This window comes from Panthera tigris, chromosome E1, assembly GCF_018350195.1.
Source record: "Panthera tigris isolate Pti1 chromosome E1, P.tigris_Pti1_mat1.1, whole genome shotgun sequence".
NCBI lineage: Eukaryota > Metazoa > Chordata > Mammalia > Carnivora > Felidae > Panthera > Panthera tigris.
In genome coordinates, this window is record NC_056673.1 from 18046351 (window position 1) to 18116964 (window position 70614).

Sequence of the window (70614 nt, forward strand, 5' to 3'; positions counted from 1 at the left end):
CTGCCTTGAGCTCAGCATCAGCAACCGGCCACAGCACCTGTTTGCCACCTGTCTGCTTCTCCACCAGGTGCACCACCCCCTTCCTGCACCCCAGGCCTCCCCGGAGCCCCCAGGCATCTAGACCCCAGCCCAGGCCGCCCAGAGATGTTGAGCGATTTCTTGATTAACACACCCCCTTGGCACCACCCAGCTCCCAGAGCTGGGGTCCCCCCTCTCCCCCAGAAAGCCACTAACGTTGGGAATCTGCCTCCCTGTCTTTCAGCTCTTGTTTTCCAGTTCTAGCATTGCCAAGTCCTCATTTTCTCCCAGCGCGGGGTGGCAAAGCAAAGCCTCTCCAAGCACAGAGCCGCACACAAAATCCAACAAAACACCAGAATGAAAAGCCCTCCTACAGCAAGAAGGGTTGGAGTTGGACGGCCTGGGACAGGGACGAGAGGGAGGACCACGAGGGGGTCCTCCTTGGCCTCCAGGCACTCACCCTGCTTCCTGAGTCTCCCTTGAGCTGCAGTGAGAAGATGGGGAGCACCCAGGGGCTCCCAGTCTCTCCCAGGGCCCGTTAAAAAGGCAAACCCCCACCCCATGCTCTGGCCCGGCCCTGCTGGCCTCCACGGCTGACTTGGGACAGGTCTCCTCTTACCTGCTCAGTGAAGCAGGTCGGCGTGGGGGCCCGGGTCTGGGGGGCCAGGAGCTCCGTCCGCCTGTCAGTCCGTCAGCTTGGCCGTCCTGGGTCTGTGCTGACATCAGGTGAGGGGAGGCAGCTGCTGGGTGAGCCAATAATTATGATATCAGCTTCCCCTTGCCCCGAGGGGCTGCTGCCAAAACGGGGAGAAGAGCAAGGTGACTAAGAAGCTAGTTTGCTCCTTGGCTCTTGTTTGACAGGTACCGGCTCCTGTGCCCGCCCCAGCCACACCCCGGCTCCCCCCAACCCCTCCCTTCTCCTGGGCCAGCCCTGGCCCCCAATCTCTGCCAGCGGGCACGGCCTGTGGCCCGTGGAGGAGGGGGTTGTCCCGTGGCCCCCACCTGCACCCCAGAAGGGGGATGTCAGCCCTCACGGGTGGGGCACAGGCCTGTCGGGACACGCACACGTGTGTCAGGAGAGCTGGGCCACCACATGTATGTTCACGGCGCCTGCAAAGGGATTCCAGGGAGCAGCTCTGCGTGGCAGCCCAGGGTTCTCTGCGGCCTAATGTGGACGGGCAGGGGTTGTGACCCCTCAAGGGCCAGGTTACAAGCACAGAGGTGCAGAGAACTGTCTGCCCATGGGGTCCATCCGTCTGTCTGTCTCTCCGGTCCCTCTGATACCTTCAGGGTGTGTCCTTGTGTGGGTGGGTGTGTGTGGGTGTGTGCACCCACATGCCTCTGTGTCTGTGACTCCCTCCATGTGTCCGTGGGCACGTGAGTCTTTCCATGTGTCTGTACATTCGTCACCTGGGGCAGTGTGCCCCTGCAGCTACGTCTTCCCCCACGTCTGTGTGCAGGCCTGTCACCCTATATCCTATGTCCGTTCCGCTTGTAGGTCATCTGGGTCTGTGCACAGGTCTGTGCTCTGGGTCAGAGGTCTGGCTCTGTGTGTGTCGGTGCAGGTGGAGACGGGCGTCCCTTGGTTAGAGTGGAGTGCCTCGTGAGCCCTGGGAATTGGTCCCCCCGGCTCCCACCTGGACCCAGGCCTGCAGCCTATCTCTGGCTCCCTGACAGTCCTCCCTGCTTCTGCCTGGGATCCTGCCCCACCCCCTTCTCGCTGCTTCCCTTTTCATCTTTGCCCCACCCCTGTCTCCCGTTCCTGGCCATCCTTTCCCTCCACCCTCTTCCCACTCGTCCTGGCTTCTAAACCCAGTTGTATCTCTTCCTGGAGCTGAAGGCTCCAGGGACCTAGCGGTGGGTCTGCTCCCCAGCGGGGCCTGGGGTCTGGCTTCTGGCCTAAGGGTACGGAGGGGGCAGCTCCTCACCACTTACTCTTATTCCAAGAAGGGAGGTAATGTTCACCTGGGCTGGAGGATGGTGGTGGTCATCAGGCACCGGCGTGGAGCACACGTAAACGTTTCCTGACTTTCTGGTCTAGGTAGGGAATAATCATTTCAGAAAAGAGAGTACAGAGGCAGATAATAATGAACCCATCTGTGAGTGACGGTTAGCTGTGTCATCTTGCATACCGACCACTCGGGCCTCAGTTTCCTCATCTGTTAAATTATTTACCCATAGAGTTGTTGTGAGGACTCCGGGTTGTGTTTAAAGTCCCTAGCACAATCTCCGGTGTATAGTAGGTGTTCAATAAATGCGTGCCCCCTTTCTCTTCGCCGGGCCCAGTGGTGCTGGGTGGGAAATTGCTGGTTTGCCCGCTTGGCTATAGAAAGTGTATTCTGGGGCTAGAACAGGGGCCCTGACTCAAGCCACCTTTCTCTGGGGCTCATGTTGGCAATCAAAGCCCCGTTCCCTTAACCGGATCATCAATGAAGTTTCGTAGTGAAGAGCAGCTGTCAAGACCTTCTAGTGTGTTTGTTAATTACTCCTATCCGATGTATGCTGGGCTGTTACTTTTAATGCTTTTTTAAATTTTTATTTTTTAAAGTTTGTTTATTTTGAAAGAGACAGAGACAGTGCAAGTGGGGGAGGGGCAGAGAGAGAGAGAGAGAAAGAGAGAAGCAGAATCCCAAGGAGGCTTCATGCTGCCAGCGCAGAGCCCAACATGGGGCTCAAATTCATGAACCCGTGAGATCGTGACCTGAGCCAAAATCAAGAGCCGGACACTTCATTGACTGAGTCACCCAGAGGTCCCTTAATGCTTTTTAAAAATTTATTATTTATTTATTTTTTATTTAAATGTTTGTTTATTTTGAGAGAGAGAGAGAGAGAGAGCGCGCACACACGTGAGAGCAGGGAGGGGCAGGTGGAGAGGGAGAGAGAATCCCAAGTAGGCTCCAGCCGTCAGCACAGAGCCTGATGTGGGGCTTGAACTCACGAACTGTGAGATCATGACCTGAGCCAAAATCAAGAGTCAGATGCTTAACTGAACTGAGCCACCCAGGTGCCCCAAATTGTTAGTTTTTGACTCATGGATGTTTCCATAGGGATAGTCTGGGCACAAGGAACCATGAAAGTTGTAAATGGGAGGCTGCTATGAATCAACATTATTCTGAAGGTCCTAACAAGTGCAGTAAGATAAGAAAAAGAAATAAGGGACATAAATATGAGAAGGAAAGAGGCAAAACCTTCAAAAATTACAAATGATGTGATTGTTTACGTAGGAAATCTAAGAGAATCAGCTGAAAAGCTCTTAGAACTAATGAGAGAATTTAGTAAGATACCAGAATATATGTTAAGTATAGAAAAACGAAAACTATTTCTATGCAACTAAAACAGCCAAGTGGAAATTAAAAGGAGACACAAGATCCCATTCACAATAGTCACAATAGCATACAGTACCCAGGAATAAATACAGTACCCAGCAATAAGAAACAAAATTTAACCTGTAATGAGAAGATAAATCTGTCAATTAATACCAAACCCAAATGACAAAGCTGTTAGAGTTAGCAGGAAAGGACATTAAAAAGAGTTATTATATCTGAATTCCATAGTTGCAGAAAGTTAGAGACATGGAAAATGGGGGGAAAAATCTAAATTAAACTTATAGAGATGATAATTACAATGCATCAGATGGAAGATTTACTGAATGGCGTCGACATTCATTGCAGGAGAAAATATTAGTAAATTGAAGACATAACAATAGAAATAACCCAAAATGAAACACAGAGAACATAAGAAGTACATAAAATCACTTTGAAGAGGGGCGCCTGGGTGACTCAGTTGGGTCAGTGTCTGACTCTTGGTTTTAGCTCAGATCATGATCCCAGGGTCATGGGATTGAGTCCCACACTGGGCTCTGCACTGAGCATGGATCCTGCTTAAGATTCTCTCTCTCTCTCTCTCTCTCCCTTTCCCCATTCGCATGCACATGCTCTCTCTCTCTAAAATAAAATAAAGTATAAAAAAATCTCTTTGAAGAAAATAGAACTTTATTGACAGACATAAAATAAAGCCTGAATAAATATAAAGGCAATCATGTTCCTGAATAGAAAGTTCAATATAATATTATAATGATGTCAGTTCTGCCCTAAATAATCTATAAACTGCATGTAATTCAAGTCAAGTCTAATTTTTCACCCTTTGAACCTGATGAGTTGATTCTAAACTTTGGGAAAGAGTTAATACATGAGAATAGCTTAGAGCTTTTGGAAAAGAAGACTAGTCGGGAGAACTTGCCTCCCGGGTTTCAAAATGTTTGATAAGGCTTCTGCAATTAAAACAGTGTGATTTAGGGGCACCTGGGTGGCTCAATCAGTTGAGCAACCAACTCTTGATTTTGGCTCTGGTCGCGATCTTGCAGTTCATGGGATCAAGCCCTGAATCCAGCTCCATGCTGACAGCATGGAGCCTGCTTGGGATTCTCTCTCCCTCTCTCTCTGCCCCTCCCCAACTCGCATGTGCTTTCTCTCAAAACAAACAAACAAACAAACAAACAGACAAACAAACAAAAAACCAGTGTGATTTTGGTGCAAATTAACAAATAAATAAAAAACCCTATTATTTATTTATTTGTTTGTTTATTTATATATATTTTAGAGAGAGTGAGAGAGAGAGAGTATGGGCCAGGGAAAGGGGCAGAGGGAGAGAGAGAGAGAGACAAAGAGAGAGAGAGAGAGAGAGGAGAATCTTAAGCAGGTTCCACACTCAGCAAGGAGCCTGACTCGGGGCTCCATCCCACGGCCCTAGGATCATGACCTGAGCCAAAATCAGGAGTCAGATGCTCAACTGACTGAGCCATCCAGGCACCCCAACAAATAAGTTAATGGAAGATAATAGAATTCAGAATAAATAGGTATTTGTGAGAATTCGGTGTATAATAGCAAGTGTTTTAAGCAGCAGGAAAGCGTAAAAAAAATTCAATAAATGGACTTGGGATAATGGACTTTCTATTTGAAAGAAGTAAAATTAAATCCTGCTTCACACTATTCATTAAAAAAAAAAAATTCAGGCAGAGGGGTGCCTGGGTGGTCCATTCGGTTAAGGTCAGCTTAGGTCATGATCTCACAGTTCATGAGTTTGTGCCCCACATCAGGCTCTGTTGATGGTGAGGAGCCTGCTTGAGATTCTGTCTCTCCTTCTCTCTGCCCCTCCTGTACTTGTGCTCGCTTTCTCTCTCTCTCAAAATAAATAAATAAACTTAAAAAAAAATAAACAGTTAAAAAAAAAAGGCAGATGAAAGACCTGACATAAAAATGAAAGCCATAACCATAAATTTTAAAACTATAGAAAACATTTGAATAATTATGGAATAGAGAAGGCATTTTTAAGCACAGCATCAAATCCAGAAGCCATAAAGGAATATGTTGATAAACTTGACAAGGTAAAAAGTATAAATTTTATTAGAACAAAATATACCATAAACAAAGATAAAAGATTAAAAAAAAAAAACCCAGCCTGGAAGAAAGTGTTGCAACATATATAACAGACAAAGGATTAATATCCGTAATATATAAAGAGCTCCTCTAAATAGATAAAATGATCATAGAAAAATAGGCCAAGGACATGAGTAAGCAATTCAGAGATAAAATACAAATGACCAATAAACACATGAAAAGATTTTTAACTTCATTCGAAATCAAGGAAATGCAAATTAATTCAGGGGCCAAGGGTCCCAGAGGGGCTCTGATGGGATGCCGGAGACACTGTGGTTTTCACCTTCTTGCACAATGGGACTCTGCTTTTGATGGTGAGATGAACTTCTTTTTCTTCGGAGACAGGATCCACCTCTGCCCCAGGAATGGGTGCGGGCTCCCTCTTTCCTTTGGGAAGTATTACTTCCTCATTGCAGGCAGCCTGGGAAGTTGCAGCTTTTTGGACTGAACGGGGATTTGTGAGGTCTCTCTTCTCACATTCTCCACCTCCGGACAGGACCACCGTCTCCTTCTCTCGTCACACTGGCTCCTCAGAGTTCTCTCCTAGACTCAGAAAGTCTGTCTTGCTGTCTAACTTCAACTCTAGCTGCCGGGCTGTTAGCTCTGCTCCCCTTGGAAGGGACTTGTGTCTGGAGGTTTGGTGCCACACACATCAGCACCCTCATTTAGGGGCCTGTGGATGTAGCTGAGCTGGGATCTGGCCTGGTGGGACCGTAGCTGGGTGTTCAAACAGACGGGGACCAGGGGAAACTCTTATTCTCTCTGGAGACTGGACGTCAGAATCAGTTCACGGCCTGCCGCTGAGCTCTGCCCAGGGCTGTGCTGCTTTGAGCCTGTAGCAGCCCTAACTGGGGGTGGAAATCCCTGGTGCCAATGTCTGCCACGCTCCAGTCTCGGGTACGACTCTGGTGACCCCAGGGAGAAGGAAGAACATGTTTCCACCCTTGGAGGCCCCAGTGTGATGGAGGAGGGGCCCCCTCCCCGCACCCCACATCGGGACTAGCCATCTTCTGTCCGCTTCTGTTCACGTGAGCTGGACTTGTCTTCCCAACATGGGTTCCAAGTCTCGCTCCATTGGCATGGAAGACATTGATGAACATCTGCAGAGGAACTGAGGCTCTGAGGCCCTAGGACCCCATGTCAAAGAAGGGTTGGAGAGATCTGAGGTTAATCTGGATGGGCTTCCTGGGGGAGAGCGGGCAGCTCCTTGGCTGTGGGTGGCAGAGGAGCACCGGCCAGAGTTGTGGAGGGCGTGTGGCGGGGGCACCAGGTTGGGAGGTCTGAGCCTGTTCTGGTTGGCTGACCCTCTGGGAAATTCAGGGAGTTTCCAAGCCGAGAGCTTGGTGGGGGGGTTCGGGAGGGAGGGACACGGCTAGAGTCCTGCTGGGTGAGCAGGACAGGCTTCTCCTGGCTAGTCTTAATCCCTCCTGCTTTAGGAGGCAAGGTTGTGAGCTGTGAGCGAGCGGGGGCGGGGAGTAATGCCAGGGTGTGTGTGTGTGTGTGTGTGTGCGCACTGGCATCAGTGTCTCTGGAAGTACAGGTGTCCCTGCGTGTGAGCGTGCAAGTATTTACATTGCTGTGCTCATGCTCTGAGTGTGCATTAAGTCCGTGGAGCTACACTGTGATGCTGGGCGTGTCCAATGCAGAACGTATGTCCTGATGTGCGTGAACATCTGCGTACTGGTGAGAATACTCAGGTCTGACACTGTGCATCCTGATCCTTCCAATCAGTCTGCTCTATCCTCTTCCCCTGACTCTGTCCCCCCCCTCCCCCCGCTCCCCTCCCTGAAGTCGAGGGCTCACTTTTGACTGGCTGCCCCTAGTAAAACCTCATGGCTCTGCGATCATGACTAATGGGGCCCAGACTGGGGCGGAGGCTACGTGCGGCACTCTCTTCAGGCTGGTACCCACCAGGACCTCGCCCATCCCAGTCCTCCCCCACCCTTCACCCTGCACCCCCTGGCTCTACCACCCTCCATCCTACGCAGCTCACCCCTCCTTTTCAGGAAGCAGCTTCCCATCTGAGACTTTGGGGAGACAGAGAAGTCACGGCCTGAGCCCCCAAGGGGTCTAACCTGGATTTGAGGACCCTAACCCCCAGAGCTGCTTTTGACCTAAGGGCCAAGCCAAGATGAACCAGAGAGGGGGGTCAACAACCCTGCTTCCACTTCTCCATCTCCCTGACCAGTGCCCCCTTTCCACCCCACCAGGTTTCTCTTTGGAAACTTGGCTCTGAAGGTCTTCCCTGGGCTCTCTGGCTGCCAGCTGCCCCTGAGATTGGGGCTGGCCAGCAGGAGGAGGGGTGAGGCAAACAGGACACTCACAGGGCCCTAGGGGAAAGGGGAAACAGTAGGAGATGGCTCAGAAATCTGGGCCTATGTGCTGAGCTTAAAGGTGACACCGGTTCAGGGGCTCCTGGGTGGCTCAGGTCATGATCTCACAGTCTGTGAGTTCAAGCCCCCCGTCGGGCTCTGTGCTGACAGCCCAGATCCTGGAGCCTGCTTCGGATTCTGTGTCTCCCTCTCTCTCTGCCCCTCCCCTGCTCATGCTCTGTCTCTTTCTGTCTCTCTCAAAAATAAATAAAAACATTAAAAAAAATTTTTTTTTAAAAAAGGTGACACCAGTTCAGGGTCACACAGCAAGCATTCCACACCCAGCAGTCTAGAAAGGGGCTTTGAGGGCAGCAGGTCCAACTTCCCTCTGGGAGCAAGAAGCCCCCCCTTTGGATGCATTCATTCACCCAGCAGTCACTGGGCCAGGCCTTGTACTGGGAACTGGGGACACAGCTGCACGAGGCAGACTGTCCCTAGGTTGTTTCTGGCCTCACTCATCTTCTCTAGCAACAGGGAGTTCACTACCACAGAAGTTCTTGTGTCCCAGCACTGTGCAGATTCAGCTTCGGGGAGACACCCAGAGCCCCACCTCCTTACCTTTCTGGAAGCGGTGGGAGAAAGGGTGCGGGTGCCCAGGCAGAGAGGGGGCAGACCCTCGTCCCTGCGGTGCCCCATCCACCTGCCACAGCCCTAGTGTGTGCAGGAGGAGACGAGCTGCCAGGCTGCCTGCGCAAACCGGACCTGGGCCGACAGGCCCTTCCTTCAAGGGCTGGCCCAGTCCGTGCCACTTTATGGCCCAGCTAATGACGGTGATTAGGCCGACAGGTGCTCCCTGCCTCCCATCCGCCCTCCCGCCTGCTGAGAAGGGTGGTTTCTGAGCACCTGGGGGACGCCTGCCCCGAGCTCTGCCAGAACACCCACCGCCACTGACCCCTCAACTGTCAGCCCAGCCTTCGCCCACCTCATCCGCAGAGAACTCAGGTCCTCCCCTGCTGGGACTGCTGTGTGCCCTCTGTCCCCATCTGGCCCTCTCTGAGTAGGACTGAGGGGGATCTGGGTAGGTATGAAGGGAAGCTGAGAACAGTGGGTGGGGGCATGTGCCCCTGAGAAGCACACCTACCTCTTCCCCAGCTAAGGTTGGATGGTGGGTACCCAACTAGGATCCAGAAGAAAGGAGAGCAGGCGGGTCTTCCTTGCAGATGAGGCTGGGGCTGCTCCTTAAGAACCTATTGCATTGTGGGTAAGCCCCTGGAAAAATCCCACCATTCTGGAGCGATTGGCCCACTCCCAGTCGAGGGATGCTGTTGCCTTGGGCCTTGGGGGTCCTAGTGTGGGTCTGGGAGAGAGCCGTGATTTATGACTGTGCTTCATGAGTGAGGAATGCCAGCCTGGGGGGCTGGGGGGGGGGGCGGAGCACTTGCCTGACACTCCTCACTCTGCTGGGTGTCTGGCGTGTCCTGTCAGGATCTCTTGTCCCCTGGGGACAGCCATGTTCTCCCACACGCGGCAGCCCCCTCCCATCTGCACCTCGAACCTCCAGCTCCGGGAGGACTGAGTGACGGCCCAGCAGAGGGGGAATCCACAATTGCATCCTTTCTGGTTTTCTGTCTTCACAAACCAGCCCCTCTGTCAGTGGGCATGACCGTGATGGTAAATGGCTCTTTTTTCTCCCACTGCTGCAGGAGGCAACTGGATGAGACTTTTGGAAACTTCCATCCAGATGAACCCAATACGTGCCACTGTCCACAGTGAGAGACTTGGGACTGAAACAAAGATGAGCTTCCGGCCCCAGGAAGGGCCATCGAGCTCCTAGAACGGATGGTGGGCGTGGCATCGCCCTTCCCCCCACTTCCCCCCACCTTGCCAGATGAAGGAAGACTCTGGAGTTCATGGCGGGGGCGGGGAGCAGAGGACGGTCGGAGGTGAGGCAGGGAGGCAGAATGATCCAGAGTGTTGCCTGGTCCTGCACTCCGAAGGCCATGCCAGTTTCGAACCTGTTCCTGTGAGTCTCACTTTCGTCCTTCTTGCTGCAGGCTGCCTTTCTGGGTGAGGGTCCCTCTTTCTGGACACCTAGCATGGGTCAGTCTGCCTTCCCTAGTCTGGTGGGACTGGTTTTTCAAGCTGGAGGAAGGGTCGGTGAGGAATTGGCAGAGGCAGACAGTTTTATGTAAATGCCCAGGGAGTGCTCTGGGAACGGGGAGGCCGGTTTCCCCAAAGACACGCAGGGACTGGCCGCTCCCAATTAGCCGGGGCTGGTGATGTCAGTGCTGCTTTCCTGGGTGGCTGCGCCCACTCCAATCGGCCTTGGCAGGGGTTCCTGGCCATTACCTTCTTCCTCGAGTGGGAGGGGTGCCGAGGGGGCCACCATACAGGACGGGGGCCAAGTCCCCTCCCACCGCACGTACTCCTCAACCTGAGGCTTGAACCATGCTGTGGACCAGCCCTGGAAAGTGTCATGAAGACCCAGCCCGGATTCTACCGAAAAAGACTTTAATGGGGCTAATATTCCAACCCTCCCCCCAAACCCGAGACGCTGGGGAGACCTCAGTGGCCGGGCTGGTCCCAGAGGCTGTTGCCATGGCAACTGCTGGTAGATGCCGCTCCCCAGGCTGCCCCAACCCCAAGTTTCAATAAATACAGTGCAAAGGGGTCTGGGCACCCACCCAGCAGGGGAGACAAGGACCCGGAGTGCTAGAGAGGGCAGGTCGCATGGTCTGTGAGCTCACACGTGCACACACTGCGAAACATACACACCGAGGATCGTGTGCACACACAAGAAACCCCCTCTCAGGCATCCTCACGTGACACACCATCCTCACATACACACTCACATCCATCCATATATATATATACACATTATCCTCAGGTACACAGGGCAGAGCACTCCCATCCCTTCCTTACAGACACACGCGAGGTTCTGTATATATGTGCCTTTCTCTCAGGGCTTGGCCTGGAGCCCCGGTGTCCCGTCCTGGCTCAGAGGAATGACAACAGGTGGGTCTTCCTGGTCTTGGCCAGGTGATACCCTGGTCTAGGGGCGAGGTGTTGTGGTGTTTGCCTGGTTGACCATGCAGTTGGCTGTGGTGTTGGAGTAGGCCCAGGAGGGGAAGGTGTACAGGCTGAAGATGGGGAAGCTCCAGCTGTTGATGGCCAGCGTGATGACCAGCACTCCGATGATGTTGAGCAGGAATCCCGTTCGGGCCTGGTGCGAGGAGAGCCAGTCTGAGCGACCCGTTGCTGAGCCGGGCCAGTACCCAGCCCTTGGTGTTCACGGGTGCTCAAGAGCTCTCTTACCACAACACTCTCCCCGGAAGTCTGCCTGTGGGTCTGACCCGCAGCACCAGGCAGCACCCCCTCCCTCTTGCTTTAATCCCGGTGCTAAGAAGGGAAAAGGAAGCCCTTCCTGAGCGTTCAGGGCCTTGGGCTTCGTTCGAGTCCTTCTCCCCGGGTACAGGTGCCCTAGCACCTGGGAGCCTTCCCTAAATTCCTCACCCCCTCCTCTCCCTCTCGTGTGGTTGGCAGGGTCTGAAGATGCTCCAGCTGGGGATCATGGCACAACCCTCCTGCTGTCCCCCAGCCTGCACAGACTTTGCTCTTAACGCTGAGAATCTCAGTGGCTTTAGGCTTCTTTGTGGTCCACCAAGAAGGGAGGACAGAGCAGAAAGGAGCACTGAAGCACTCAGGTCCCACTGCTACTCACCATATCAGACACTTTGAGGCCTCCGAAAGAGAAGACTATGGCGTTGGGTGGGGTGGCCACAGGCAGCATGAAGGCCAGGGAGGCAGACAGCGTGCAGGGGAGCATGACATAGAGAGGGTGGAGGCAGATGGCCTGGGCCTGGACGGGGAGACAGTGGACAGAACTGATCCCAGTCCTCATCCCAGAGAGGAAGACGTGGCCCCCAATTCTCCCCCTTCCTCCCTCTGGGGGACAACCTTCCCCGCCCCCCAACAACATAGACTCTGGCCATGAACCCCACCACTTCTGCCAGAAGGCACTGGTGACCTGGGAAGGGCCCCTTGACCTCTCTGGAGGGGATGAGTGTGCGGCCCTGCCCAGCGGGGCGTGGTGAGGGGAGGGGCCCATAAAACGGATCTCAAAGGGGCTCTGGGGTGTCATCAAAGGCTGCGGGAACGCGCCAGGGGAGGAAGGGGCTGGGGACGCTCCAGGGAGTAATTTCAACCTGTCACCTCAGGACTGACCAGAACAGGGGCTGGGCCCGGGAGGTGGGCGAGGCCACCAGTGAGGCCCATCAGGATACTCAAGGGGTAACGTCACCAGGGATGGAGTGAGTCAGGGGCCAGAGGGCCTTGTGGCCCGAGGTAGCTGAAAAGTCTGGGGAAGGGCGGCAGCTCAGGGGTCTTCTCCCGGAAATGAGACGAGGTGCCGACAGGTCACTCCAACCCGCAGGTGGGGCCCCTGGGTGGGGTGGGGTGGGCAGGAGGGCTGCCTGGAGGAAGTGTGTCTGCAGGACCAGCTCACCATGGAGGCCAGAATGGGCAGGAAAAGTGTGGTGGTGGCCACGTTGCTGGTGCACTCAGTGAAGGTGGCAATCAGCAGGCAGAGGATGAAGGCAATGGCGGGAGGTGGCACATTCTGTAGCGGGGTCAGCTTGTCCCCCAGCCACTCAGACAATCCTGATTTCTGTGGCAGAGGAGAGGTTCTCTGTGTGAGAGGTTGAGGTTCTCTAGAGAGACCTCTCTAGAGTCTTCAGAGTCAGGGCAGCTTGGGAAGGAAGGTAAAACCCGGGCAGAACCAGGAGGTGCCCTCAAAGTGATTTTGAAGAACATTTGGATGTAGGGAGAAGGGTCAGATGAGAAGCTAGGAGAGGGGGCCAAAGGGCCTTCTTGGGAAACCGGGGGCCTGGTGGGAGGAAAGACCTTTAACTCCACTTACTCCCGCTCTCCCAACCTCTCTTAGGAGCTCCCCGGCCATCTTCAGCCCTCTCCCTGCCTCCTCCAGCCCAGCAGGTTGGCAGGAGAGAGAAGGGGGAAGGGCCCTTGCTATAAAGGCTGGGCAAGAGGCTGACAGAAGAATGGGGACAGTCCACAGAGTCATAAGGGCTCCAAGGTCTTTCCCTGTCCACATCTGTAATACCAGACTGTGAGTCCCAGGGAGCTGGGACTTTATCTCCTACAATGCTGCCCACCCAGCCCCCAGCACAGTGCTTGGCCCCTTGAACTAACAACCTGAGATCCAGGAGTCCCTGGCACCACTCTCCGACCCGGGGAAGCTGCCTCCTGTCTGCGCACTGAACGAGCTTAGCCAGAACACTGAGGCCCAGGGGTGCACAGGTTCAGGGATTTCCCTCTTGGATGGAGGCTCTGGAGAATGAATGATGGCCTGATCCCCAAAGCCTGGCTGGGTGTGATCATGGCGCCCCCTGGTGGCCCCAGTGGGTCAACTGTGTCCACCCAATGCTCGCTACTCCCTGGTGCTAAAGCTATTGCATCCTCTGTCTGGTGGTTGCTGAGAACAGTCCCTGCCTCACAGAGAAGGCTGCCTTCCCTTTGGCTTTGAGAACCCGAACAGGGAGAGGTGACTGTGGCTTGTGTTTCCGCCCCCTCTCTTAGCCGGGGCTCTGACCTGTCGCTCCAGCTGCTGCAAAGACTCTGCCCACAAGGAGGCTCCTTAGTGGGGATCAGGTCTCCCCAGTGTGGGATAGAAGCAGGGCACCTCTTTCCCTGTGCCAGGGTCTCCCTCAAACAGTCTGGGGGGAGGGCAGGTGTTTCTCACCTCACTGCCCTTGGCCAGGGCAAAGCCACCACCCAGAAGGAAGACGATATTCCAGGGCATCTTCTCATTCACTGTCTTCCAGTTGAGGAGGGCAGGAGGGGCCTTCAGCCTCCCTGGTTTGTCTATTTCCCAGGCAAAGGAGGATGGGTCACCAAGGGCCAACAGGTTTTCCCTCCCCTCCACTTGGGTCTCTCTCTGGGTCCCTATCTGAGTTTAATGCACGTGGGAGAGGGACCCTCAGTTCGGCAACATCCTTACTTTGCCCCTGAGCTCCTGCACCCTTGGCAACTCATCCCCACTTCTCTGGGCTTTTACCACTCCTGTCAAGTGTGGTTGAAGGCACATTTCATGACAGAAGGCAGAGGCTGCCCAGAGCCCCTTCCCTGCCCCAGTCCAGGTTCTTACCTGGATCTTGAGTCAGCCCTGGGATCTTGGAGGGCACCAAGAACATAATTATGCCAATGAAGATGGCCACTGTCCCATCGGACGCCATGCTGTGGGCAGGGCAAGCAGGGCAGGCTTAGTGGCTCAGGTCTGCTCAGGGTCATCGGGTGGAAAGGCGGTGGAGAGGAGCCCCCTCCCACAGACGTGCCAAGTCCTCTTGACACGTCCTCTCCACCGTGTTACCTCTTGGTCGGCACCAGGAGGTGAGCCCCAGAAGGATTCCCTGTCTCCCCCAGAATGCTCACCTTTTCCCATCCTTGTCGGGAAAAGCCAGGTTGCCCCAGCCAAGGAAAAAGCCGGGCTCCCGCGTGAACCATAGCACCACCAAGATGACAAAGAGGACAGAGACAGCCTTCTCTGCAAAGCTCATGGGGCCCAGTAGCTTGTGTTCTGTTTGGATGATGTGGAAGGCTGCCTGCTCTTGCTCCCGCTGGTGTCCGCCAAAGCCAAAGTTCTTCAGGAAGCTGCAGGCAGGGGGCGGGGGGGGGGCAGTTCTTGAGGGCCCCGCACCAGGCAGGGGAAGCAAGGGGTTCTGAGTGCCTGTGTTATACTGCCAAGACCACCTCAGTGTTGCCACACGAAGGCCTTGGACCCACCCAAGGTTCTGGAAGAAGAGTAGAAGACTCTCAGGGCGTCACGGTTCTTAGCAGAGGCAAGGCTGGGGCTCCAGGGACAGGTCTCTCCATCTGCCCCATTGACTCCCTGTCCCTCCAGAAATTCTCTTGTGCTAAGCCGTCCTTTGCTCAGAGTGAGGTGGATCTAGAGGCCTGGACCCCACGGTTCCTTCTGACTCCAGATCACCCTCCCCTCTTCCGACAGCCTTTCGGGAAACCCTCCCCTCCCTCTCCTACCTGCTTCTGGGCATCCAACTCCTGCCAGCCTGAGCCCCACCAACATCACTCTTAGAGGCACAGAGGCTGCCACTCACTCCTGTGTGCCCCTTGCTTCACTCAGGTTTATTTCTAACTTTTCTCTTGGGCAAATCTCAACTCCCCGAGGGACTGTGCGTTCCTCAACGGCAAAGACCACAATTCACACATCTTTGAATCCCCTGTGGTGCCTTGCATATGCTGGTCTCTTTGACTACACCTCGCCTTGTACCAGTGCCCAGCCTCAACCCAGCCTCCTTGCACCTGCCCAAGCGAATTTTCCAAAGGACAGCAGCAATACTTAAAAACTTTCAATGTGTCGGGAGCCTGGGTGTTAAGCATTCGACGTCAGCTCAGGTCATGATCTCGTGGTGTGTGAGTTCGAGCCCCACCCTGGGCTCTGTGCTGAGAACTCAGAGCCTAGAGCCTGCTTGGGATTCTGTGTCGCCCTCTCTCTCTGCCCCTCCCCTGCTTGCATTCTGTTTCTCTCTCTCTCAAAAACAAACAAACATTTAAAAAAAAAACCAAAAAACATTCAATGTCCCCCCACCCCTTACTTCCCTCCCTCCCCACCACCACCTGGATAGGAAGGGCAAATAACAACTCATACCACAATACCATTCATATCACTACTCCTAGCCTGTACTCGTAGCAGACATCACCAGTCAATCCCAGACTCAATTCCAACTGAGCTCTAGCAAGGTCTCACATTCACAAGGTTTTCTTTTCTTTTCTTTTTAAAAAATATTTATTTATCTGGGGGAGATCACAAGTTGGGGGGCAGAGAGAGGAGGACGGAGGATCTGAAGCGGGCTCTGTGCTGACAGGCTGACAGCAGTGAGCCTAATGTGGGGCTCGAAAGCTCAAACCGGGGAACTGCGAGATCATGACCTGAGCCAACCTGAAGTCGGACGCTCAACCGACTGGGCCACGCAGGTGCCCCAAGGTCTCACAAGATTTTCAACTCAGACTTCTAGTCACTACCAGTAACCCAGGGTTGGAAGTAAGAATAAAGCCTATTTACTACTCTTGGCCTCAAGGGCAAGGTCCAAACCGTTTATGTGGCACACAGGATCCTCCATAATCTTCCCCTGCCTGCTTCTCCAGCTTCAACTCCTAATATTCCGTTTTGCTCTTTACGTTTCAACCAAACAAAACTAGAGTTTTCCCAAACACATGGTCTTTCTTGCCTCTGTACCTATGCACAAGCTGTTCCTGCTGCCTGGAATGTCTTCACCCCATTCTCCACCTGGCTGGCTTCTAGTTCTACAAGACTCACTTCAGTCAGCATGTCCTCCGGGGGCCTTCTGGCATCTCCACTATCCTGGGCCGTGTTCCTGCAGCCCCCGGACTTCCTTCTGTCACGGCCCCTGCCATACCATCACCCATTGGATGGTGAGCTCCAAGGACAGGGCCCGTGCCTAATGTCCTCTAGCATTCTCCGTGCCTAATACGGGGCCAGATGTAAGTAGACCGCAACAAATGCTTTTGTAAGTGGCCGTGTTCACGGTGCACTCAAGCATTTACCAAAGGACGGTGGAGCCTTATGGGATGGATCTGGCCTGGGCATCGGGAGACCTGGTTTTCAATGTCAGCATGGACAAATCTAGTTGAATACCGCCCCTCGAGCCTCCGTTTGCTCATCTGCTAAATGGGGTCATACTCTCCATCCAGTAAGCCCCTCAAATGGGGATGCTAGGTACATAGGCCTTGGGAGGGCATTATATCCTCTGTCACAGTGGCCAGCCACCTGGTTACCCAACGGGAAGCTCCCAGAGGGTAAGGGCGGGCGCCCGGGCTTCTTTCGTTCAGTCCACCACTTACTTGAACCCCAGGAAGAGCACCTGCAGCCACAGCCAGGCAAGCAGCAGCAAGATGACCATGGTGGGGAAGGCAAAGCCGAACCAGGAGGCGAAGTTCACCACGTTGCCGTTTTCGGGGAAGAGCCTGAAGGGGGATACGGGCTGCTGCGTGACCCTGCCCGCTGACCGGCTGGCCCCAGCGGCCTCCCTGGGGAAGGGCAGGTGCCCCACCCCCCAGCCCCAGTCACTCACGAGTTGACCTGGCCTTGCAGCACCAGGTTGGGGGTGGTGCCGGTGAGCGTGGCGATGCCCCCGATGCTGGCCGAGTAGCACACACACAGGCTCATGCCCTGGCTAAAGCGGACCCGCTGCCTGTCCTTCTGTGCCTTCGGCTCTGAAGAAGCAGGTGGGACAGGGTGGGCCTGCCCATTATCTGGGAACGAGGGAGAGCTTCGGTGGGGAGGTGGGCACAGGGCCACCTCTGGGGAGCATGGCCGGAGTGTTCCGCAGCTTCCAGGGGCCTTGTCAGTGGACAGCTGAGACCCACCCCCCCCCAGGTGAGGGGAGCGGGCAGGGGTGCGTCCAGGTCTGCAAGGGAGGCTCAGACCGGGTGGGTCCTCAGACACCATCTGGCCCACACTCTCTCTTGACAGAGGGAGATGGAGACACAGAGAATGGAAGAGGACTATTCAAACAGGACGAACGGAGCCTGGATCCCTGATGGCCCACCCAGACTCTGGCTCCCTGCCTCCCAGGGTGACCCAGCATCTTGGTTTGCCCAGGACTGAAGGGATTCTCAGAACATGGGACTTTTTTTTTTTTTTTACGTTTATTCATGTTTGAGAGACAGAGAGAGACACAGGATGAGTGGGGGAAGGGGCAGAGGGAGGGAGACAACAGAATCCGAAACAGGCTCCAGACTCTGAGCTGCCAGCACAGAGCCCGACTCGAGGCTCGAGCCCGTGAACTGTGAGATCATGACCTGAGCCGAAGTTGTATGCTTAACCGACTGAGCCAGCCGGGCGTCCCAGAACATGGGACTTCAAAACATTTTTTATGATTTTATTTTTTAAAAATGTTTATTATTTATTTTGAGAGAGAGAGAGGAAGAGAGAGAATCCCTGTGAGCAGGGGAGGGGGAGAGAGAGAGGAAGAGAGAGAATCCCAAACAGGCTCCACGCACAGTGGATCCTGACTCGGTGTGAGATCCCATGACCCTGAGCTCATGACCTGAGCCGAAATCAAGAGGTGGACGCTCAACCGACTGAGCCACCCGGGCGCCCTGTGGGACTTTTTGTTTTAAAACTAAGACAGTCTTGGGCAAACCAGGACAAGTTGGTCACTGTACATCTTGCCTCCCTTTTGTCTCCCTGGGGGCTCCAAGATGACCACCCCTGTCGTGGACATCATCTCAGACCCTCCCCAAGGGCCGGGGGTGGGGGCGGGGCAGGGTCGAGCCTCATCCTTCTCACCAAGCTTGGTCACGTCCTTCTGGGGACTTGGTTCCTGGAGCTCAAAGGTGGGGTTATCGCTGCCCTCCTCTACATCCTTGCCTGTGGGCGTCTTGTACAGCTGTTCCAGAACAGCATGTGCGATGGGCACCATCATGGCCGTGGTGGCTGTGTTGCTGATCCACATGGACAGGAAGGCCGTGACCAACATGAAGCCCAACAGCAGCCTAGGGACAGACAGACGGACACACTGGCTGGTATTCCAGTGTCCCTGCGGGGACTGGATACCCAGCACACCACCCGCTCCAGGTTCCCCAGTCCTGGTTGGTGAGCACTCACAGGGCAGGCCGCACCCCGATGATGAGGAGCACGCAGAGGGCAATGCGTTTGTGCAGATTCCAGTGCTCCACAGCGATGGCCACGAGCAACCCCCCGACGAACAGGATGTTGGTGTCCTTAAAGTACTCGATGCACACCTGGCAGGCAGGGACAGCTGAGAGGCAGGAAGGGGTCTCCCCCGTGCCCCTGTGCCCCTGGGCAGAAGCTACAGTCACTGACATTCCCACAAACAGGGGTTGGTCTCTGGGCTCTCGGAACCAAATGGAAATGGTCTTTGGATCATCTTCCATTTAATATTAACCAGGTTCCTGTCTTCCTGCCAAACTCCTTCTTTCTCCCCTCAGGAACGAGTGCGAGGTAATCTAGCCTGATCCCAGTCATGTTTCAAGCCATTGACTAGGAGCTAGAGAATTTAGTGCGGATTCTGGAAACTACGGCAGTGGTTCTCAAAGTGTGGTCCATAAGCTGGCATCATCACCAACCTGGAGCTTGCGAGGAACGAAATGCTCAGGCCCTGCCCCAGATCCACTGAATCAGAAACTCTGGGGGGTAGGGCCCAGCAATCTGTTTCAACCAGCCCCGAGGGTGATCCTGACACACGCTCATGTTTCAGGGTCACTGAACCCAGAAAATACAAGTTCTTTAGCTGACTTTCAAGGCCCCTTTTCCTGGGTCACCAGGCCTTTCCACCTCCCTGGCCTACACCTGGTCCGCTTTGAATTAGCTCTCAACACCAACCATGCACTTCTAGAACGCACGCCCCCCCTGCTCCCCTGTGTCTTCTAGCTGACTCCTCCTTTAGTGCTCCCTGACCTGCCAAGCAGAGGCGAGGACCCCTCTTCCGTGTGCCCTGCCTGTGAGGAGTCTTCTTCCTTCACCAGTGTTTTAGAGCAGACCCCCTCCATACCGGGAGCCTTTCCTCTTGGGAAAGGGGGGAGGCTTACCTCGGAGGCATCCATTATGCCCATCATGGGGTACAGGATGATGGGGAAGAGGGCGGTGACAGCCAGGGGCAGAGCCTCGGTGCACCAGAAGAGCGCCATGAGGATGATGGAGTAGGCACAGTAGGCTTCCTGTGGGCGGGAGAGGGGTGTCAGAGCTGTTGCTGGGGCAGGCCTGTGTCCCAGAGCCATGTCACCTCCTGCCCCCAGAGAAAACAGGCCATTTGTAACAGCGGAGTGAGAGCGTGTGAAACCCACAGTCACTGATAACAGAGTCTAAGTCCCATTTTAAAACGGAAATAAAAAACAAAGCAAGGCACTCACCACCTTGTCTTTGACCTTGAGGAGGCTAGGCATTATGATCCAGCCTACTGGAGAGTCTAGATTTGGGTATCAAGCCCCACTCAGCCCGAGGGCACTGCGGTGGGCCAAAGTGAGGATCCCCCGGAGGAGATGGGGCTCATCTAGAAAAGACCCGGGGCCTGGCCAGTGTGGACTCCAGCCTGGCACCTCGGCCTTCCCTGGCTTTGTCAGAGCCTGTAAGAATATATTTGTATGACGATGTAATGCATTTTTGTTCCCTCTCCCAGAAGGTGAGCTCCATGAGGACAGACTCCATTTTGCCGCATCTAGGTGCTTGGAGCTCAGAACCCAGCAGGCTTCAGAGCAAATTTTTTCTGAAAGACTGAATCACTGGGAAGTTTTGGAATAGTGGGAGCAAGCCTGGCCTGACCACTGCATCGCACATTTCCAGGGGGTGCCATTCACATTTATTGAAGACGTGAAAAGTTCCCCCATCCCCGAGTTGTGCAGGGAGATGGTGGGAGGGGTAAACCCTGAGACACGGTTTTGCAAGCCTTTGGGTACCAGAGGCTCTCCTTTCTCTGACAGGGCCCCCAGGTCTAGAGGGGGCTGGCCTCAGACGTGGGAGGGGACCTGGAGCAGAAATGGAAGTCAGACAGCCGCCCCGGCGTCCTGGGGCCCCAGTGACATGGAAGCCTCCAGGGGAGCAGGTGTGCACATCCAAGGCTCCCCTGGGGCACCAGCTGGCTCTGTGGGTGGAGGCAAGGGGCTGTGTTCAGAAGCAAGGAGCTGCGTGCTGGGACAGTGGGCTGGGAGGCCCCTCCTCTCTGACCTGTCTCAGCTGTCCCTGGCCCTCTTGTTTTCTCCACCTGGCGCAGGCCGTCCTCACCCCTTAGTACCTCATGCCCTTAGTACCCTAAGTTTGGGAAGGGTCCCTGGCGGTAGCCAGGGGGAAGAGGAAGCTGCTGTTTATTGAGCAACTCTTAGGAGCTGGGTGTTTTCCTACCTGTGGTTACAAGAAACTCAAACAGCCATTAAGGTGGGTGTGGTGGTCCCAGGTTACAGAGGAACTTGAGAAGGTAAGTGGCTCTTCAAGGTCACAGAACTGGGGCGGAGCAGAGCAGGGAAGACCCAGGCAAAGTATCTAGATTGCAGGATTCCAAGAGCGTTTCCCCAGTGTCCCAGGGAGAGGGCACCCCTCGACTGGAACAGCACGCAGCTGCAGGGCCAGGTGATGCCAGGCTCACTTTCTCATCATGAAATTTCCACCATCTCTCCTCACCCTGGACATGAACTCTTGGGCCCCAGGGGTGGGGCCACCTTGACCTTCGCCCAGAGACCCGCCCCCCCCCCCAGGAGGCCTGTTTTGCTGAAGCTGCTGTTCCTCAAGCACTTTCTCACTTGCAAGGATTGCAGGGGAGGTTACTCATCCTCCCCTGGGGCTAAGGGCAGGCCAGCCCCTCTGGACCCTGGTGTCCCCCCTCCCCCAGCCCCCTGGGAATTCTCTGGCCAGAGACAAGGAGGCGGCTGGGGTAGATGATCACTGCTGATGCAAGAAGAAAGTGCTGCTAACGACAGCAGAAGCATCCCCAGGACTACTGCGTGCCAGGCTCCGCGCCCTCCATGCTTCAGAGGATTGTCGAGTTTAGTTGCTCTGGGAGGTAATGACTCTTGTTCCCATTCCACAGATGAAGAAACGAAGGCACAAATAAACGAAGTAAACGTCTCAGCGTCACACGCTAGCAAGTGAAGAAGCCAGGCCATCTGGGTCTTGAGCCTCAGCTTTTGCCTTCTACCCTGAGCTCGGTCCCTCACAGTCACAGGGTGTCCCCCAGCCTCAGGTTCACTGTGACTAGTGGGGTGTATGGGGGTGATCTGGGGCTCTGAATTCAAACAACTATCTTCCAGGGGCGCCTGGGTGGCTCAGTCAACTGAACATCTGACTCTTGGTTTCGGCTCAAGTCACATTCTCAAGGTTCATGAGTTCGAGTCCTGTGTTGGGGTCTACGCGGACAGCGCAGAGCCCGCCTGGGATTCTCTCTCTCTCCCTGTCTCTCTGCCCCCCCCCCCCCCCCCCCCCCGAAAAATAAGTAAACATTAAAAAAAAAGAGAGAGAGAGAAAGAGAGAGAGAACTATCTTCCTGGGGGCCTGCCACTTCCTGTCATCAAGCTCCAGGCAAGTTCCTTCTCTTCTGAGACCGCAAAGAGTTGTTAATAGTGAAGCCCTGCCCACCACGCTCCAGCGTGTTCAGTCTCTGGCTCCCCTAACCCTTTACATCTCTTCCCCTCCTCCCCCTCCTCCTCCTCACACGTCTATCTGTCTCTGGATCAAACCCCAAACCGGTTTCAAAGTTCTCTCCAGAAGCCTTCTGTGGCCCTGGTGGCCCTGGCCCTGTGTCTCCATCTTACCCTTATGGGCAGCCTTGTCTGGATGTGGCATAATTTGCTGACCTGTTCTTCCTGGGTCATAGGATTCTTAACTGGGGCATGGAGTCCCAAGGAATTTGAAGGAAAGGTATTTCATCTTTGCGCTAACATCTAAGTTCCAAACGTAGGCGGCAAAGCCACGGTGATTGGTGATTTTGTCACAGGCCCGATCGTGGCTGCCAGCCATTGGATACGTGCACAGATCGCTTGTTGCTGTTATCTCAAAAGAGTGTTTATGTCCATCACTGGTTTTGAAATTATAGTAGTTACACCAACACTAGAAGCTTAATGCATTAATAATCACCTATATTTCTGAATTGCGATGTTTTTTCATGTTTTCATTACTGTATTCCAACGTAATTGGTTTCCTTTATAATCCTATACGTTTTATTTTGTGCATTTCACTTTATTTCTTAAAGCTTCTATTTGTTTATTTTGAGAGAGACAGACAACACGAGTGGGGAAGGGGCAGAGAGAGGGAGAGAGAGAATCCCAAGCAGTCTCAGCACTGTCAGCACAGAGCTGGAGGTGGGGCTCGAACCCACGAACCGTGAGACCATGACCTGAGCTGAAGTCAAGAGTCAGATGTTTAACCGACTGAGCCACCCAGGCGCCCCTATTTTGCGCATTTTAAAGCAATATTCTGAGAAGAGTACGTAGTGTTTACTAGATAGCCAAAGGTATTCATAACTCAGAAATGGGTTAGAATCCCTGAGAGAGGTTTTCAGCCTCCTCCATTTTGACCTCAATCTGTACTTTCTAACTGATGAAATTCTTTTTTCCAGCGTATCTCTTAGCTCAGGCAAAAGACTTAAGTGGCAAAGCATCCCGTGATGAAGACCAAAACTGCCCCCCGCCCCGCCCCGCCCAGCGACAAGGAAAGCCCTGACACCAGCAAGACCTCATGTGATTGACCCCAAGAAAGTGATTGACCTGACCTTCCCTGCCCACCCGAACATACCCACCGACCTTTGTCCCACATTTTCCTTATATAAACCTGGAAGTATTTTCAGCACCTGGAGGAGACAGTCTTTGAGATGTTAGTCCACTGTCTTCCGGGTGGTGGCCTCACTGAAATTAATTCCTTTCTTGTTTCACCTGCACTCATCCCTCTGCCTCTGTGTTTTGTGGGTTTTTTTTTTTTAATGTTTATTTATTTTTTGAGACAGACAGAGTGTGAGCAGGGGAGGGGGAGAGAGAGAGAGAGAGAGAGAGAGAGAGAGAGAGACACAGAACCCGAAACAGGCTCCAGGCTCCAAGCTGTCAGCACAGAGCCTGACATGGGGCTTGAATTCACGAACTGCAAGATCACGACCTGAGGCCAAGTCCGATGCTTAACCGGTTGAGCCGCCCAGGCGCCCCTGTCCCTCTGCCTTTGGATTTTGCCAGCAGCGAGTCACCCAACCTGGTCTGTTTGCAGCCCCGGAGCCGGGTGCTCTTGCACACCTGGGACCCAGTTACATCCCCACCCTAGGGCAAAGAACAAAAAATTTACCTAGCAGCAACCATTGGGGCTTCCCTGAATCTCCTTGGGAGTTTTCCAAACTTCTAGGTCCATCTCTGTGTGGAATTACTCTCTGGGCGGGAGCAGGGGTCTCTACTAGTCCCAGCAATGCGGTGGGAGCCAGAGTGAGGAACTGACGGAGGGTGGGGAGGTCGGGTGGGCGCTCTGCATATGTTCTCTCTCTTTTCCTCCTCTCATCTCCGCGGGGCAGTGGCACTGAGAGGTGAGGAAGGAACCTGGGCTGGCCAAGCTCAGATGGCCACCTGTGGCATGGGACCGGGACGCTCTGGCCACCGGCAGCTCCTCAGGCTGCGGCAAGCACTGTGCATGCCTTTGTCATAGTCACAGCAGGTGCTGCTGTCCAAGGTGGCCCTCCTGGAGCTCAGATACCACCAGGGAAGAGTTTGTTTCTGGCAGCAAGTGCTTTTTCCTGCCTCAGTCACTACCTTGCGCAGACCAGTAGGGGAGGGGTTCCCCAGATCTGTTCCTTGGCTGAGGATTTGCTCCTCTCTCAGTATCCGTCTATGGGCTCCCAAGGACGGGGAGTGAGGCTTTTCACCTCCGCGTCTCTCGCCCCTGGCTCGTTGGCTGGTGCTGGCCTGGGCGTGAAGCCCTCCTTTCCTGCTTGCGTCACCCCAACACCTGCCCCAGGAAGCATCCCGTTTGGATCCCCGTTCTCTTCAACCTCTGGGGAGTCGCTGCTACCGGGAGCCCCTCGGGGGGAAACCCTTCATCAGGCACTCATTCGACAGATCCCCTCTCCACTCCGGCTCTACAGTCCTGCTGGTTCTATGCCTCAAATGTACCCAATGACTTCTCTCCAGCTCTCGGCCACCATCCTGGCCCAAGCCCCAGCATCCATCACCAAGACTCTTACAAGACCTCCTCATTTGCCTCTCTTCCTCTCTTGCCCCTGAAATCTCTTCTCCCTGCTGCAGGCAGAGTGATCTCGAGTCACAAGTCTGTTTAATTCACCCCAATCCTGCAACACAGGCACTCTCACCTCAAAGCAGCTCAAATCCCTTCACACTGTCTGAAAGGTTTGTACAGATGCATGCCACAGTAGATGTCCACAAAATAAAATTCATAGTTACACACACACACACATACACACACACACACACACACACAAAGTCCCTTCAGAGTATCCGGCTGCTCTCAGGAGAAGTTCGGGGCTGATTTGAGCCTCTCCTCCACTCCAGCCACACTGGCCCTCCTCCAGTTCCTCAAATATTCCATCCTCCCTGCAGCCACAGGGCCTTTGCACATAATTTCCTCTCTTCCCTCCCCACTTTGCCTAGTCGATGTCTACTTACTCTTGAGATCTTAACTCAAGTATTCCTTTTTCAGAGAGTCCTCCAAGGGTTCCAGGCTCGGTTATAGTCCCCGTTTTCACACACCTGGCCCCTGTACCTCCTGCATAGCACCCATCACAGTCTGTAATGAAACACTTCGTTTCATGAATTTCTTGATGAACTTCAACCTTTTCATCAGACTGTACTCTCTAGGGAGTACAAAGCCTGAGTCTGTTTCTGCCCACCCCACCAGGCACCTATATGGAGGGGACACACACACACTATATGGAGAATGAATATTAGGCACTAGGGATACAGACGTGAGTCAGGCCTGGCCCTGGCCTTCAGGGACTCCAAGTGCCCCCATGTGGGCTGGCCCGTGGGGCCACAGATGGGTGTGGATAGAAGAGATAAGGCTCAGAGGGCTTCCAAACCCCAAGAATGGCGGCTCGCTTCTTTTGTAATGGGAAACACAGGTCAGAGGTCAGAAAATCTGTGTGTCCGGGCCCAGCTTTATGGCTGTGTCCTTGGGCAAGTTACTTAACCTCTCTCAGCCTTTGTCTTTTCTTTCTTTCTTTTCTTTCTTTCTTTCTTTCTTTCTGCAAGCAACATTGATCATTTCCAGCTGTACGCACATTTATCTCCTTATCTGCAAATAGGAATAAAGGAAACACCTACCTCACTGGGCAATCGTAAGGGTAAAGGATGTGAATGCATAGGTATATGTCATAAAGGACCACAGATGACAGTGAGCAGACGGTGGGGTTGGCGTTGGGAGATGAACGTGCTCCTGGGCTTCTGGGGAACCAGGGTGGATGCACGAGGCACAAATGGAGATGCAACTTCCAGAGAATCCAGGGCAGACTCTGGACCCGGGGTGTGGGCAAGGTGTGGGACCTGAGGGCATCACGGCCTTTACCCGTCATGGGCATAGAGCAGCCCGTGGTTGTTGGGCAGCAGCGAATGTGCCTGTAGTCTCAGAGGTATCACAACTGACTCCTCCTGCTGATTGAAGGTTAACCCAGGGAGGGGGGATGGGTTGGCACACAGCAGATCACTCCCACTGCCCCTCTGCCCCCGGTAAGTAGGGATGCCGCTGGCAGGGAGCACTCCCGGGTCTGGGGAGGGAGGTGAGGCACTGGTGCTCACCTGCCAAGCACCATGGCAAAGGAGAGATCAGAGTGGGATCCCAGAGGAGAAGGGGCCCCCTTCCCGGAGCCTCCATCTGTCTGGGCTGAGGAAGGCTCTCAGAGGGGACACTGAACGGGTACTGAGGGATGAATAGGAGTTTGGTGGGCGGGTGGGCAAATGGTGTTGAGGTGAGGGAGTAAGCAGAGAGGGAACAGAATGAGGCATAAAAGATTTCAGTGCATTCTTGGAGGGGTGTAATGCTTGGAAAAGGCCTTGTCTGCCTTGAGGGAGATCTAGGACTTTATCTGGAAGACAGGGGTAAAAAGTGGGCCCCTTAAAGGGTTTTAAGAGGAGAGAGTGACATGGTCAGGTTATGCTGATGCTACCATTTGTAATTAAAAAAAATTTTTTTTTTAAATATTTCTTTATTCTTGGGAGACTGAGAGACAGAGTACAAGCAGGGGAGGGACAGAGAGAGAGAGAGAGGGAGAGAGAATTTGAAGCAGGCTCCAGGCTCTGAGCTGTGAGCACAGAGCCCGACATGGGGCTTGAACCTACAAAGCGTGGGATCATGACCTGGGCTGAAGTCGGATGCTTAACCGACTGAGCCACCCAGGCACCCCAACCATTTGTGATTTTTAAAAATATGTGCACAAGTGTTTGTATATACATGGGAAAATCTCTGATTCAGAAATTCTTGCCCATTTTTTGTACCAAGTTTTCCTTGGCTGCCTGATGAAGTCTTCTCCTTCTCAGAATAATGTTTTTAGGGGGGCCTGGGTGGCTCAGTCAGTTAAGCGTCTGACTCTTGATTTCAGCTCAGGATCTCACAGTTCATGGGATCGGGCCCCATGTCGGGCTCTGTGCTGACAGTGTGGGGCCTGCTTGGGATTCTCTCCCTCTCTCTCTGCCCCTCTCCTGTTTGCATGGGTGCTCTCTCGCTCTCACTCTCTCTCTCAAAATAAATAAATACATAAGCTTAAAAAATAAAAGAATAATGTTTTTAAATCTGTTAAATAAAACGCATAGAATCACAAAGGAAACCAACTGCATTGAAATACAGTGATTGCAATATGAAAGATGGGCTAGATAATGACATATGTTACTCTTTCTTAGCTAACAAGACCTTCACTGGCTAACAGCTACTGTAATTGCAAAGTCACGATTAACAAACAATATTTCAAGGTAACTGCAACAGCTGTAGTGCAATGTGAAAATATCTGTGATTTCTACCGGTGGCGAAGTCAAAGACATGGTTAATACTATTGTGGTTTGTGGGGCATCTGGGTGGCTCAGTCGGTTGAGCATCCGACTTCGGCTTGGGTCATGATCTCACTGTTGGTGAGTTCGAGCCCCTAGTCGGGCTCTGTGCTGACAGCCTGGAGCCTGTTTCGGATTCTGTGTCTCCCTCTCTCTCTACCCCTCTCCAGCTTGCACTCTGTCTCTCTCTCTCTAAATAAATAAATAAATGGTAAAAGCAAACAAACACTACTGTGATTTGTTATCTACATTCATGACAGAAGTAAATTTTCTTTAGGTTATTGATGATAAAATACAGGTTTTTTGTTTTTGTTTTTTTTTTCTATCCAAGTACACAGACGTCCTGAATTTTCCCCACAGATTCCCAAGGATGAGGAGTCCCTGCTCTGGAGGATGCACACCGTGTTGGCCACTGAGACTGCCCTCAGGAAGGGCACTGGGGCAGAGAGTGGGCTGAAGGCCTCTCCATTTCACTCTTTGGTACTGCTGAATTTTGTACGATGTCAGTATGCCATCTAACTACACAGATAAATCATCTAAAGATGAAAACAGGGAGCAGGGCACCTGAGCAGCTGTCGGTTGAGCGTCCGACTCTTGATTTCAGCTCAGGTCATGATCCTAGAGTGGCAGGATAGAGCCCAGCTTTGGGATTCTCTCTCCCTCTCTCTCCGCCCTGCCCTTGCTCATGCATGCACACCCTCTCTCTCAAAAAAATATAAATAAAAAAATTTTTAACAAAATAAGTAAAATGGAGAGATTACACCTGCTATATTGCGGCAAATGAATTAGAAGACACAGGATGGGAGTCCAGGAGGTCCCAGGAGGCTCCAAGAGGCCGTGCTGCGTGTCCAGTGGGCAGATGGCGGGGGCTCAGGTCATAGCAGTGAAGATAAGAGGGAAAGGATGGACTCCGGAGATATTAGGAGAAGACAGGGTTTGGGTGATGGTTCGTGGCTTGGGCAGAAGAAGTGGGCGGAGAAAACTCTCCGGTGCTCGTCCTGGGTGTCTAGATACATGGCAGGGATCGCAAGGAGGGGAGACAGGCTGAAGGGGGTTGAGGAAGGAGGTGCAGAGTAGGCTGGGGCGTGTGATACTCTTTCCAGGAATAATAGGCCCGTCCATGCTACACGCCTAATCTTTTTGAGACGCTGAATATACAAAGTGGACAATGGCCACTCCACATATAAAAATATGCCCTGAAACCTCTGCAGCAACCAGCCCGGCTAGCCCAACCACAACGTCTCCAACAATGGCCCAAACAGTCTGGATTTGCTCAATGACCGCCAGCTTCCCTCATCCCCCACTCTCTACCTCCACTTCCAACTCAGGACCAACCAGTGAAAGCCAAATATACATCCTTAACCCATCACACGGGACGCTCCGCGTCTGTCAGCCCCCGTCCAGCTTCCCCTGCCAACAGCCTCCAGTCAGGGCGGACCTGAAGCCTCCCCTTTTCCACTCTAAACCATTCCCACCTCCCGCCCACCTTTGAGGCTCTGCTAAAAGCAAGCGATGGTGGCTGACTCCCTTCCTATCCTTTGCCTGATCTCACTTGGGAGATCTTTGTTTATTTCTGCACCATAATGGGAATGAGTTTGTTACATCATCTTCTGTTCTAAGAGGCCGAGGGGAAACAATGGGGCTCTGAGTGTCAGAGAAGACAAACTGTTGGGGGAAGAGTCCTGACCTCACAGTCTGGGCTGGGGCCAGGTCCGCCTGAGTCCACAGAAGAGCAAAACAGCAGGCAGGAGTGCCATGAGCAAAGCACTCCCACACTCCGTGGGTTTGATCCCCACCACAGCCCCAGGCCTTGCTGCTGGAAACTGTCCTGGTTAAGGTTCTACCTTGCTTTCCCACCCTTGACCTTCACCGAGCAGGTGCTGATAGGCATGGACATAATTTGGTCATCTGGGCAAAAAGTCCAAGCCGGGGAGATGTCTTCCAGGGATTCCCCTGGCCTTGGAGGCTGGGTCCTTCTAATCCTCCTCCCAGGCCTCTCAGAGACCAGAAAACCTGTCTCCAACTAGTCCCAGCACTGCTGGTGGCCACAATTTGGGATTACACTTCACAGCTCTCGTGGGGGTGACCAGCTGCACCTCGCCCTCCTACTTCATAGGTGGGAACACTGAGGCCCCCTCATGAGGACAACAGCTCACGTGAACAGAAGTCGTCTCTGGAAAAGAAGTGCCTGGGGCTAGGGGAGCCCGGGTGGCTCAGTCGGTTAAGTGTCCGACTTCGGCTCAGGTCATGATCTCCCAGTCTGTGGGTTCGAGCCCCGAGACGGGCTCTGTGCTGACAGCTCAGAGCCTGGAGCCTGCTTCGGATTCTGTGTCTCCCTCTCTCTCTGCCCTCCTCTGCTCACACTGTCTCTCTCTCTCTCTCAAAAATAAATAGAGAGAGAAAGAAAGAAAGAAAGTGCCGGGGGCTAGTTGTGTCTTCCAGGGGCTAGGAATTCAGACAAGGGGCAGACGCAGAGAACCACCCGTTATTGAGCCCTGGGTAACGGGCACTTTATGTACACGGGTTATTTCGTTTTATCTTCAGGGCAGCCCCTTAGGGGGAGAGGGCTGGTGAGGTGAACAGCTGTTCATACTACATAGTGAATTTGGACCCACATCGTCTGACTCCCAAACCCCTGTTTTGTTCCATGGACTCTGCCTTCTTGACCGAGAGCCAGGAAGTCTCAGAAGATGGAGGTGGGCCCCAGAACTGAGGTCCAAATTCCTTGTACGGTCTTCATGCCTAGGGTGAATCATCCGAGTCCTGCTCTGTCTCTGGGATTCAGGAACAGCTTATAGTAAGGGCGTTTTAATTACACAGGTTAAAAAAATTTTTTTTCTAATATTTTATTTATTTTTGAGAGAGAGAGAGAGAGAGGCAGAGTACGAGCAGGGGAAGGGCAGAGAGAGAGGGAGACACAGAATCCGAAGAAGGCTCCAGGCTCTGAGCTGTCAGCACAGAGCCCGACGCAGGGCTTGAACTCACGAACTGTGAGATCATGACCTGAGCCGAAGTCAGACACTCAACTGACTGAGCCACCCAGGTGCCCCTAATTCCACAGATTTTAAAGCTCACGCATGCATATACACAACGTGATGTTCGTGTATTCTAGGAGTGCAACTGATTCAGATGAAGAAATTCTGCCCTCTGTTCTTCCTGTACATACAATCTGGATTTCAGCTAAGCTCTGTTCGGGCAAACATTGTGCCTCTGGGAGACTGTTTTTACAGATGGTCCCATCGGGTCCCGGGCAGGGCCAGGCACCTGCGTTTTGGCCCTAAAAATCTTCACTCCTTTCTCCTGGCCTTTCAGGGCTGACGACATTGGCTGACCTCCCCCTGCCTCTCTAAGTGAGTTTATACCACCTTGTCCTCACTCTGTTCCCCATGCCACACTGGCCTTTGTTTATCCCTCCACCTTGCCAAGCTCACCCGTGGCCTTGGGCTTTTGTCCCGCGTGCCCTGCCTGGACAGCTCTTCACCCAGAGCTGTGTTTGGCTGGCCTGTTACTTGCCATTCAGGTCCTAGGGTAAATATCATTGCCCCGGGAGGCCTTCCTTGACCACCTTATCCAGAGCAGCCTGTCCGTTACAGTTTTTGCAACAAGGACAGTAGATGCTTTGGTGTGTCTTCCCCCCCGCCTTCCCATCCCCCACCGTCTAAACAGTCCCTGCCACATAGTACATGTTCCCTAATGAGGGAATGAACGTGTGAATGAATGGATGGACATAAGGTTTCTGGCTCACTGATAGGGCCTCTTTGCTGTCTGATTACAGGGTTGGGGGAGCAGTGAGGAAGCCCCAGGCCCCACTGTCCCCACACTGGTGGCTGATCTTATGGCTAGGAAGTTTCTAGTGGATTCATTCATAACCCATGTTTTGCCTTTTGGAAAAGTCACTGAAGGATTTGACCTGTCTTGCTCTGGAACGAGCATCTGCTCGTCCCACCAGAGGGTGATGAGCATTTCAAGGATTCTGTTGCTCCCCCTCGAACACACCCCACTGTTCCAGCCCCCACACCTTTGCTCCCGCAGTTGTCTCCACCTGGCCTGCCCTCTACGGATGCCTCTGACTGTTGGAATCTTACTCGGCCTTCAAGGCCCAACTCAAATGCGACCTGCTTTGGATTCTCCCCTGACTCATTCGGAAGAATCTCTTCCCTCCTCTGAGCTCCTCAGCCTTCTGGCTGTACCTCTGGGTGAACACATGTTCCTCTACACTGATAGCAACTTGAGACAGAACCCTGTGTTCCTTCTCAGGAACCCCTAGCACAGAGCAGGTGCTCAGACATCCCTGACTACACCAGAGTGGAAGGATTGGCCGATGGCTGGCTGGCTGTGAGGGTAGATGGCTTAAGAGGTGACTTACAACGAGGCCACCACCCTGTATCCCTGGACAGTCCCAGGCTGAGACCCCAAGGCCAGCTTCCAGTTTAGACTTTGCCTTTCTGTAGCTGGGGTGTTAGACAAATTACTTGACTACCTGGGCCTCAATTTATATGTCTGTAAAATGAGATAATAGCAGTAATCTCACAGTAACTGAGAAGTTTTTGCGAGAAATAAATGCATTAGTGCTTTGAAGTGCTTGGCATAAAGACGAACACGTAAGAACTACTCCATAAATGTCAACTTTTATAATATAGACACCAGTCTGAGCCTAGTCTGGGGCTCCGCCCTCCCACTTCAGGGGCCAGGGGTAAGCTTGGACACTCACTGCAGATGGCAGGGACTCAAGAGTCCTCTTGGCCCACATTCATGCCTTCATTTGGCAGATATTTGTTGAGCACCTACTATGTGCCAGCTACTGGGGATTGGGCAAGGAAAAAAGACAAAGTCCCTGCCCTCACGGAGCCTACATTCTAGGATAGGGAGTCAGAGAATAAATAGAAAAGAAACAAATACATCAGGGGTGACTGGGTGGCTCAGTTGATTAAGTGTCTGATGCTTGGTTTCAGCTCAAGTCACGATTCTGTGGTTCATGGGTTCGAGCCCTGCATCAGGCTCCGTGCTGCCAGTGCAGAGCCTGCTTAGGATTCTCTCTCTGTCTCCTTCTCTCTCTCTCTCTCTCTCTCTCTCTCTCTCTCTCTGTCTCCCCTGCTCATGCTCTCTCTCTCAAGATGGACAAACTTTAAATAAATAAATAAATCAGAAACAAATGTATCATTTCAGATGGTGAAAGCCCTTTAAATAAAACAATGGGGTTTTGTAATAGAGCACACCTGGCGGCAGTCAGAGACGGCTTTTTCTGAGGCCATGGATTTAGGTTGAAACCTAAGGAATGAGAAGCACTCATCTGGGAAAGAACATTCCAGGCGGGGAGATGAGCAATTTGAGGAGACCAGAGAAAGCTGGTGAGGCTGGAGAAGAGTGAATGAGAGGTAGGATATGAGGGTTTGGGGACCATGGGGTCTACCCTCTAAACCCTAAGAGGTTTGGGTTCTGTTTCAAGTTTGACAGGAAGCCTGTGTAAGGGCTTACACAGGGTAGTGAGTGGCTGGGTAAAGAATGGTCTGGGGAGGAACAGGAAGAGGAGAGATATGGCGGCCTGGACTGGCGTGGAGGCAGTGACAGGTGATTCCATTCAGAATGTTTCACGGAGGGGCACTAGGGTGGCTCAGTGTTAAGCATCTGACTTCGGCTCAGGTCGTGATCTCATGGTTCATGGGTTTGAGTCGCATACTGGGTGAGCTTGAGCCCCACTTCCAGTGAGCTCCGCCTCTCTCTCTCTTCTCTCTCTCTCTCTCTCTCTGCCCCTTCTAGGATTCTCTCTCTGCGCCTTGCTCACTTGTGCCCCCTCTCTCTCTCTCTCAGAAAAAAAATAATATTTCGTGGATACCGAGTCAACAGGACCCACTGGTGCCATGTGGAAATGAAGGGAAAAGAGGAATCAGGGATGGCTCTAGGGGCACCTGGCTGGCTCATTCAGTAAAGCATGCAACTCTTGATCTTGGGGTTGTGCGTTTGAGCCCCATGTTGAATATGAGATTACTTAAAAATAAATTTAAAAAAATATTTTAATGTGTATTCATTTTTGAGAGACAGAGTGTGAGTGGGGAGGGGCAGAGAGAGAGGGAGGCACAGAGTCTGAAGCAGGCTCCAGGCTCTGAGCTGTCAGCACAGAGCCCGACGTGGGGCTCGACCTCATGATCTGTGAGATCATGCCTTGAGCCGAAGTTGGCGGCTTCACCGACTGAGTCACCCAGGTGCCCCGCTAAAAATAGAAGCTTAAAAAAAAAATAATAGGAATGTCATCGAAAGAGGAAGTCGAACCACTCTTGATGAGTGAGGCTTCAGGAAGAGCCAGCTGGAAAAGATGAGCAATCAGGGTTCTGTTTTGGATGTGTAAAAGCATATGCTGTTTAAAAGAAAAGATTCAGGAGCAAGAGTCCAATGTTAGTTGAGTAATAAGGGCTTAGAGGTTAGGGCTGGGGCTGCAGATTGGGGAGCTGTCTCCCCAGTGAAACAGCAAAAGGTCATCTAGGGGGAGAGTGAGAACAGGGAGGGAGACAGGAAGAGTGGCCAAGGGAGAGGAAAGCCAGGAGGTGTCAACAAAATCAGGCCTCGAGAACCCTCTGGAAGGTAGGGTCTTGAAGACTGGAGCTGTCTTTTTTTTTTTTTTTTAATGTTTATTTATTTTTGAGAGCAAGAGAGAGAGAGAATAAGTGGGTTAGGGGCAGAGAGAGAGGGAGACAGAATCCAAAGCAGCCTCCAGGCTCCGAGCTGTCAGCACAGAGCCTGACGCGGGTCTCGAACTCACAAACTGTGAGATCAAGCCCTAAGTCGAAGTTAGACGCTTAACTGACTGAGCCACCCAGGTGCCCCCGAGACTGGAGCTGTCTTTAAAAAAAAAAAATTTTTTTTAGTATTTATTTATTTTTGAGAGAGACAGAATGTGAGTGGGTTAGGGGCAGAGAGAGAGGGAGACACAGAATCTGAAGCAGGCTCCAGGCTTTGAGCTGTCAGCACAGGGCCCAACGCAGGGCTCGAACTCACAGGGGCTCGAACTCACAGGCCGTGAGATCATGACCTGAGCCAGACGTCAGACGCTTAACCAACTGAGCCACCCAGGTGCCCTGAGACTGGAGCTGTCTTAAGGAAAGACAGGTGCGGTGCAGACAGGCTTTGAGGCCTGCTGTGAGAGTCAGAGAAAGCAGGCCTTTGAAGGGGGATGTAGGATTCAAGGAGGGTTTGGTTTTTAAGGTGATAGTGTAGCCTGTTTGTATGCTAATAGCAGAGCTTAGGCAGAGAGGGAGACATTGATGAGGCAGGAGAGAGAGAGGATAATTATGGGAGCAAAGTCCTTGAGAGGAGCTGGTATCCAGGGCCCCAGTGGAGGGGCTGGGCCCCATAGATAGCACCAGGAACAGTTCGTCTGAGTCAGGACATAGTCTGTGAGGCCGAGGCGGGCAGCAGGGCTGGGAGCAGCACAGAGAAGACGGGAGCTCTGACACACAGCACTCCCACCAGGAGGCCTGGCTTCTAGTTCTGACTCAGGCTTCCCTGTGAGACGTTGGGCAAGTTGCTGGGTCTTTCTGGGCTGTACTTACCTGGGGAGCAAAATGGGAATCATGGTCCCTGTTTGTCCTTCCTCCTGTGGTTAGCACACTTGACCTAACCTGTCTGAAAACCCATCTGATGGGTCCCCAGCACAGAGATGTCACTGGCTTTGGCCCGAGATGAGAGTTGTCTCAAGGGTCAGCCAGGCCTTATCACTTACCAAGTGTCCTGAGCCCACTCCTGGGCCCCTACATCCCCAGTCCTTCACCCCTTTGGGATACCATGAACAAAAATCCTGCCTCGATTTCCCTATCCGTAACAAAAGAGCTCAATGGGCCGTGCTGGGATTGTGGGGTGGGGCCAGAGGCTGGATTCTGTCTGAGCCTTTTGGGAAGCAGCAGGGTGGAGAGAAGTTAGCTAGACCACACCCCCAGCTCTGCCACTTTCTAACTCTGTGACCTGCTATGAAGCTTGAGCTTCAAGGCCCTCCTGAACTGACCCTTCCCAAAGCCCCATTATTTCAGATTTATAATTATATGTACTTTTCCTTACAAGGCGGTCCTCAAAGTGTATAATCTCCCAGCTCCGTGAAACCAGGATCTGCCTTGGGATGCAGGTAAGTGACTTAACCTCACTTTTCCCATCTGTAAAATGGGACAGTCAGACCCACCTCTTAAGATGAGAGGAAGGGAAGCCGGAGGGCGGTGGCGGCAGGGAGGGGGGCACGGAAAGATGAGAGGAAGGGTCACTGGGTGCACGGGACAGGGCATGTGGTGGGGGCTCCAATAAATGGGAGCCCAAGTTATGGCTCCTGCTGCCTGGTGGAGGGCAGCAGGACCCTGTGGCACCTCTCCCGCCATCCAGGGTATGGGGTCTACGGGCCCACTGGTTGGGTCCTGTCCGTCCAGTTCCCACTCCTCTCCCTCAGCTGACTTAGCCCTTGGGATCCAGGTGAGCTCTTTCTCTTTCTACTTACACCCTTAATGGCACAAACTGCCTGAGGCCAGCTTCCTCCTACTCCCCTTCTTCCCCTCTCTCCCGCCCCACTGAGCCCAGTCCAGGGCTGGGGGAGCACCCCAGAGGCAGATAACCCCATCTGCTGCCACCTGCACCCTCTTTGTGGAAGTGGCTTCCTGTCTCCCAAGGTGGTAGATTTCAAGTGCACCTGAGCAATTAACATTGGGCTACTACACTGAGTGCCAAGCAAAAGCCCCCTTTGCTCTCGTCACCCTCAGCCTCAGGTCATAGTCTCACTCACAGGATAGGGGGTGATGAGTGAGCTATCTGGTCCTAAGGATGCCCAGCTCTGGCCCGGAATGCCCTCCCCCCACCCTTTTGGAGCTTGTCTGTGCCCAGAACCGCAAGTCCTTACCTTAGTGGGGACGAGGATGGGCAGAGGCAGCAGGAAAATAGGCAGCAAGAACACAATCAGGTAGGAGCGATAGGCCCACAGGCCCTGCCAGCAGGTGGCCATGGTGTGGACCCACGAGGGCTGCTGAAGCCACTGCCTCCGGGATCCAGGGAACTGAAGGAGCAATGCAGCAGCGGGTAGGCGGCCGGCCGGCCGGGGCAAGTTTATATAAAGCCGGCTGAGTGTTAACCATTGACCCGCTCTGGCAATCGGACTGTTTTTGGAGTCCAGGAGGTGAGAGTAAGGAGGAGGGACTTGCAGGCGGTGTAAAGATCAGGAAGACTTTTCAAAGAAAGGGAGCAGGCAAGATCAAGGAATAAAAGCCTCAGGTTCTTTCAAGAAGTTAAGCCCAGAGTTAACCCCTTCTGGGCAGAGGGCTGCCTCAGGAGAGGCTGGAGAAGGAAGGGTGTCTGGGAAGCCCCACAGCTCGCCTCGGCGGGGCAAGACCCACAGCCCCCTCCCCAGCCCAGCCTCCCCTCTCTCCTTTTACTCTATATCTCCGCAGAGCAGTTTATACTGCCCCAGGGGCAGCCCTGCCCCCACAGAGGCCCTGCCCTTCAGGAGTTTCCAGTCTGAGATTGAGGACAGCCAATCTGAAGCAAGCCCTCCTCCTTCCAGGTATCAAGGAAACTGCCAGTCCTGACTCTTGTTTGCTGTGTGACGCTGCTTCACTGACTTAACCTCTCTGAACAACCACTTCCTTGTTCTGCTGTCATATCTTCCCATTGTGAGGCTCATCTTAGACAATCTGTGGTATGTGGATCATAAAGATTGGTTTTTTAAAGTCCTTCCTGGTTCCTCACTCCCACCCCGAACTGCCGTAGAAGACTGGCAAAGATCTCCCCATTTATACACCATCCATCCTTCCATCCATCCATCCATCCACTCACCAAACAAGCATTTGGCCCCAAATTATATAGTCAGTCCTGTGGTCAGTGCTAAGGATGCAGAAATTAGGATGCTGCTCGTAATAGTGTTCGTTTCACATTCAGTACAAGCTGGTCAGTGTACGATTTCATTTGCTCTGTACAAACACTATGGTTGACGTAACTATTCCACTTGACGGGTGGGACAACTGAGGCCCCAGGACACAGAGCCAGCCAGAATTCTTTTTTTTTTTTTTTAATTTTTTTTAACGTTTATTTATTTTTGAGACAGAGCATGAACGGGGGAGGGGCAGAGAGAGGGAGACACAGAATCTGAATCAGGCTCCAGGCTCTGAGCCATCAGCCCAGAGCCCGATGCGGGGCTCGAACTTACAGACCGCGAGATCGTGACCTGAGCTGAAGTCGGACGCTTAACCGACTGAGCCACCCAGGCTCCCTCCCCTTTTTTTTTTTTTTTTTATTTTATTTTTTTAGAGCCAGCCAGAATTCTAACACGCTTTCTGAATGCCCTGTGGGGAAGTCCAAACCCAGTGGCACCAGGTGACAGGAGAGAATGAGGAGCTTGGGACAAGGGCTGCTGGAGAAAGTGACATGTGAGCTAAACCCGGCAAGTTGCGTCTAATGTGGTCACCAGGTGCTGAAGGGACGATCACTAGCAGAGAGAAGAGCATGCTAAGACCTGGAGGGGGGGTGTGTGTGTATAGGTGTTTGTGTAGGAGGGTGCAGGTTGTGGGTCGGAAGGACTTGCTGGTTGTCTGTCTACCTAGAGCCTCAGGCTCTCTGTGCTCTCACCCTTCCCCACCCCAGAGTGCACACAGGAGACGCTCGATCCATATTTCCGTGGTTCTGTTGATGATTGATGTGTGCCTGGATAAGAAGGCAGGGAGAGTGTTTCAGGATGGAAACACAGCCCGGGCAAAGATGCAGAACCGTGGTGGAGTTTAGAGAACAGAAGCTTCTCTGTGGTTGGAATATGGGTTTGTGGGGGCAGGATGGAGAGCTGATGACCCCACTTGCAAGGTGTAAAACAGCATGGCCTGGGCTGTTCGCCCACGAGATACTCCTGGAGCCAGTGAGGTCTGTGTGAGAGAGACCCTCGGTGCCCTCTGCAGGGACAGCAGAGGGCTTTGGACAGAATCAGGTTGCAGGATTGCTGGGGCCGAGCTGGTGGGAAGGTACAGTAAGACAGGACAGACTGGCCTCCCCTACAGCCCTATTCAGGTTATGGCTTCTCCACTCCCACTCAGCCAACCTGCCACCTGCTTAGGGCAAGGTGAGGAGCAGTCTGGAGGCACAGGGATAGACAAAAGGTTTCAGATACTCAGGACAATACCAGAATTCAGTCTCAACCGGCAGGTGGCCTCTCCTGTGGCCTGGGGCTATGGAGGAGTCACCGAGGGAGCAGACCTGGGACTCCTGCAGAGGGAAGACATTCTGTATGTGTATAATCTACATCCCAATTTACCCTCTCCACAGCTCTCCAGACCAAGCTGTGATTTGGGCTCAGGGCAGTGAAGTCACTCACCCAGGGTCATACAGCTTGTGAGTAGCTAAGAGAGAACCCAGATTCATATTCGAGGCCGTCTGTGCTCTCGGTGATGTGGTGTTTGGAGTGGTGGGGATCTGGAGCCGACGGCCAAGAAAGAATTATTGAGACGTCTTTGGTGCAAAAAGGTGGTTTTATTAAAGCCCGGGGATAGGTCCCGTGGGCAGCAGGTTATAAGCAAATTCAATTTTACCTGCCATTTCCTTCTTGCCTTTGTTCCGCACATCACTATGGAGGGGAGGGTGGTGTTGGGGCTATAGGCTTCTGGAGATTAAGCTATTGATAAGATTGCCTTTTTCTTGTCATTTACTAAGCTATTTGTAAACTGATGGAAACTCAGGTCCTGTGATCGCTATCAGTTCAACCATTTGTTTTCTGTCCTTTCCTTTGTTCTGGGGCAGCCAGGACTACCTGAGGAATATCACCCCTGTCCCACCTGGGGTGGGGGTGCTTTGCCCTCAGCCTACCTTATGCTCCCTCATCATATCCCCCCTGCATAATTTTGACCCTTAAGTCTTTACAGTTGCTGAAGGTGGAAGGTCTCATCTTCCGCAGCTTCTTCCTGCTGAGTAGGGGTGTAGAGTTGTCCCTACCTATGGGTCAATATTGGTCAGTCGGGGAAGGTGTAGAGAAGTTACGAAGGCGGAGGCAGCTGAATCCAATGTGGACAACATGCCTGAACCTCCTGGAGGAGAAAGGATCATCTGTTAATATAAACTGAGGAAAGGAGAATGAAAAAGAAAGGTGCAGCCATCAATTTTGTTTGAAGAGAAGTTTGGGATCTTCCATAGCTATAAACTTTATTCCTATAAACGAATAAAAAGGCACATTTGTTTGCTCACTGGTTTCCTGTGAAGGAGTAATAAAGAAGGCTTTATTCTAGATATACAAGCCCATGGTACATAATATGACCCGGTAGGGGCCCTTCCACTCTGGGGTTAAATCCCCTTCTGTGTTAGACTTCCAATCTTTTTTTTTTTTTTTTAATTTTTTTTTAATGTTTATCTATTTTTGAGAGAGAGAGAGAGAGACAGAGAGACAGAGAGACAGAGAGACAGAGTGCAAGCGGGTGAGGGGCAGAGAGAGAGGGAGACACAGAATCCAAAGCAAGCTCCAGGCTCTGAGCTGTCAGCACAGAGCCCGACACGGGGCTCGAACTCACAAACCGTGAGATCATGACCTGAGCCGAAGCCAGACGCTTAACTGACGGAGGCACCCAGGTGCCCCTAGATTTTCAATCTTTTAAATAAACCAGGTCTCCTGGGTTTATATGGGGTGGGTTCCTAGTAACTGGCAGATCAGGTTTGGGGCAGATATGGTTTGTGTATTTAGAGATTTATGAATTAACTCAGGCTCAAGTGAATAATTTAATAAAGCAACACAGTCTTTATCTATTGATAGGTCTGCAGTGAGAAAAGACTTATATACAATTGTTGGGGGATCCATCCCATTTTCCCAGTTGTTTAAATAATCATATGCCCCTGGGGTCCTGTTAGTATCCCCACAGAATAACAAGCAAGGAGATTGTCCATACCCGGGCTATTGTGACAATTTTTCTGAGGTTTACCTCAAGTTGTCTACCTTAGGCAAACAACAAACATTTAAAGACATTCAGAACTGAATTTAATATCCATAAAGGTGTGTTACTGACACATAATTTGTCTCTCTAGTAACCCTCATTTCCAGAGATAGCCAAATCAAGACGAGTTTGTTTCTGAAACAAATCTAATTTTAACAAACTCAGCCTAATTCTTTTTTTTTTAATTTATTTTTTAATGTTTATTTATTTTTGAGACAGAGAGAGACAGAGCATGAACGGGGGAGGGTCAGAGAGAGGGAGACACAGAATCTGAAACAGGCTCCAGGCTCTGAGCTGTCAGCACAGAGCCCGACGCGGGGCTCGAACCCACGGACCGTGAGATCATGACCTGAGCCGAAGTCGGACGCTTAACCGACTGAGACACCCAGGCGCCCCGACCTAATTCTTTACATAAGCTCAGCAAGAACAGCAATTGGTCGGTCCTATAGATCTTAAAATTTGCTTTGCCGGAACTTTTTATAAGGAATCTCTGGATTGAATAGTACCCTCTCCAGGCCAGGAGCCAAGGCAAGTACTTGCCACTCATGCCTGCAATGCCTGTAGAGTTTGGCAAATTCCTCTTCACGAGGTCCCTAAAGTGTCCTGAGTTTCCTGCACCTGCCAGGAAGTGACGTTCTTTATTCACCTGGTAAGGCTGCTGGGAACTCTGTAAGGTATCAGCCCACCATTTCCAAGGGGCTTAATGGCTCCATGTTTCATAAAGTCAACCTTAGTTGCTTAGAGCTGTCTGGTCATATCTGAGTCTATGAATGTCACTCTCCAATAGGACATTCCAGTCAAAGCCTTGGTGAAGTGACCAGTATTTTCAATGGTGTCCTGTTACAAGGAGAACAGATTCTTATTGAATTTATGCAAATAAGTGTGATTGCCAAGGGAAAACTCGTTGAGAGGTTGTGAATTTCAGAGGGTTCAGGCAGAGAGAAAAGTTAAACACTTTAGTTTGTTTACAGAGAGATACTTGACCCTTTTATTGTATATCACGGGTATCTTAGTTTCCTTAATCTGGGAAGAGCAAACATTAGAGAACCAGAAGTGTTTTATTTTACTTAAAAAAATTTTTTTTAAATGTTTAATTACTTTTGAGAGACAGACAGAGTATGAGCGGGGGAGGGGCAGAGAGAGGGAGGGAGACACAGAATCCGAAGCAGGCTCCAGGCTCTGAGCTGTCAGCACAGAGCCCGACACAGGGCTCGAACTCACAAACCGTGAGATCATGACCTGAGCTGAAGCCGGGCGCTTAACCGACTGAGCCACCCAGGCGCCCCGACAACCAGCAGTATTTTAAACAAGAGTCACAAAAATATAAAAGACAAAAAGACTCAAAAAATGAGCATGGGGAAAGATCTGGTGAGAGTTCATGACGATGCAATTGACCAGCAAATGCAGTTATTTCTGTGACACATAACACTTTGATACACAGAATATCAAGTGACGACCTTATTACCAAAACATATTAAAACTTTAGGAATTGCATTTATATATATGTACAGTTAGAGGATTTGCCCAAGCAATACAACCTAAGGTTTACCATTATTTGTTTGACAGTGCTTCCGGAGTAACTTAACCTACCAAATAAAAAGGACTCAGAGACTTCATTTACAATTTAAATCTTGGGAAGTTTGTTAAAACCTTAGAAAGTTATAAAGCACACCCTAAACAGGGTTACAGATCATTAAAAATCTTAATTATTTGTTTAACAAAGGTGTCAATAAAAGATTCCAAAGGCAAATATGTAGGGTTATATAACCGGTAGCAAAACTTAGCTCCTTTAACACTGAGGGTTTATTAAAATATTTTTTTAACGTTTATTTATTTTTGGGAGACAGACAGAGGGGGGCGGGCAGAGAGAGAGAGAGGGAGACACAGAATCTGAAGCAGGCTCAAGGCTCTGAGCTGTCAGCAGAGTCCAACACGGGGCTTGAACCCACAAACCGCGAAATCATGACCTGAGCCAAAGTTGGACGCTTAACCGACTGACCCACCCAGGCGCCCCAACACTGAGAAGTTTTAACTTTAAGTGATTAAAGAGTTGATAAAGACAAAGCATAAGCTATGGTTTTCTTGGCTGTCAAAAGAGAAGAAAAAAAAATCTTTGCATATATTTTTTTTTATCAAGAGCAGATCAACAATCCAAGAAAACTTTTTTTAACAGAGAGAAAAACAGAATGTCAATCTTATACCAGTGTAACTTTAAAAATCCACTTATTTTAACCTTAGTCCTTCCTGAGACCACAAATACAATTCCTTTTTAAGATTTTTCCATCACGAACCTTCTACAACTTTCCTTTGCATTTCGATGTTCTCCCAAGTCATTTGTCTCCAAACGACCAATCTCATTTAGGACAAAGTTACTTTCTTTTACCTTCAACAAAAATGTATTTCTGATGGGGGAGCATGGGGCAAGATGAGGGCAAAATACAGGCTGGCACCACCCCCCACGCCCCAAGGTAGAATAAATGTGATAGTCCTCGGACGCTCCCTGGTACCCAAGAACAAAGGAAAGGGGTTTAAGTGCTTGCCATAGTCATGTTGGAAACTAAGGCAAATGAAAAACTAAATTCCCTTACTGCCTAAAACCCACTGACAAGTCCTTGAAACCAGCGAGTGACCTCCCTCTAGGAGCTCAGCTGCCTCGATGATGACACTTTGCTGGGGGCAAGAGAGAACCTTAGCTTAACATCATCCAACCTTGAGGATCCTGTAAGTATACTTCCTTTATCTCAACTGCCCCAAGATCTATGCCCGCAATCATGCTCCCAGCTTATGGGCCCGATATCCATCTGAAGGATCTCATGAGTGAGGTTTTATTAGCCTAGCAACAGCTAGCCCCTCAGGGTCCTAGAAACCTTGTTTCCAAAATTCCTTAGAGACTTACTCTATCCCTGACCCCCTCCCAACCTGAGGGTATGTGATGAGTTACCTGTCAGGACCCCAGTGCAGCTCTTCCTGCCCATGGGTCCTGTCCCCGTGCTTTAATAAAAAAAAATTTTTTTAATGCTTATTTATTTTTTGAGAGAGAGAGAGACAGTGTGAGCCGGGGAGGGGCAGAGAGAGAGAGGGAGACACAATTCGAAGCAGGCTCCAGGCTCCTAGCTGTCAGCACACAGCACAATGCGGGGCTTGAACTCACAAGCTGTGAGATCATGACCTGAGCCGAAGTCAGACGCCCAACTGATTGAGCCACCCAGGCGCCCTTCTGTCCCTGTGCTTTAATAAAATCACCTTTATGCACCAAAGACATCTTCAAGAATTCTTTCTTGGTCATTGGCTCCGGACCACCCCACCATCGCCCCAAAACTTCATCATTTCCATTCTTTATAACTTTCTTACACATCTCCAACTTTTTTTTACGTAGAATGCTTCTCTTCTTTTCATCAGGCTTAACCACATTTAGCAAAATTTTAACTCTTAGAAACCTTAGTCTCTGGTGAAAACTAAGTAGTTACCAATGGTAAACTTTTGATGGCAAATTTATGAATGAATCAAGTACTAAGCATGTTTACCAACAGATCCAAATAGCCTTAGTTTCTCTGCAACAAGAAGTTAAAATCACAAACCTATGTTTAGTAATCAATGCTTTAGCACTCCATTCTATTTCAAAAGGACCTAGATGTCCAGTGAATTAAATCCCATTTATCATGCAAGCAAAGCTTTAAAGCTTCAGGTTACCAAAGGCTTTGAAAGCTATCTTAACAATTACCCATGAAAACTTTGAGGCAGACAAAATTAACCATTACTTGAAGTTACCTTTTTTGCTAACAAATGGCAACAGAGATAACATGAGCTTATTTGACCTTCAGCAAATCTAGAGAAAATATGTTTCATATTTAATGCTGATAACTCTAAAGACATGTCTGTCTTAATTAAGCCAACAAACTTAAATTAGTTCAAACACCGAATATGTCCCACCTGTGTCCACTTAAAAGTTAATCAACTATTCCCCATGGTCAGTGTTTACCTGGGACACAGGAAGGGAAATCTGAAGTGGGCGCTCCAAGGAGGTTGCTCTCTGCTCCTTGATATTGAGGGTGGGAAGAGGAGGAGCCAATGGTTCTGAGGCACTGGAGATGCTATAGGAACCAGTTATGTAGGCTGCACCCAAGGTGGTGCAGAAATAGGAGGAGGGGGAGGGGAAGGCAGAAGAGGCAAGGTGCTAGCAGGAGGCCAAGAAAGAAGATTTCCAGTTCTAAACCTTGTCAGCTCAGACAGGGGAGTGGATGGCATGTTTATTTATTTTTTCTTTCTTTTTTTCCACCAAAGTAGAAATATGAAGTCCATGTCAGGCCAGAGAAGACAGGGAATTTCCCTGAAACAAAGGGAGTTTTGGCAGCTGCTCGGGAATATTCCTTAAAGTCCCTGTCCTGAGTTAGACTAACCGCAGTTGGCTCCAATTGTCATAACCATTAACCCAGGAAATGAATGAGGGAGAAGCCCTCACATCTATTAGGAGGAACAGAGAAAGAAAGTCAGTGTCCCCATTGTCAGGGATGGCCTGGGTTTCCTCAGCAACCTGAGTTCTATCAGGAGGAGGCCTAGTTAGATAATTATCATCCGATATGTCAGGAGGGAGTTTACTAGCCAAATACATTTGGGCAAACACATTCCGCAAGAAGCCCTTAGGTCCAGGTGCTGATTTAGAGCCCGGAAGACCTGGACTTAAGGTATCTCTGACCATTTGCCCTGTTTTGTGCAGAAGAGATCTGACTGTCAGGTCCTACTAATACCATGCAGTGTTACAGGAGATCAGTTCTTTCCTAAATTTTGCAATCTGAATTGTTTGCAGTGGGTTAAAAGGCATCCCAAGAGAGAGCCCTTGGGGACTGAAGAAGAAGCCCCAGTGTTTCCTAGGGTCCATTACCAAAAATCACCCCCTTTGACTCCTGGGTGGCATTCCGTGCAGGATATGTCAGAGGTTCCTGGTGTCAAAAGTGACCCAAGGCATCCCTTGAACGAAAATCAATATGGATCACCATACTACCTTACCACTGAAGACAGTCCTGCCCCAGGGAAGGTCCTGTCCTGTAAAAGGCCCTCGAAGAAGGGACTCTGGCATCCCTCCACTTCCCCATTGCATCCTAGGCTAAATGGGTGCCTGGCATATGAACCGAAATACCGTACCTTGAAAGTTGTGCCATAAAAGTCTGTGCCTTAAAGAACATGCCCTGATGGTCATGCCTTGGCTTACCTAGTCTTTGAAGAGCATTCTGTGGAGGCCATTGCTTTAGTATTTTGAAGAACCTGCTGTTTTTAACCCATGGAAAGCACTAGAAAAGTTTTTCAAGGTGAAATTACCCAATTTTGTAATTTAAGTAGTTAGTAGAGGATGATGAGGGAGCATGAGGCAGGCTGAGGGGCAAAGCACAAGCTAGCGCTCACCCCTACACCCCAGGTGGGATCTGTGTGATTCCTCAGACACTCCCAGGTACCCAAGAACAAAGGAAAGGGGTTCAAGTGCTTGCCATGGTAATGTGGGAAACTAAGGCAAATGAAAAACTAAATTCCTTTACTCCCTACAGCCCATTGACAAGTCCTTGAAACCGGCAGAGTGACCTCCCTCCAGGAGCTCAGCTGCCTAGATGATGACACTTTGCTGGAGGCAAAAGAGAACCTTAGCTTAACGTTGTCCAACTGTAAGGATCCTGTGAGTCTACTTCCTTTATCTTAACTGCCCCACGATTTATGCTGGCAATTATACTCCAAGCTTATGGCCCCTCGATATGCATCTGAAGGGGCTCATGACTGAGGTTTTATTAAACATTGATAAATGGTGTTTCCCTAGCAACACCTAGCCCCTCAGGGTCCTAGAAACCTTGCTTCCAAAATTCCTTAGAGACTTACTCTATCTCTGACCCCCTCCCAACCTGAGGGTATATAACAAGATACCCATCACAACCCCGGTGCAGCTCCTCCTGGCAATGGGTCCTGACCCCATGCTTTAATAAAATCACCTTTATGCACTAGAGACATCTTCAAGAATTCTTTCTTGGTCAACAGCTCTGGACCCCACGAATCCCTCATCACCCTAAAACTTCATCAGAGAACATTAACCAAAAAAAGTAAAGATAGAAATCCACCATGATCTAAGCGACATTGCTTAGAATGTAGTCCTTACAGCCAACTTGATAGGAAATGGTCCTAGTTGGGTTTTAATTCAATTGTGTAATAGTTTTGGCTGGCTCTCAGTGGAGATTCCGCTGCCAGAAGCAGCTAGACAAGAAATGTGAAGGGGAACACATTAGACCAATGAGGAGGAAACCTTACACGAGTCTTAAGATTGGCAGGCATCCTGGTGACTTAGGTGTCCCGTGCCCAAGACAACTTTTATAAGGACGGAAATAAAGAGAAGGCATCAAGTTTCTGGGTCTTATTGCTATTCTGGCCAGGGTACTAACTGATGGGACTTTGGAGTGGTGGGGGTTTGGAGCTGATGGCCAAGAAAGAATTCTTGAGATGTCTTAGGTGCAAAAAGATGATTTTATTAAAGCACCGGGATAGGACCCACGGGAAGAAAGAGCTGACCCGGGACTAGGAGGAGAGACTGGTTATATACTATGGAGTTGGGGAAGGTAAATTCAAGGGGAAGTTTCCAAAGGGATTTTCATATGCTAAAGAAGACTCACAGACTACTGGACGTCTAGCTATTGCCAAGTTAAGGTTGTTTTTCCCTGTAGCAAAGCATTAACGTTAAGGCGGAAATGTTTTACTCTGCCAGCCTCAAGTTATTTATCTGTCACCTGCAGGTTATAAGGAAATGTAATTTTATCTACCATTTCCTTCTGCCTTTGTTTTCCACATCCCTAACTTCCAGCCAAAAGGCAGGCTTTCTCCTCCAAGTAGAGTAGCGATGGACTAGAGGATTGCAGCCTGAGCAATGGAAAGTGTTCCAATAAGACCATACTCCTTAAAAAGCCCCTGAAATGAAAGTAAAGGAAGGAAAGAGAAAGTACTCACCAAGTTTGCGCCAAAGCCGAGTCCTGATGAAAAGACTCAAAGCCCCACATTGGTTGCCAAATGGTGTGGTTGTTCAGGAGTGGTGGGGGTCTGGAGCTGATGGCCAAGAAAGAATTCTCAAGAGGTCTTTGGTGCAAAGAGGTGGTTTCATTAAAGCGCAGGGACAGGACCCCTGGGCAGAAAGCGCTGCACTGGGGTTATGAAGAGTGACTAGTTATATACTATGGAGTTGGAGGAGATAAAATCAAGAGGAAGTTTCTTAAAGGGATTTCCACATGCTAAGGAAGACTCACAGATTACTGGAGGCCTAGATATTGTCAAGCTAAGGCTGTTTTTCCCTCTAGCAAAACATTAACATTAAGAGTTCCTGGAGAAATGTTATACTCTGTATTTGCCTCAAGTATTTCTCAATGGGCTGCAGGTTATAAGGAAATTTAATTTTACCTTCCATTTCCTTCTTGCCTTTGTTCCCCACATCACTATGGAGGGGAGGATGATGTTGGGGCTATAGGTTTCTGGAGATTAGGCTATTGATAAGCTTGCCTTTTCCTTGTAATTTACTAAGATATTTGTAAAGTGATAGAGACTCATGTCCTGTGATCTCTATCAGTTCAACCATTTGTTTTTTTTTATCCTTTTCTTTGTTCTTGGGCAGCCAGGAGTGCCAAAGGAATGTCACCCTTATTTCACCTGGGGGGGGGGGGGGATGGGGAGGGTGTTGTTAGCTTGTACTTTGCCCTCAGCTTGCCTTATGCTCTCTTATCATCTGCACAGCCCTCCATGTCCTGGGCCTCTAGGACAGCACTGGGACAAAACTCAGTTATTCCAAATTAGATGGCTAGTCTTTCCCTGAGACACCCCCCCACCCCCCCACACATACCCAGGCTTCACAGTTGCAACCCCCTTTGGAGTCCTAGACTCTTGGGATCCTTGCTGACCCTCTTTTGAGAAGCAATGGCAGGTTGGTGGTATTGCATCCTCAGGAGCCAGACGCCATCACTGATCCATTCATTTCAAAGGCAGAGTCCTAAGACTGGCAGGAAGTCTCCAGCCAACACTTACAGTATAAGAACTTTCCCCTCACGTGGCAGTCACAGCCAGGGCCTCATTCTCCCAGGCCTTGTTCAGTTCTACAGTTTGCCCCACCTCTATTTCCTTCAATGAATGCTGCAATAGCTGTGTTTTTTTTTTCTTCATGGCTTCTCGTGGGCTGTAAACAACTCGTGGCAGGATGTTGTGGCTATCCTTCTTCAGTCCTCGTTAGCACCCCTCCTGTGACAGGCATTATCTCCGGGAGGAGTCCTGACCAGGAAATACCTACATTGTACTTTGACCATTGACCCTCCTGGAGAGGGCCACCTGAGAACAGCTGAGAAAGTCCAAGTGGGGCAGGAGATGGTCCCCAACTTGCAAGAACCAGCCTGTCCTCAGAATCGAGAGGCAGACAGGGGTGCCTGGGTGGTGGCTTAGCCTGTTGAGTATCCGACTCTTGATTTCGGCTCAGGTCATGATCTCACGGTTTGTGGGTTCGAGCCCCATGTCAGGCTCTGCACTGACAGTGAGAAGCCAGCTTGGGATTCTCTCTCTCCCTCTCTCTCTGCCCCTCCCCCCACTCGTGAGTACATGCTCTCACTCTCTCTCTCTCTCAAAATAAATAAATAAACTTAAAAAAAAAAGTCAAGAGGCAGATAACCTGGAGATAGAGCCAAGGCTGGGACAGGGCCCAAAGGTGGCTTTTAGGAAGTTCAGACCTAGACGCGTGGGCAGGTATTCAGACAAAGGCCCTCGAGGCAACTGGGATTGAGCAGGTGGGGCTTGGAACCCACAGGGACACAATCCAAGTGGTTCTGGAAGGGCGGGAAAGGCTAGACATGGCAGGGAGCACCAGGAATGATTTATAAGACCTGGAGCCACCTGACCTAAAAGGAGAGAAGACAGGGTGTCAAATCCTTGATTGAAGAGGGCAGGGGTGTCCTTGTGGACAGAGAGAACCACAGATAGCAAGGTAAAAAGGCACACTACAGCTTGTTCAAGGGCCCTTTGGTGAAAGGTGTTATGTGTCCCAGCACTGGAAATACCCCTCCTGGGTGGCTAGCTTGCCCTGAGGCAGGAGGGAGAGGTGGAAGGGATCCTACACTAAGTCAGAGGACAGGCATCTTGCTCAGAGTTCTGAGAATCCCAGACCCAGAATCTGACTCCAGGGGCCCTTGTCTTCCACTGCCTCTCCAACCGGGTGTGTTCATCTTATCTTTTACATGTTCATATCCCCTCACAGCATTTATCAGGCTGCTCAGAAGGTGCTTAAGTGACCCTACAAGACCCCATCCCTGTGACACAGGCTGGCTTATCTGAGGATGCAGAACGGGTCCTGCTCAACCATCCAAGAAGGTCCTTGGCTTCTGGCAGGATAGAAATCTACATAAGCCAAGAAGAAGTGGGAGCAGTTTATTAAAGATATGGAGAAAGTATAGACACAGAGTGTCAGGGGGACTCTGAAAGATAGGAGCGTGAGTCTTGTCTTTGCTTGGGGTCTGGGGTTTTTGTTGAGGATGGTGATCCCATGCACCTGTCTTCTCAGTAATTCAGGAAGAAAGAGGAGGGTTTGGGTATCCTCTGTAAGTCACTTGTGCCCTGGAGCCAGGGGTCTTGACGAGTCAGTGGTCTTGGAAAACGTCCGTGATGACCTCGCCAGGTCACTCCTTAGATGTTATTTATTGCATGGAAGACTCCAGAGACATCATTCACTCCTTGGCCTTTCGAAGAAGGACAGACATTATCTGGGCGATCAGGCAGGAGTAAGGGGTGGGGGGTGCGGTGTAGGTCCTAGGAAGAATAGAAGAAGGAAAAGGAGCCATAAAAGCAGTTTTTCATGGGGTCCCTGAAGTTTCCCCGTCTCACTTGCTTTCCTCTTTGCCTCAGCTCTTTCCAGATTCTCACCTGGCCCTGCATTTACTAAAATCTCCAGGAGGTGCCTATGCTCTTGCTTCCCTTAAGCATACTCTCCCTTCCTCCCCCTCCCCATGCTACTGGTTGAATCTTATTCACTTTTCAAGTCTCAGCCTAAGACTGAACTTCCTTTGTGAACATTCGTCACCAACTGGAACAGGCCCCCTGCTAAGTTCTCTAGAAGACCTTATCACAACACATGGTTCACTGCATTTCATTCTTTCCCACCAGACTACAAGTTCTGTGAGGGCAGGGTCTGTCTGTATGACAGACCTATAAACCTCTTCAGCCTCTTGAGCTAATACCCAACAAATACATGTTGAAAAAACAGATGGATGGATGGGTGCATAGACTGCCCATATTATAGTTTATAAGGTTCATGCCAGAGAACCAAGCCCTCTTTCCATCATGTTATGGAGCTGGTCCCTGGATCTTTAGATAAGATAAAGGGGGCCACTGGTCAGGTAACAAGGCAAAGAAGTGAATAGGTTTTCACCACCATCAGGACTATGAAGAGGAGATAGGGAATAACCCTTCTAGATTTGGCCCTGCCCATCTACTCTGGAGTCTGAGCCTAGGCAGGAATCTAGGGAATATTCTGATGCTAATAGAGACCTGAGGTTCATTTTGATATAGTCAACCCACAAACCTTCTCCCCGCATTGCTGAGCAGCAAGCCTTTCTCCTTGTCTTCCAAATTTCCATGCCTAGCTCTTTTTAAAAATTGTAATATCATAAACATAACATAAAGTTACCATCTTAATCATTTTTATGTGTACAGTCTAGTAATGTTAAGTGTAATCACATTGTTTTGCAACCAGTCTCCAGAACTTTTTCATCTTGCAAAACTGAAACTCCACACCCATTAAGCATTAACTCCCAATTCCCCTTCTCCCAGGCCCTGGCAGCCACCATTCCACTTTCTGGTTCTATGGGTTCTACTCTTCTTCTTCTTCTTCTTTTTTTTAGTAGGCTCCACCCCCAACATGGGGCTCCAACTCATGACTCCAAGGTCAAGAGTCACATGCTCTACGGACTAAGCCACCCAGGCACCCATTATGGTTCTTCTCTTGACACCTCATATAAATGAACTCAAGACAAGTGAAATTTGTCTCTTCAGATTTTTTCAAGCACTTATCTATTTATTCATTTGTTTACTTATTTATTTGCTTGCTTGTTTATTTTGAGAGAGAGAAAGAGAATGAGCAGGGGAGGGGCAGAGAGAGGAAGAGGGAGAATCCCAGGAAGGTTCCACACTGTCAGCCCAGAGCCCGCCATGGGGCTCAGTCTCACGAACCGTGAGATCATGACCTGAGCCAAGATCAAGAGTCAAATGCTTAACCGACTGAGCCACCCAGGTGGCCCAGTATCTGTTTTTTTGTGACTGGCGTATTTCACTCAGCAGAATGTTCTCTAGGTTCATCTATGTTATAGCATGTGTCAGAACTCCCTTCCTTTTTAAGGCTAATGTTCCATTGTATGCATATGTGTGCATATGCAGATGTCCATTCCTCCATGGACACTTGAGTTGCTTCCACTTTTTTGGCTATTGCGAGTCACGCTGCTACAAACAAATCACTTCAAGACCTTGATTTCAATTCTTTTAGCTGTATACCCAGAGACGGGATTGCTGGGTCATATGATAATTCTAGTTGTTAGTTTTTTTTTTTGTTTTTTTTTTTTTTCAACGTTTTTTATTTATTTTTGGGACAGAGAGAGACAGAGCATGAACGGGGGAGGGGCAGAGAGAGAGGGAGACACAGAATCGGAAACAGTCTCCAGGCTCCGAGCCATCAGCCCAGAGCCTGACGCGGGGCTCGAACTCACGGACCGCGAGATCGTGACCTGGCTGAAGTCGGACGCTCAACCGACGGCGCCACCCAGGCGCCCCTCTAGTTGTTAGTTTTTTGATGAAATTCTATGCTGTTTTCCTTAGTGGCCGTACCATTTTACATTCCAACCAATGGCGCACAAGGGTTCCAATTTCCCCACATCCTCGCCAACACTTGTTATTTTCTGTTTTGGGGGGTTTTTTTAATAGCAGCTATCTTAATGGGTGTGAGGTGATATCTCCTTGCACTTTTAATTTGCATTTCCCTAGTGATTAGTGATGTTGAACGACTCTTCATATGCTTGTTGGCCATTTGTGCATTTTCTTTGGAGAAATGTCTATGGACCCTTTCCCCAATTTTGAATCAAGTTGTTTGGTTTTTGTTGCTGTTTTGTGGATGATGAGTTGTAGGAGTCCTTTACTTATTCTGGATATTAACCCCTTATCAGATACATGGTTTGCAAATATTTTTCTTCCATTCCATAGGTTGTCTTTTCACTCTGTTGATTGTGTCCTTAGATACATATACCCAGCTCTTTTGAGGCCAGTTTTCTCATTTAAACTTTGTTTTGACATTTATTTTAACCTGATTTCACCTATCTCAGGAGGCCACAGAGCTGGGAGGAGATGGTAAGATTAATCCTAGCTTCCAATCTTTGGGTCTCTGAACCTGATCCCATCCATTCATTGTCCATCCAGTATTCATTCATTCATTCATTCATTCAGCAAACACTTACACAGGAGCATGGCAGTTTTTGAATCAAACAGACCTGGGTTTGAATCCTGGCTTTGTAAGCTTAGTACCTACACGACCTTGGACAGAAAACCCTCTCTGAGCTTTAGTTCTCTCTCTATAAAGCAGAAAAGAAAGTGGAAATGTAGCCAGAAGAGAACACTTGAACTTACCTTGCTGGATTGTTGGAAGAACTAGAAACACTGTGTGCAAACAGGCCAAGCGGGGTGGGCACTCAACAAATGGTAGTCACTAGTATTTCTTGGCTAGTACTGGGTGAATGCAATCCTTCTCCAGGGTCCCTTGAGTCTCAGAATCAAGGAACCAACACTCCTTTAGGGTTCAACTTCAGTTTATTTGCTCAAGAGATCATTCCTTGTTGACAAATCTAAGTGGGACTCTGGCTGACCAAGCCTCTCCCCTGCTGTGACAATGACAAAGTTTCCCTCCCATCTTGTGTCCTGACCTTGAAAGCTGGGAGGTAGAGAGTGTGCTGGCGAGGGAGCCAGTTGGCTGTGTTTGTGGAAAGCGAAGGCTTTTTTTTTATAAAAGACCTTTCACTGGTGACAGCAGTATTTAATCAGATTGTCCTGGGTGGGGAGTGGTGATAAGGTTAATAGAGCTGGTCACAGCGTTTGTTTGGATCATAGAACTCTCTGACTAGGACCGCAGCTGGAAAGCTGCCCAGAAGAGGAGCGAGGCCTGATTGGTCCCCCAGGGGGAGAAACTGTCTTCCCTCCTTGTGAAAGAATCCTCAGCTTTTCAAAGCCTAGAAAGCAGCTTCCGAGAGGATGGGGTAGGAGGAGGGGCTGTGCGTTCTGGACCCAACTTCCAATCCCAGCTCTGCCCCCTCACCAGCAGTACAACGGGTGCTCGGCCTCGGTGCGTCTCAGTTGTCCCATCTGCAAAATGAGCGCAAGACAAACCTGCCTGGAAGTGTTGGTGTGGAGTTTATGTGGGAGGACATGCGGCACACGGGAGGTCCTGAGGCAAAGACTGCCTTCCTCCTCCCTTTCCTCTTGAGCCTCTGCTTCTTGCTGGGCTCTCAAACGGGGATGGCAGGGATGGCAATGAGGATGTGGTGCACACCCTGCCTGGTTAAACATTCTCGGGACACCGGACACCGCACACCCCTACCCCTCACCGGGCAGAATAGAGACTTAACTTCTGGAATATGCCTCCCACCCCTCTCCACCCACCCACCCCCCCCATTTCCACTCCATGAAAACTCTCCCCATCCCAAAAGACCAGATCGCACCTGTCACCCTTGCCAGATGTCATGGCCCATCTTGATCACTGTCCCCAGAACTCCTTCTGGGATATATCGGCTGCTCTGGTTTCCTGCATAAACTGTACCTTTAGTGGTACCATTTGTGCCTGGCATGTGTCACTAGACCGAGAGCCTGGGGAGCAGAGCAGGGATCCGACTCGCCCACCTCTGGTACTTGTTCCGTGTGTAGCCCCACGCTCTTCTCGGAACAGAGGTCTGAAAGACGGTGATGGCTGGCAGTCAGTACGGGCCAGACAGACCAACTGGCTTCCCTTATCAAGCACCCAGATGCCAAAGCAGATGTCAAAGCAGAGCCCCTTACCATGTAATCTGCCAAGCATACAGGTCTCTCCCGAAGAGGGGCCGCCCTCTGTGTCTGTCTCCAACCTTGACGTATTCACACTCTACATGTGTGCCCTTAAGGGATCAGAAGAAGACATCCATCCTGACAGTTTCAGATCAAAGAACAGAAGTGCTGGAAAGGATGCTGGAGATTATCTGGGCCAATTTTCTCATTTCATGCTGAGGAAACTGAGGCCCACGGCTTGCACACAGCCAGCACATCCCACACCGGAACTCAGGTCTCTTCCTTGATCAGTTTTACTCCACATATTCAGCCGACATTAATGAGTCCCCTCTGTGGGCCCAGATCTACCTAGCATTTTCTTTCTTTCTTTTTTCTTTCTTTTTTTCTTTCTTTCTTTCTTTCTTTCTTTCTTTCTTTCTTTCTTTCTTTCTTTCCTTCTCTCTCTTTCTCTTTCTTTCTTTCTTTCTTTCTTTCTTTCTTCTTTCTCTTTCTTTCTTTCTTTCTTTCTTTCTTTCTTTCTTTCTCTTTCTTTCTTTTCCTTCCTTCCTTCCTTCCTTCCTTCCTTCCTTCCTTCCTTCCTTCTTTTTTAAATGTTTATTTTTGAGAGAGAGAGAGAGAGACAGAATGTAAGCAGGGAAGGAGCAGACAGAGAGGGAGACACAGAATCTGAAGCAGGCTCCAGGCTCTGAGCTGTCAGCACAAAGCCTGACGTGGGGCTCGAACCCACACACCGTGAGATCATGACCTGAGCCAAAGTCCAACACTTAACTGACTGAGCCACCCAGGAGCCCCAAGCTAGGATTTTCACATCTCACATTAACTTCCACCATGCTGTTTGAGGTTATATTATTATCATTGGGCAGAGGAGCAAACCTCAGGCCTCAGAAAAGGGAAATGACTGGCCCAACACCTCACGGCTAGTGAGTAGCCAAGTTAGGACTCGAATCCAGACCCTTCAACTGGATTCCCCAGCTTAGTGCCCTTTCCTCCAAGCCTGCAGTCCCTCCTTTCTGCTATTGACAGGCAGCTAGGGGAGTTGGCACCATGCCCAGCGGAAAGGGTAAAGTTTTAGGCCCATTGGAGACATTGGGTGCCACCGATGATGGCAAGGGGCCAGAACAGTGGCCTTCTGGCAGAATATGGCCCTGCTTTGCATAACATGCAAACCAGGCATCAAAGTCCTCAGGAATGCTGCCAGACGGCTCAGGAGGGCTGCGACTGGGCCATCCAGACAATCAGGGCTTCCTGGTAGCAGCTGGGTCCCATGTGCCCAGCCCAGCCCAGGCCTGGCTCACGTGGCTCACATCTGCTGGACCTGCCCCTACGGTGCAAGCATCCTCCACACCCCGTTCTAGGGCCAACCATTTTAATTGCTTTGGGCCTTGACTTCTTGGTCTCGAACGGATGACGCAAATAATGGTTTCTATGAAGGTTCCCCCCCCTTCCCCGAAACACCACTTCCCGGGGATCAGGGCTCCCTTCAAATACCTTTAGTTCCCCCATACGCCTCATAATAACAACAGTTGGGACTTAAGCACCTGCAATGTTCCGGAACTTAGTTACATCTTTATAACATCCCATTTTACAGATGGGAAAAATGCAGCACAGAGAAATTAGGTCAGTTGCTCTAGTCACGCCTCTAGTAAATGGCAGAGCCGCGATTTAATTTCAGGATTATCCAACTCCAAGTCCAGGGCTCTTTCCGTGCATTGCAACATTCTTGTTATTTGCTATTCAAAGTCCTTCCTCCGTAACCTGCCTCACTTCCCTTTGCAATCCCGGTTCCATCCACACGAGCCCACTTACTGGTCACCTTTGCTTTTTTCCCCATCTCCCCAACGGCCTAAATGTACATGCTTGTGTTTGGGGGGGGGGGGTGTATTTACACGTATTTTATTATACATGTTTAGATAGCATGTATTTATATATATGTGGGATCTGTGATATATATGTGTATGTATATACATATGCACAGTGAGTATAGTGTGTCTGTATTTGTCTGGAATGTATGTGCTTATGTGAATGCATTTATAAATGTTAGCGTGTATGGTGGATAGAATGTGCTGTTAGAATGCGTTGTCTACGTGTATACATTCCAATGACGGGGGTAGGATTTGACCAGCATTCCATGAAGTATCATCGCACCCAGTGAGAAAGAAAAAATTGTGACAGCTGGTAGCTGGCCTATAGGGTGACCAGTTGTCCCAGTTTGCTGGTGACTCTTCTGCATAGGCTGTTTTTAGACAACAGGCTTGAGCGGTGCGATGTAGAGCAAAGCAAAAGGGCCCACGGCCACCTGGCTGAATATAAACTATCCATAAGCCCTGGGGCACCCAGCTGGTTCAGTCAGTAGAGCATCTGACTTTTGATCCCAGGGTCATGAGTTCAAGTCCCATGTTGGGTGTGCAGCCTACTAAAAAAAAAAAAAAAAAAAAAAAGATAATCCATGGGATGCCTGGGTGGCTCAGTCGGTTAAGCATCTGACTTCGGCTCAGATCATGATCTTGCGGTTCATGGGTTTGAGCCCCGCGTGGGGCTCTGTGCTGACGGCTCGGAGCCTGGAGCCTGCTTTGGATGCTGTGTCTCCCTCTCTCGCTGCTCCTCCCCCACTCGTGGCTCTGTCTCTGTCTCTCTCAAAAATAAATAAAAACACTAGAAAATTAAAAAAAAATCAATTTGCAGAATAAAAATTAACAACTTAATAATTAATTATATGTTGTCCCCCAAAGTAACCTATCAGGGCAATTCAATTGAATGTGCAAAGTTTGCTTAATGTGGGATGCACATCTTACTTACTGGGGATGTCAAGTGGGACAGCAGAAATTAGGAAGTCCTGGCCCTAGGAGGGCCTTAAACTGGCCCTGTTGCTGGGGCCCCTGTGACCTCTGTTGCCATTAGAGTCAACTAGCCCACCCAAGTAGGATGAGCCAGCCTTGGGGCACCTGGGTGGCTCAGTCGGTTAAGCATCCGACTTTGGCTCAGGTCACGATCTCGCGGTTTGTGAGTTCGAGCCCTGCATCAGGCTCTGTGCTGACAGCTCAGGGCCTGGAGCCTGCTTTGGATTCTGTGTCTCCCTCTCTCTCTGTTCCTCCCCCTCTCACACTCTGCCTGTCTCTCTCTCAAAAATAAATAAACATATTAAAAAAAAAAAAAGGATGAGCCAGCCTTGTCAGTGCTGTGCTGGTTAGGACAGGACCCCAGAGGTCACTTCCTCCAGGGCCAAGTCTCCATGTTGTTTTCCCTCCAAGAGGTGACCTGCTTGTATTCCAGGGGCCCATGCAAGAATCGGGAGATTCCTGGGACACACCGTCACCCCAGATCGCAGAGTCACTTTGCAGAGGCACAGGCCAGAGGCAGGGGGCACCACAGAATTCCCTGCCTAGGGCAGCTCTGGGGTGGGGTGGTGGCGGGGGGATAGGCAGTCTCTCCACCGAACAGGAAAGCGTAAGTATTGAGGAGGGGGGTCTTGCCCCACAATGCCAGCCCTAAGCATGACTCTCTGACAAAGGTGTGAATGTTTTTGGACCATTTGTGGACTTGGGTTGCCACTGACTGTAGGCATTTGTGGCTCTTAAGCTGTCTTGTGGTCACATCTTTATATTCCACCTTTAGCCCTACTTGGTCTGGTCTTATTCTCGATTTTTAGCCTATGACATACAGTCTTTTTTTCTTTTTTCTTTTTTAAGTAGGCTTCACGCCCAGTGCGGAGCCAAACACAGGGCTTGAACTCAAGACAAAAATTCTTAACAAAAATTCTCTAAGGCTAAAGACTAGAAACAAAGGAGAGACTGTGACTGGCTATGAAGAAAAATATATGGAACATCCATAACAAACACCAGTTGCTACATAAAAGTATTTTAGTGAGGCACCTGGGTGGCTCAGTCAGTTAAGCACCCAACTCTTAGTTTGGGCTCAGGTCATGATCTCACGCTTCATGAGTTCGAGCCCTACATTGGGCTCTGTGCTGACGGCACAAATCCTGCTTGGGATTCTCTCTCTCTCTCTCTCTCTCTCTCTCTCTCTCTCTCTCTCTCTCCCCCTCTCTCTCCTCTCCCTCCTCTCCCTGCCCCTCCCATGATTGTGCAAGAGAATGTGTGCTCTCTCTCTCTCTCTCAAAATAAAAAAAAAAATTAAAAAGTATTTTAAATTCCTACAAATCACTAAGAAAAAGACCCAGCACTTTGCAGAACAAAGCAAATGACCAAAAAACATGAAAAAAGACGAAATTTGAGCAATAGGCAAATAGTCAAAGAAAGCACCATTTGCCCACCAGATTGGAAAAAATTTTTTTTCAATATATGAAGTTTATTGTCAAATTGGTTTCCATACAACACCCAGTGCTCATCCCAAAAGGTGCCCTCCTCAATACCCATCACCCACCCTCCCCTCCCTCCCACCCCCCATCAACCCTCAGTTTGTTCTCAGTTTTTAAGAGTCTCTTATGCTTTGGCTCTCTCCCACTCTAACCTCTTTTTTTTTTCCTTCCTGGAAAAATTTTTTAATTGTAAGAGTGAGGAGTGGGAGTATAAACTTGCACAACTTGTCTGTGGAAGTAATGTAGCAGTAACCTTCCAAATTTTAAATGCAAATTCCTTCAACTCAAGAATGTTCCTTCTAGGAAATCTATCCTACAGAATTATTCAAGCATCCAAACATTTTTGTACAAGGATATTCATTGAAACTTGAGTTTTTTTAAATGTTTATTTATTTTTGAGAGAGAGAGAGAGACAGAGCGAGAGTAGGGGAGGGGAAAAAAGGAGGGAGACACAGAATCTGAAGCAGGCTCCAGGCTCTGGGCTGTCAGAACAGAGCCCGATGCGGGTCTTGAACTCACGAATCAGGAGATCATGACCTGAGCTGAAGTCGAACGCTTAACTGACTGAGCCACCCAGGCATCCCGAAACTTCATTTTTAAGAACTAATGATTACATAGATAAATTATGAAGTAATCATACAATGACATACTTTGCAGCCATTAAAAAGAATGACCTATATGAATGAACATAGAAAAATGTTCACTGTCTACTATGAAATGAACAAAGCAAGGTGATCCTATTTTTGTAATTAAAAACAACAACAAAAACTTTTGAGTGCGTATCAACGTTCTTTTTTTTTTTAATTTTTTTTTTTAACGTTTATTTATTTTTGAGACAGAGAGAGACAGAGCATGAACAGGGGAGGGGCAGAGAGAGAGACACACACAGAATCTGAAACAGGCTCCAGGCTCTGAGCTGTCAGCACAGAGCCCGACGCGGGGCTCGAACTCACGGACCGTGAGATCATGACCTGAGCTGAAGTCGGACGCTTAACCGACTGAGCCACCCAGGTGCCCCTCAACGTTCTTAAGTAGGTTGTTTTAGCAGAAAATAATTCATTAAAGGCCTTTGATAAGTCCCTGGGACAGCCAGAGGTCAGGTTCAGAGGCTCTGCCACTGGTAAGAAGACTAAAACCAGACCAGAAGACTCCTCGAGCAGAGCACGCTGTCACAATTCCTGGGCACAGGCATCACAGTTTACGCCAATAACACTGAGCAGTAGTTACCAGGAGCTCCTTCATGTAGTATCAGGAGGCATCTCCCAGAAATTCCTCTGGATTCTGACAGTTCTTTTTTGCTCACATTGCACAACAACCAATTTCTCCTTGGAAAACAGATTCAATGGTCTAAGCTAACATTGAAATCCCATCTTTTGCCTGATCAATTGGTGGCATGAAAGCTCACAAAGTCCAGGGGACCGTTTCACTTCCAATTCAATGCAATCACTCTGTGTTCGCTGATGGAAGCATTTCTCCCTTCCTTTGGATTTTTTTCAATGTTCTTTTCCTAATTTCTTAGTTTAAGACCTAGCTTAGTATAAGCCCTTTTGTTTCCCAGTATAGGCACTTAAACTTATATATTTCCCTGGGAGGGCCATGTTGGCTTTATCATATGTGTTTTAAAAGGTCTTCTGATGCCTGGCTGGCTCAGTCAGAACATGCTACTCTTACCCTTGAGGTCGTGAGTTTGAGCCCCATGTTGGGTGTAGGGATTACTTAAAAAAAATTAAAAAATAATAATTTGGGGTACCTGTCTGGCTCAGTTGGTGGATCATCTGACTCTTGATCTCGGGGTTGTGGGTTCGAGCCCCACACTGGGTATAGATTACTTAAAGAAATCTTTTTAGAGGCACCTGGGTGCTCAGGTGGTTGAGCATCCGACTTTGTCTCAGGTCATGATCCCGTGGTTCTTGAGTTTGAGCCCTACGTGCTCCCTCCAGTTCCATCCACGTTGTTAGTCACTGCTTGTTCTAATCAATTACTGAGAGAAGGGTGAAAAACTCCAACTATGGCTGTGGATTTATTTCTACCTTTAGTTCTTCATATTTTAATTAATTAATTAATTAATAGACAGTGGGGGAGGGACACAGAGAGAGAGAAGCAGGTTCCCTGCTGTCACCACAGAGCCCGATTTGGGGCTTGAACTCACCAACCTGAGCTGAAATCAAGCCCGAACCACCCAGGCACCCCTATTTATTTTTATTTTAAGTAGGCTGCATGCCCAACATGGGGCTTGAACTCATGACCCTGAGATCAAGAGTCACATACTCTACTGAGGGAGCCAGCCAGGTGCCCATTATATATTTTTTCTTCATATATTTTGAATCTGTTATTAGATACAAACATATCTTTAAAATACACTTGGGGGGCGCCTGGGTGGCTCAGTCGGTTGGGCGTCCGACTTTGGCTCAGGTCATGATCTCATGGTCCGTGAGTTCGAGCCCCGCGTCGGGCTCTGTGCTGACAGCTCGGAGCCTGGAGCCTGTTTCAGATTCTGTGTCTCCCTCTCTCTCTGACCCTCCCCCGTTCATGCTGTCTCTCCCTGTCTCAAAAATAAATAAACGTTAAAAAAAATTAAAAAATAAAATAAAATAAAATAAAATACACTTGGAAATATTCCTATCATATTACTTTTGCAATTCCATTTTTCTTGATTTTTATTTTTATTTTTTAAAGATTTTAAGTAGGGGTGCCTGGGTGGCTCCGTTGGTTGAGCGTCTGGCTTTGGCTCAGGTCATGATCTCGCAGTCTGTGAGTTTGAGCCCCGGGTTGGGCTCTGTGCTGACAGCTCAGAGCCTGGATTCTGCTTCGGATTCTGTGTCTCCCCCTCTCTCTGCCCCTCCCCCGCTGATGCTCTCTCTCGCTCTCTCTCACTCTCTGTCAAAAATAAACATTAAAAAATTTTTTTTAAGATTTTAAGTAATCTCCACACCCAACATGGGGCTCAAGCTCTCAACCCTGAGATCAAGAGTCACATGCCTTACAGACTGAGCCAGCCAGGCACCCTTTTCTTGATTTTTCTACACTTAATTTTTATGTTTTCCTGCTTTCTTTAGGATTGCATAGAGTTTCCCAGTTAATTTTTATTTTATCAAAATAACACATCTCAATAGCAAAATACAAAATAACACATTCAAATAGCCAAATATTCTGAAAGGCTAAAAACAAAACATAGAGGTTTCTGGCCCCACTCCTCCTCACTTTCCTAGTATTCCTCCTCAGCATCTGACATTTTCAAATCTTTTAGCCATTTGTTTTGGCATCTATATGATCCCTGTTTCTAAATGGAATGCGTACATGGATTAAAAACATTTTTTTTTTTTTAAGTAGGCTCCATGCCCAGCACAGAGCCCAATGTGGAGCTTGAACTCACAGCCCCGAGATCAAGACCTGAGCTGAGGACAGCCTGAGTGGCTCAGCCGGTTAAGCATCCAACTCTTGACTTTGGCTCAGGTCATGATCTCACAGTCTGTGTGTTGGAGCCCCGAGTTGGGCTCTGTGCTGACAGCTCGGAGCCTGGAGCCTGCTTCAGATTCTGTGTCTCCCTCTCTCTCTGCTCCTCCTCTGCTCACTCTCTGTCAAAAATAAATATTAAAAAAAAAAAGACCTGAGCTGAGTTCAAGACTTAGACACTTAACCAAAGCCACCCAGGTGTCCCCATACACCCATATTTTATTCATCAATTTTGAATGTTATCTACCAGCTTCCTATTAGAGAACAATTTAACTACAATACAACTATATTGGGAAAATTTTGCTCTCTCAAATCAAGTGTGATTATAATTTAAAATTGAATCAGGGGCGCCTGGGTGGCTCAGTCGGTTAAGTGTCCGACTTCAGCTCAGGTCATGATCTCGCGGTCTGTGAGTTTGAGCCCTCCATCGGGCTCTGTGCTGACAGCATCAAGCCCGCTTCAGATCTTCTGTCTCCTTCTCTCCCTGCCCCTCCCCCAAGCTGTCTCTCTCTCAAAAATAAATGAACATTTAAAAAAAAGAATAATCCCCCATTCATCTGCTGGGGTGCAGGAGAGACAGTCACCCCAATGGTTTAGAGTAGCAGAGGAAATTTGACACTTCTCAGCTTTCACCCAATCCTCCTTAGTTTATTTATTTATTTTATTTATTTGTTATGGATATATATTATATTTTTATTATATAGATATACATACATATATATGTATATATACATATATACATATATATGTATGTATATATACATATATATGTATGTATATATATATATATATATATATAGAGAGAGAGAGAGAGAGAGAGAGAGGGCATGAGTGGGAGGGGAGGGCAGAGACAGAGAGAGACACAGAATCTGAGGCAGGCTCCAAGCTGTCAGGACAGAGCCGGACGCGGGGCTCAAACTCACGAGCCACGAAATCATGACGTGAGCTGAATTTGGACCCTGAACCGACTGAACCACCCAGGCGTCCCAATCCTCCTTATTTTAAATTTCACTCCATCTTCAATTCCAGACATAATTTCAGCTTCTGATCAGGAACGATTGTGAGAATCCTACGGTGAAATTGCTTCCCCGCTGCTATGTCAAAATTCTGCGTCTCCGTTCTGCTAAGTCACTTGGCCCATATGCTCATTGTCCTGTGAAATGTGGCTGTTGTTGTTCCCTTCTGTCCAATTCTTCTCCCCTTCCTTACTTTGGAACAGCTAGTTATCTTGGGGGCACCTGGGCAGCTCAGTCGGTTAAGCATCCGACTCCTGGTTTTGGCTCAGGTCTTGATCTCACCACTCACGATTTCAAGCCCCTCATCAGGTTCTGCGCTGACCGACAGAGAGAGACAGAGCATGAGTGGGAGAGGGTCTGAGAGAGAGGGAGACACAGAATCCAAAACAGGCTCCAGGCTCCGAGCTGTCAGCACAGAGCCCGACGCGGGGCTCGAACCCATGGACCGCAAGATCATGACCTGAGCCAAAGTTGGCCGCCCAACCAACTGAGCCACCCAGGCGCCCCATAAACCAACATTTTAAAAAGAGAGAGAGAGGGGAGGAAAGAGAAGGCCCTGAGTGGGTGACTGGTGTCAAGGAGGACAGGGGGAGGAGGGGTCTGGGAGGCAGAAATGGAGACACATCGGGGCAACTGAAAGGTACAGAGTAATGGAGGAAAGAGAATTAAATGTTCTTCCCTTGAGATCAAATATCCATAAAGGGTGCACAACTGAATGCCTTGCCACAGAGTGAACACACGTAAGCAGCGCTCACATCAAGGGACGTGAGCAGCTCCTCCCAGTTGCCCTCAAACTGCCTCCCAGTTACCACCGCCCGCCATCTTCCTGCCAAGAGTAACCAGTGGCCTAATAGTTAATAGATTTTTTACTGGCTCTTTGTAGACCATGTACAGTATCTGACTTCTTTCACTCATCACTATGTTGTCACACGTTCTCGTAGTTCTTGCTATTTAATATTCACTTGTGTGAATGCCCACAACTTCTCTGTCCGACTGACGAACATTTGAGTTGTTTCCAGAGAGTTTGGCTACTCAAGTCAAGACTTGATATTTATCTTCTTTTTTTTAATTTTTTTTTTAAACGTTTCTTTATTTTTGAGACAGAGAGAGACAGAGCATGAACGGGGGAGGGTCAGAGAGAGGGAGACACAGAATCCGAAACAGGCTCCAGGCTCTGAACTGTCAGCACAGAGCCCGACGCGGGGCTCGAACTCACGGACTGCGAGATCGTGATCTGAGCCGAAGTTGGCCGCTCAACCAACTGAGGCACCCAGGTGCCCCTATATTTATCTTCTTTTTCCTTTGAGCTATTCCGGTGTGGTGATGCTGCGTTGTGGCTTCAATGTGTGCTTCCTTGGTGACGTATGAAGTTGTCCAATTATTCATATGTTTATCAGGCATTTGAATATTCTCTTTGGTGAGATATCGGTTTCTACTTCTCCTTTTCTACCTCATCCTCCTTCTTTTTCTTCTCTTTGAGGATGAGGTATAACCCACCTTCCAGACATGCCTAATACACGGGGGCTGGCGACGAGATGGGGTGAATCAAAGGCTGATGGGGTCTAGAGAAGAAATACTGGCAGTCAAGCCTGGAGCGGGGAAGAGGGGTTGTGCGATCAAGGAAGCCTGGAAAACGAGGTGTGTGTGCTGAGGAAGAAGTTTCTGTAGAAGAGCATGCGACGTGTTGATAGGCTAACATTTCGATGTGTGCACCATTCTCCCCAGTATAAAGCCCCGTGGAGCCAAGAGGGATGGTCTCTCTGACAGTTGCAACCCTCCAGGAGAGTCCTGGTGTCACGCACTTCTTGTTTGTAGGTGACTAAACTGTGGCTTGCTGGATGTAATTGTTCATTCGTACCTTTATAGGACTGTCATTCATTACACAAATCAATCCATCAAAAAAAAAAATCTTCTGTCTTGACAGTTCTTTTTTGGGAAAGTATGCTTGCCTCATCAGCTAGGCTCACTTTCAAAATGGTTGGGGACTTTTTCTTTGAGACCAGAGGGCATTGTCATAACAGGCATGGCCACCAGGAAGCAGGCAAGAGCAGCTGGAACCGGGTCTGGAGAGTAAATCCATTAGAAGCAGGACCCACTGAGAGAAGGAAGAAGGAGGCAGCTAAGCCAGAAAACCTCCTAGGCTGTGGAGATTGGAACTGTCATGCTACTGAAGCCTGGTTCCTGGTGCTAACCGTGGAGTGGTGAGCACTGAGCCCAGGCACACTCCTTAAGTCCTAGCTTGTCCCTTGGTGGGCTTGGCTCTGAGTAGACTGGTGTCCTAGAGCCACACGGCTGCCCAGCTGCCCTCAGGACCACTTGCCACGGTGTTAAGCTACTCAGAAGAGAACCTTGGGTGGACCCTGGTGAAGCCTGACCGAAGTATCCTTTAAGTATTGCACGGAATCTTCCCCATCCTGGCTTCCTCGATCTCTAGAATTTATCCTCGATCTCTAGAATTAACTCACCTTCTGATAACAGCATCTTGCACCCACTGGGTGCAGCCATGGAAGAATCAAGGCGCCTCCCTCCTTCCTTGTCAGGGGGCGGGCATGTGACCCAGCCAGGCCAGCAGCCGGTTTCCTGGGAAGCGGAATCTTGAGAGTGATAGAAATGGGTTACGGTGACGCCCTGTAAAAGGTGTCTGATTATTCCTACTGCCCGGATTCCCAGAACTGTCCTGTGTCTTGTCCTAATTGTGACCTGGCTGTTCAGCATCCTTTTATTCTGAGAGTTTCCCTTCCAAGGACTTCAAACACATTCATTTTAAAAAGGCACCCAGAGGGGCACCTGGGTGGGTCAGTCGGTTCAGCGTTCAACTTCAACTCAAGTCATAATCTTGTGGTCAGTGAGTTCGAGCCCCACATCGGGCTCTGGGCTGACCACTCAGAGCCTGGAGCCTGCTTCGGATTCTGTGTCTCCCTCTCTCTCTGCCCCTCCCCACTCGCGCTCTGTATCTCTCTCTGTCTCTCTCTCTCTCTCAAAAAATGAACAAACATTAAAAAAAAAATAGATAGCCAGAATGTATTTCTTTTTCCTTGAGACTAGAGAATGCTAAGTGACACAGATGGGCCGAATCTAACAAGGTGACATCACATGTAAGGGATACTTGTATGGGACTGACAAGGGTCCCAAACCACCTGCATGTGGGCCTGGTGGTAAAAGTGGACCCAGGAGTAGAGTGTGGGATGGGAGTTGGGGGATTCTCAGGAACAACACAGCAGAAGCCAGCAAGGCAGTGAGAATGCCCTTTCTCCCTCCAAATTATGGTTTCATTTAAGATGGCATTTATTTGGACAAGCCAAATGATGCGCATGTGGCTCCTGCAGAGTGCTCTGTCCCTGCAAGACAGGCCACTTGGGGCACCTGGGTGGCTCAGCTGGTTAAGCATCCGACTCTTGGTTTCCACTCAGGTCATGGTTTTGGCTTAGGTCATGATATCGCGGTTCATGGGATCAAGCCCCGTGTCAGGCTCCACGCTGACAGAGTGGAGCCTGTCTGGGATTCTCTCTCCCTCTCTCTCTCTGCCCCTCCTTTGCTTGCACTGTGCTCATGAGCTTTTTCTCTCTCTCAAAATAAACAGACTTGAAAAGAAACGTAAAGAAAAGAAAAGAGAAAAGCCACTATGGGGAAGAATCTGGAAATCCCATCAAAGGAGGAGTAGTGGAAGGAGCTGAACTCCAGGAGTTCAGCCTGGAGCCAAGAAGGCACGCAATCTTAAAATGTCACTTTTTCAGTCCTCTGACAATAATTCCTGGCTTGTCGGGCATTGCTAGGTAAGGCAAGACATACTCTCCTTCGGAGAACTAACAGTCTAGTACCCTGATGGGGTGGGGGGGGGGGTACAGGACTCTGTGGCAGTGCCGTCTCCAGATGGGGAGTGGACTTCTTGGAGGAGGGGATATCTAAGGTGAGTCTAGAAAGATGTGCAGGAAGGAGTCACTTCAGCAGATGGACAGGTGGGGTGGGCACGGGAGTGGGGCCTTCTAGGCAAGGGCAGTAGCTGGTTCCAGGGCTGTATGGGGAGCGGGCATGGTGTCTTTCATGGAATGGGGACTGAGTGTGAGGGAGTTGGCATCAGATCAGAAAAAGCCTTAGATGTCATGTCATGCCAAGAGAACCACTGAAGGTTTTTGTTTTTTTTTTAAGATTTTATTTATTTATTGTGTGTGAGAGAGAGTGCGTGCACACATGCGCAGGGAAGGGACAGAGAGAGAGGGTGGGACAGAATCCCAAGCAGGCTTCATGCTATCAGTGTGGAGCCCAGCGTGGGGCTTGAACCCACAAACTGTGAGGTCATGACCGGAGCCAAAACCAAGAGTCGGATGCTGAACCGACTGAGCCACCCAGGCACCCCACCATTGAAGGTTTTAAAGAAGAAAGAAACCAAATGAAATCTACATGAAAGAAAATCACTGTGGAAAAGATCTGGAAGCTGAGCAAGACTAGAGTACATGAGACAAGTCAGGAGTTGGTTGGAATAGTCTGAGGAGGGAAGGGTCTGGGCTGGTGCAGTGGCAGTGGGGACAGGGAAGGAATCGTTGGAAGGTTACTGGGGTGGCAGCATAAGGGGAGGAAAGGAAAAGATGAGGTCACAGAAGGCCTGTCCAGCAGGTAAGACATTTAGTGATGAGGATTGGCAGGTGGTCTTCCAAAGAGCCATCCTGGCCATGGCAACAGAACCTTGGGCAGCCAAGTGCCACTTTATCAGAACAGCCAGACTGTCTGGTTGTCAGAGGCTGACATGCAGTAAGGAAACCCATAAGGGACCACTTCATAGTTTCAAGTACCGATGCGTTAACTCCCAGTAGAAAATCAAACTTAAGAGGCACCTGTAGGTCAAGCGTCTGGTCAAGCGTCTGGCTCTTAATCTCCGGTCAGGTCACGATCTCACGGTTCGTGGGATCGAGCTCCTCATCAGGCTCTGTGCTGACAGTGTGGAGCCTGCTTGGGATTCTCTGTCTCCCTCTCTCTGCCCCTCCCCTGCTCACGCATGCACTGTCTTTTCCTCTCTCTCTCAAGACAAATAAAATGTTGAAAAGAAAAGAAAAGAAATGAAAATCGAACTTCAGAAAACCTAAATAGATCTTCCCAGAGGGAGCGAGTGCATGGGTCACTCACCAGGCATCTCTACCCACTCGTCAAGGACCCTGGAGGCTGGAGGGTCATCAGAGGTCACCAAGGGAGAAGGAGAATGAAGTGTGGGTATGGGTATAGGTGTGTGGGGACACTGCGAGGCTATTTATGACGACCACGAGCAACTTGCTGTGAGGACTGCTGTCCACTGATGCACCCATGATGCTTGTGAAGGGAAGGCTCATGTCTACTGGATTCGACGTCTCTCACCCTGGAGTGGATAAGTTATCAAATTCCATCTTTCCCTTTGATCTCCGTTTTCTGGACATCTCTCCCACCCTACTTTGGGCCACTTTTTCCTGTTGATACATTTTCTTTTTTAATTTTTTTTTAACGTTTATTTATTTTGAGACAGAGAGAGACAGAGCATGAACAGGGGAGGGGCAGAGAGAGAGGGAGACACAGAATCCAAAACAGGCTCCAGGCTCTGAGCTGTCAGCACAGAGCCCGACGCGGGGCTCGAACTCACGGACCGCGAGATCGTGACCTGAGCCGAAGTCGGCCACTTAACCGACTGAGCCACCCAGGTGCCCCAATACATTTTCCCACTACAAGCAGTTCCTTATTTCTCACATATTGTGGCAGTTAAGGATGCAAAAGGTGGGAAATAGATTTACCTGTCATATGGTGGAGTCTGTTCCTGGAACCCACAAGGGCTATAAAACCCCTATTTATTATGTAAATGTTTATGGGTATTTTCTTGTACGACTCAGTAAAAGCAGTCACAGGGAACGGTGGGGAATGAAGAGACTGTTCGGAACAAAAGAGATTTAAGAGCCATAACATGCCCCGAAAATGCATGGTGTGGGCTTATCTGAAGTCAAATTCAAGCACAGCTGTTATAAAAAGGCATTTCTTGGGAACAATTATTGAATACTCAGTATTAGGTCATGTCAAAGAATTGTTAAATTTTAAATTTTTTAATGTTTATTTATTTATTTATTTATTTTTTTAATTTTTTTTCAACGTTTTTTATTTATTTTTGGGACAGAGAGAGACAGAGCATGAACGGGAGAGGGGCAGAGAGAGAGGGAGACACAGAATCAGAAACAGGCTCCAGGCTCCGAGCCATCAGCCCAGAGCCTGACGCGGGGCTCGAACTCATGGACTGCGAGATCGTGACCTGGCTGAAGTCGGACGCTTAACCGACTGCGCCACCCAGGCGCCCCAATGTTTATTTATTTTTGAGAGAGACAGAGAGACAGAGAGATAGACAGAGAGTGAGTGGGGAAGGGGCAGAGAGAGAGGGTTGGGGGAGACACAGAATTCAAAGCAGGCTCCAGGCTCTGAGCTGTCAGACAGCCCGATGCAGGGCTCCAACCCACAAACCGTGAGATCATGACCTGAGCTGAAGTCAGATGCTCAACTGACTGAGCCACCCAGTCGCCCAGAACTGTTCAATTTTAAGGGGTGATAATAACATGGTGCTTATGTGAGAAAATGTCTATATATTTTAGGAATGACAGAATATCATAATGTCTGGAATTTGTTTTAAAATACTTTAGCAAAGGACAGAAATAGATGAATCTATGGCAAGATTTGATCATTGTTGAAGTTATGAGTATATGGGGGTTCGTTGTACCATTCTATTTTGTGTGTGTGTGTGTGTGTGTGTACATTTTCATAATCATAAAAAAGTTAAAGACAGATTACATAGTAACATTAAACATAAGTAGCAATAAAATTAAAGTTCCTAGGGTAATTTCTTACCACCCAACTCTTATTCTCTCACCTCACTTAAGAGACGAGAAAAATTATTTTTTAAATTTTATTTATTTTTACTTAAAAATTTTTTAAATATTTATTTTTGAGAGAGAGAGGTAGAGCACAAGTGGGAGAGGGGCAGAGAGAGGCAGACACAGAATCCGAAGCAGGCTCTGGGCTCTGAGCTGTCAGCACGGAGCCCAACGTGGGGCTCGAACCCACAGGCTGTGAGATCATGACCTGAACTGAAGTCAGACGCTTAAGCAACTGAGCCACCCAGGTGCCTCTTACATTTTATTTTTAAGTAATCTCTATGCCCAACGTGGGGCTTGAACTCACAATCCTGAAATCAAGAGCCACACGCTCCACTGACCGAGCCAGCCAGGTGCCCCGGGAAAAATTCATTTTAAAGGCTTGCTGATGCTGATTTTTCAACAGAAATTTTGGACAAGATAGTGCTGGCGAGTCTGATGTGGGTGGGTTTTAGTGGCCTTTCTTGAAAATTTTCAAGAGGAAATTGAATACTTATTTCTTCTCTTGAGAACAGATTCTGTAATGAGCTGGCTGTCACCAACAGCTTTACAGACCTGGGAGGAGGCTGAGGGCAGGGCTGAGATGTCTGGCTTTGGAATCAGACACATGAAGTTCCAGTCCTGACTCTGACCCTTCAGGATCTTTGGTAAATCACTGAACCTCAAAAAGCCTCAGTCTCCCCCTCTATAAACGGGA

General features: G+C 49.8%; 1 protein-coding gene across 3 annotated transcripts; it reads right to left on the minus strand.

The window, feature by feature from the left end:
• Nucleotides 1-9703: 9703 nt before the first annotated feature.
• SLC13A2 (solute carrier family 13 member 2) lies at nt 9704-47233 on the minus strand. 3 transcript variants are annotated; one of them, XM_042966691.1, is made up of 12 exons: nt 47179-47233; nt 19373-19501; nt 18429-18565; nt 18111-18316; nt 16891-17071; nt 16661-16783; nt 14213-14431; nt 13929-14017; nt 13524-13645; nt 12270-12431; nt 11487-11624; nt 9704-10988 (listed from the first exon to the last, which is right to left on the minus strand). In XM_042966691.1, the coding sequence occupies exons 2-12, from the start codon at nt 19469-19471 to the stop codon at nt 10818-10820; spliced, it is 1647 nt and encodes a 548-aa protein (XP_042822625.1). In that variant the 5' UTR covers nt 19472-19501; nt 47179-47233; the 3' UTR covers nt 9704-10817. The 3 variants fall into 3 exon arrangements, with proteins under 3 accessions (XP_042822625.1, XP_042822624.1, XP_007076263.1); XM_042966690.1 differs by lacking the exon at nt 47179-47233 and adding an exon at nt 24920-24998; XM_007076201.3 differs by lacking the exon at nt 47179-47233 and adding an exon at nt 36156-36663 and having other exon boundaries at nt 9705-10988.
• Between the last annotated feature and the right edge of the window lie 23381 nt (nt 47234-70614).

Excerpts from the sequence above, each read along its gene's own strand:
- SLC13A2 (XM_007076201.3), bottom strand. The coding sequence starts at position 36,257 with ATGGCCACCTGCTGGCAGGGCCTGTGGGCCTATCGCTCCTACCTGATT. Across the intron at positions 18,317-18,428 it reads ATCGGGGTGCGGCCTGCCCT|GCTGCTGTTGGGCTTCATGT; the intron begins GTGAGTGCTCAC and ends GTCTGTCCCTAG. Across the intron at positions 11,625-12,269 it reads TGCCCATTCTGGCCTCCATG|GCCCAGGCCATCTGCCTCCA; the intron begins GTGAGCTGGTCC and ends CTCCCCGTCCAG.